Below are 60,948 nucleotides of genomic sequence, written 5' to 3'. Positions count from 1 at the left end.
AGTAGTACTAGGTCATACTATCTGAAAACCTTTAACATTAATACCATATGCAATGTGCTAACTTGAATTCATGTGAAATACCACTCCTAGCACTACCACCTTCAGTCCTTATACTATTGGAGACTTAAGCAGTGGAGTACAACACAAGTGGGGGGAAGCTTATCCTTAGTCCCTTACCTCCAAGCCTTCCATTTGTAACAGCTTCCCCATACAAAAACTCCATCATTGCTGGAATCATCCAAGCCAGTGCTTTCTCCATGGCAGCTGAATAAGGCAGGCTAACTGTTGAAACTTACAACTTCTAGACCCCTGTTACAACTAAGTGGCTCCATAAATCTCCCATTTAAAGCAGGGTAGACTAGACAGGAAAAAGAATTATTCAAGTATAAAATTCATAAATTTCAAATTGCATATTTAGTTCCACTTTGGCCGTTTGGTTCAAGGGAGAAGATTTTTAAAGGAAGTTTAAAACTTATTTTACTGTTTCTTGGAAAGTTTAAGAGCAATATACTGATGGTTCTTGAGAAGAACTTATTGTGAAATCTACCTCAACAATTTTATTTCTAATCTTCTGTATCTTTTTCTGTGGTAATCCTTCCAAAAGCTGTCTAGAAAACCTTAAACAGAGGTAAAACTGCTTTACCTGCCTTGGGAAAGCGGTTTAAATGTTACTTGGATCCCAGCATCCCATATCTGCCTTTATTTCCAGCCCCTTAGTTTCAAAAAGTGTCAGACAGTCTATGGAAAACAGTACATTTTTGGAAGAGGACCACAAATATAGGCCCTTGCTGTTCTCAGAGGTAACTAAACAAATGCTTTTGACTCTGATCACATTTAACTTCATTAGACTTGAAGTTTTTAGGCCATAGGTAAGTACAGCAAATATATCACACAATGCACTCTTTTGTAAAATTCTGCAATAGCCTTATTCTTAAATGCAAAGAACAAGTATATAAGTGAATGATAGGCTGTTTTGCTATACCTTAAGCCTCAAGCCATCAGTTTAATGCAGTGAATTAGAACCAACATTTCTAAAGAACAACCTTAAGTTTAATTTCATATATACACAATTTTAATCATGTACTGGAAAATAAATTACAGGAAATAACTTTAAAATGCAACCAAAGACAAAAGTTTCACAACAAACATTCCCACTGATTTCCCATGGGGTGAGATTGCAGTGCTCAAGGCAGGTAAATATCACAAATATATCAAAAAACTCCGAATTGTTCTGATGCATTCACACATTTACATGAGCCACAAACATTCCTTTACAGGGACCGTACTTAGCCTATCACAGAACCAGGTTTTGCCATAAACTACAAAACTTTGATACAAAAAATTTATTTATATATTTATATTTTATACATGCCCTGTGTTTCTTAAAAAATAACTAGACACACTGTACAGACAATCCTAACTCATTGCTTTGTAGCTGTAGGCAACGGTCTTTGTTTTTGGATGGTCTTCTCCCCCCAGAATATTAATGGCATATTGTATATACATGAAGGCTAAGACTGAAGAAAAAGACAGCTTTGTTTGATACGCATTTCCTGTAGGACAAGGTCTCCAAATTTAAAAGGCAAGACAAATGTACACTTGAGAATAGCTTCCTTGGTTATAATTATTACCTCTAAAATGTAATTTGTGGAGAATGATTCACATGCATTTAGGTAATACTGGTAGAAAAGGCAGTAAAGCAAGGAATAGCTAAATATAGTGGCTCAAACATGATTTCACAGCTGACAGTTTCAGCTGGATCCATGTTAAACTGCTTCCAAGTGTTCACAAGTTAAAATGTTCAATGGGACATTGTGGCTACGTTACATTCTGGTAAAAGATTTTCTTGTATAAGTTTGATAATTACTTCCCTGAAATACCCTTTACAGTGGATATGTTTCCATAAGACAAGAGGCTACACCACCTCCCCTGGGCACACAGTACTCTAGTATCTGTTAAAATTCCCCTTTCCCATCTCCATGGCCCTAGATTACATCTTAGAAACTAAACCAAGGAGGAAGTCTTAAAGGCCAATGCACACTTCTCCCACATCACCTCCCACAAGGCGACAGCAGCAAGTTGGGAAGCCAGTCAGACTAAACTACTTCTTTCCAGTAGAATGTAAACTTTGGTTTATTGAGTTCTCATTGTACAGCAAGCAAGTCTAAGATGGGCAGGCAGATGAGATGAAGATGCTGTCAATCTGTCTTTAGCCTGGCATGCTGAGACACCTGTTCAGTCAGGCCTGCTTTGAGAGAGTTTGTAACCGATTGTCTCATGGTATCCTCAATAAAATTATCCCCGAGAGGTTTTATCACCTGCAGTATGAGAAATGCAAAAAAGAAAGAAAAAATAAAGTAACCCCCCAAATCAAATCTTTTGAAACAGTAAAATAAAATGAGGTAAATAAACAAACGATTTAAATACTATAATATGAAATGCACTCAAATGTATAACATAACAAAATAAAGTAATGGCCTTTGACTGCTACCTGCATAAAGTTAATAATCTGAGTATTAAAGTGGTTCACTCCTATGCAGTAATTGCCTGAATTCAAATCACTTTATAACTCTAAGAATCAGGTGTGATTTCATACCCTATAATGCAGCATCAACCTGGCATGTTTATAGCATTTATGCAAACTGGCCCAGATGGTCCTGCTTACTGTCCTATATGAGTGAAGTGTTCACACTTCCAATACAGAAAGAAAAAGTAAAGATACTGGCTAATTTTTCTTCTTGTTATTGTTGGAGGAGAGTCGTTGCCGCTGCACTGAGGTAAGAGCATGGCGAGCCATACGACGTCTAACAACTTCAACGAATTTGGAACACACCTAAAACATGAAGCAAGTTGTTAGAAAGAGACTAAAAGCTGGCAAGAGAGCAGAAAATAAAGGAGTTAGGAAAGCCAAGACCTTCTCCACTGATATTCTCACCTTCTTGGGATTCCTCTGAAGCAAGGAAGGGGGAAGGGGAAAAAGACAGGCAGCCAGATTTAGAGCAGGTTAGTAGCTAAGCAAGAATATGATTACAGAGAAGCAGTTATTTGCTTTCAAGACTAAAACTGGTAATTTTACAACTTTACAAGGCAACTTGCTGAGAAGCTTCATCTGATTTTTAAACAGCAAACAGATAGGCAGTCAAAGACAGAAGGCTTAGCCACAGGGAAACTGTTCTGTTCTTCAGGTAGCAAACTAGCTAGCAACTATCCCTTGCATTTGCCACTCTTCAAGTTTGGACATCTTGGAGAACTAGTGTAGACCCTTACCTCGTTCTTGCTCATTCAGAATTCAGTTTAGACTGGGTCTAGGAACTAGTCAATTAAACAGCTGTTACCTTTGAAAATTAAGCATTGGGTAGTATCTTGAGTTAAGGGCATGCAAAGAGTCAACTCAATTCTGTCTGGTTGAAAAACCTCCAAAGGACTGTTCCTGCAAGTTCACTAATAAAAATCAGCTGTTACTTTAGGGATTATTTAACAATACAGAACCTTTTGTCAGAAAGCAAGCAGACAGAAACATTTGTACCTATGATACTGCCTCAGGATTCAGACATGCTGGAGAAAAGTTTCTGATTATGTTCAGCAGATCAAGTCCTCTAACTTAAAAGAATACTCTGCTACATATGTGGAGCAGCTGTGAGTATTCCTGGCAGCCAAATTCCAGATTGCCAGTAGGTGGTGGCAAAACATTTTTTTAAGCTGCACAGGACTTAAACATAATAGAAGACTTGACCCACCAGAGAGGAATGCAGAAGTCTAAAGCCTTAGAGCCAATGATTCCGCTTTATGATGTGCAAATATGCACTGAAGACAAGTTCCCCAGCCAAAAAAAAATTTCATATATATTGAAGGGGAAGCAAACAGAATGTGTGCCTGGAACCCTAAGCATCCTCCATCCCTAGCTCAGATGAACATTTCCACTGGTTATACTTGCACATAATCTTAGTAATGAGCAAAATCAGTATCTTGAAGACACATCATTGATGTAGCAGAGCTTGAATGAACTAAGTTTCTAATTAGGACAGCAAGCATTAGTCAACCAAGACCTACAATGTAAAGCTGGCATATAACCAAAAAGCTAGGACACACATTGTAGAAAGGCATGAATTGATGATGAATTACTTATTGACTATGTTACCCACCAACACACATATAGTATATTCATTCAGTTCCCACTTAGGTACTTACCAAATTGACAGTTTTGTAGATTAATTCTTAAAACAAGTATTTTTCATATTTACAAGATCTATAAGCCTGCTTCGGTAGGGAGGGCAGGATATAAATCAAATAAACCAAACTAAAATCTCACTTGCACCAAGGTTGGTCTTCTCACATGTAGTCATCTTAAGACTCCTCCCTTGAATTTTTCATTCAACATTATGGCTGATAGAGGCATGATGGGTCAAGAGACACAGCTCTGAAGACACACCCTTTTTTGACAATGCATACTTACCTTTAACATATTAAACCTCTACTACTTTCCGCTGGTAACTTGACTTACTTGAAATCCTCTGTTTTCCACAGTTTTTCCAAAGTGCTTGTATGGATTAGCCACTGAGATACTGGAAGATACCTTGGAGAGATTTGCAAGGCTATATTCTCTCACTTCCTTTCTACTGCCACTTGCAATTGTACTACACTTCTGTAGAATGGGCAGCTAGACCTTTTTTATTTTGCCCAACAGCAATTAACTTGATCAGCTGGCAGGTTCCTTTTAAAAAGTAAACTGAGTCATACCAACCTGTTCCCATAATACTTCAGCAAGTTGATCAATAAGAGTTCCAACTTCTCTGAATTCCCCAGAGTATTTAACATATGCCCAAGTACAAAGGGATGCAAGAGCTAATCCCGTCACAATATTACACAGGGTAGCTATGGAGACCATGCCAAGGAAGCCAGTCAGTCCTGAGATTATGTACATGGCAAACATGACAGCAAAGAGTGTGGCAGGGGTGCGAGCAGCATAGAAGATGTTTTTGCCATCGTTGTGCTTCACAAAGTTTGCATAGATGTCATCAAGTTCTTCCTCAAGCTGGTCCTGGTAACGGCGACAGAACTCCTCACCTCCCATCTTTTTTACAGAACGGAATTGTTTTATAGCAACCTGTTTAAATTCTTGGTGCTTTCGTTCAAGGTCCGCAGGAGCAATGTAAGGTTTATCTCCACCACAAACCTTTAGAATGAACAGAATTAACCTATAAGTTTACATAAGCTAAACAGTCACATTTCTATATGTTTTTCTACCTTTGCATGCAGACATAATGGAAATGGCACTGCAGACCTGGCATTTACAACTTTAATGTTGTAGAAGTCCCTGATGATAAGGTGCTATTATAAAGTGAGAGCTGATCCCTCAGGTGAATCTTGCACATTTAGTTAAAAGCCCATGTCCATTCCCCCACATAAGATACAGCTTTTATTGTATTGTACTCTATACAGCTTGTTCCTGCTGTCTTCACAAGGAAATTTACTGCATAATCAATATTGTTTTGTTTATGGGTCTGAACCAAAATATTTCCTAGTACATGTCTGTTTTTGCAAATAATTTTGAATAAGGCCAGAAACATAGACGCAGCAACCAATTCACATCCCCAAATGGTATCAAATGTCATACCTGTTCCATTCCTTTGTTGTAAGTATCTTTTGCTCCAGCTACTGCAGCAAGGTTGTTGGCTTCTGCTGTTGCCTTAAAAACCAAACACAGTATACAACTTTCAAAAGCTCAAATGTGTCTGTTGACGTTCAAACAATTTTTATACTTCTAAAATCTTGCATCATTTAACTGAAGAATCCTGCCATGTAGTATCAGGTTTCCAGGATATCCTTTGTGAACTTAAAATAGACTTTTAGGCTACAGTGCTCCAGAACAGTACTAGCATCAAAACAAATTATTTGGCGGAGGGGGAAGGGGGGGAGCCATTTCCCAGTATTTGGGAACTATTTGAAGAATTCTGTCTACTTTCTAGATTTGCTCAGATACATACTTGGTAAAAATTATGTATATAATGTCTGACTATAAAAGCTTCACAGCTAATACACAAGAATAAAATAAAAACCCACAAGCTAGTACCACCACAAGCAGCAGCAGTAGATTTTAATACAACTAACAGATTTTTTAGCAGCATCAATACAAGAACATAAAGGAGCACTAGCCACACACACAGAACCACTAAAAGCTGAGGACATTAAAAATACTTGTACTTGGCATTTGAAAATTTAAAGAAGCATCAAGGATCCAGTAGCAAGGAAAGTATTCCATGCATGGAGTGCCAAAACTCACTGCCCCTTATGACCACCTACCTCAGTATACTAGGAAACAATATGCAGGGCCGATGACATCATCTTAAATTTCTGTATAACAGATATTGATCCTAGTCTGTACAGGGTTTTAATGCACAAGTACCAGCTTGGAAATGAATTCAAATAGTGCAACCCCCTTCAAGGCTAGCAAGATGTATCTCTGCATAAGAATGAATCTGTAGCCTTCCTGCTGAATTCTGCACTAGCTGAGATTTTCAATGGACTTCAAAGACAACCATAGTTAACACACTACAGTAATCAAATCTCAAGTTTCAGTGTCTAGCATCGCTTTTAATAGCTAAAGCAGCTTACAAGTTAAAATAAAGGTTTTCATCTTCAACAGAGAACTGGAAATTGGTTAGAGGGACCATCACTCTGAATGGTAGGGGCTGTGGCTCAATGGAAGAGCATCTGCTTGGCATGCAGAAGGTCCCAAGTTCAGTCCACAACATCACTAGTTAAAGACCAGGCAGTAGGTGATGGGAAAGATCTCTGCCTAAGACTCTGAAGAGCTGCTACCAATCTGAATAGACAACACTGACTCTAATTCAGTATAAGGCAAATGCATGTTATTTTGTCAAGTACATAAGAAGGGATGAACCCTTAGACTCAAGCAGACCCTCAAGGGACACTGGTGGTGGTGAAAAGTGCCATCAAGTTACAACTGACTTATGGCAACCCTCCAGGCAAGACATGTCTCAGTTCAAGAGATATTCAGACGTGGTTTCCCATTCTCTGCTTCCGTGCCACGACCATGGTATTCCTTGGCGGTCTCTCATCCCTTTGCTAGCAGGTTTGACCCTGCTTAGCTTCCGAGATCCAATGTGTCTGGGCTCACCCAGATCAGAAAGAGATATTTGATACTGGCAAAGCAGACTGCCACAGAAATGTGTATAGAATTGACTACTGCTGCTTCAAAAACAGAAAGAGCACATTAAAATGTATGTACAAGAAGGTGAAGGTCACACCAGTTCTTTCCAACACTAAAGTTTTACAACTAAAGGTGTTATTCAAGCCTTCTCTGAATGGAGCAAGATCACAGAAAGGATTCTGCCTGCCTTCCCCTTCCTTTATAGCACCTCCTCAAAGCTCTTGCCTTCTGGAATAGCAGGCAATGTGGTCAGGCAGCTGCAGTAAGAATGAAGAAAAGTGACAGAAACCATCCCTCTCCTTGGAGCCATGCAAGGGGGCTGGGGTGTTTTGCCAATTCCCCATTCTTGCCGCAGTCCTCTATGCCAGCAGTTCCCATTTGCAGGGTCACGACTAGGGGTGTGCATTTGGTTCAGCCGAACTGAATCAGCCGCCAAATCACCACTGATTTGGCTGCATATGGAATCGCCTGCAGCCGATTCCAATTGGGGCCCATTATGCGGGAGCAGAGTACGGCTCCCCATATACTTCCATATATATATTCGGAAGTATACAGAATTCAATGCAAAAGGTGGGAAAGGGACTTCTGCAGCCTCAGGGGAGCTGCTTGCCTCCTTTCCTGCCTTTGGTAGCCTTTTCCCACCTCTCCCATAGCCTCCCTGGGATCAGAGAGGGGGGAGGGGGAAGAGGAGCCCCAGCAGCCAATCCAAAGTATGCATTTGCAAAATGCATTGCAAATGCATGCTTTGAAGGGCTTTTGTGTAGCTGATCTTCCAGCCATCAGCAACAATGTTGTTCTTTTGTCTGGCCAATCACAGAGCAGTGCTGCTGTGTTGATGTGTGTGTTGGTGTGAGAGATTGTGCTCTGCTGCTGGCTGGCCTTGGCCTCAGCTGCTGCTGCTCTCTCAGCCTTACCAGACTTCCCTGGAGTAGAGAAGACAAGGTAAGACAGTCTTGGGGTTCTTGTTTTTATTTTAGTTGGTAAAAGGACTTTTTAAGACGCAGAGTCCCTTTACTTATCCAGATTTGGGTGGTGGTGGTGGGTAGCTTATTTGGGGTTTCTGCTTGGGGAGGGGGCCTGGGGTGAGGGGGTGGGGTTTGCCAATTTGCCCATATCTTACTTTGGTGAGAGGACTTTTAAAAGTGCAGTGTCCTTTTACTTTTACTTATTTGGGTGGCTTGGATTTCTTGGGATTAGGGTGAAGGTTTTTTTTGGGGGGGAGAGGTTGGTAAAGTTCCTGTATTGTTAAAAGCTAAGTTTTTTACTGTTTTAAAAAGATTCTGTGTTTGATTTGTTGCTGCTGTGTTCTGATGCTGTTGCTCCTTTTCTCTTCTGGTTCTTGGGGGGGGGGGTGCTGTTTGGCCTAATTTTCAATGTTTAAAAGGCCACTTTTTTAACAGCTGAGTTTCTTGGCCTTCTCCTGTTGTCCCTTTTCCTGGTTCTGTTTTTTTTTGGGGGGGGGAAGCTGGCACCTGGGTGAGAGACCCAGAACCAGCAGGCTTGTTGTGCCAGCTCTCCCCATGTTGTTTGGGGCAGGGCTGGAGAGCTGGCATCTGTAGATTGTGTGTTCTGTGGCAGGGAAGCTGGCACCTGGGTGAGAGACCCAGAACCAGCAGGCTTGTTGTGCTTCGCCAGCTCTCCCCATGTTGTTTGGGGCAGGGCTGGAAAGCTGGCATCTGGGTTTGCTGCAGCCAGGTCTGCAGAGCAGACCTTGAGCAGATTGTGTTTTGTGTGGCAGTGACGTTGGCAACTGGGTTTATATTGGTTCCAGGCCTGCAGGGTTCATAGAGTAGATAGATGTAGTGCATTTGGGTCCTATAGAGATTACCTGGTGTGAAGTTAGGTTTGGCTTTGGTGCCCCAGGAATTGGACCCCCTGGTCCAATTTTTTTTGGCCTTGTGGGTTTTGTGTGGGACGGTGCCCTGAAGCTGCACAGCAGTTTGGGGAGCTCTCCTCAAAACCTCCTGCTCCCCAGAGCCACTTTTCCCACGACAATTACCGTGAGGAAGTGGCTCTAATTGGTTTTTTCTCACCATTGGGAGCAGTGTTCCTTTTGGGGTGCCCACAGATGGGTGCAGTCTTTTTGGGCCAGGGGGGTTGCATGCTGGGGAGTTCCCTGAAGCTGCCCTGCAGTTTTGGGGCCTCTCCCTCAAACTCCCCTCTGGCCAGAGCCACTTTCCCCACAGCAATTATAGTGGAGGAAGTGGCTAATTGGGCTTTCCCCATCATTGTTGGCAATGGGCCTTTTGGGGAGCCCAAAGACATGGACCCCCTGGCCAAATCTTTTTGGGACTTAGGGGTTTTGTAGGGGAGAGTCCCCTGCGGGTTCCCTGCAGTTTTTGGGGCTCTCCCTCAAACCCCCTGCCCCCCAGTAGCCTCTAATTATGCCCTATGTTGCCATTGATTTCAATGGCCCATAGGGTAAAATGGTGGAATAGGAGCACCCTCTTTTTGGGACTGGGGGGGTTTGTAGGGGAGAGTCCCCTGCAAATTTGGGGGCTCTCCCTCAAACCCCCTCCCCTCCAGGCAGCTTCAAATACACCCTATTTGCCATTGATTTCAATTGCCCATAGGGAATAATGGGGCCCTATATTCGGAAATAGCCACGCATCTACCGTATATGCAGCTATTCTGACTACGGAATTCAGAAATATATGGGATTCTGAATTTTTCCCCCCTGTATACTTCCGAATCCATGTAATTCCAAATTTGTTTTTTTGCACATCCCTAGTCACAACCCGGTACTGGGCCATGAAAGTTTCAATACCAGGTCAAAAGAACAGCCAAAGCTAGCCCCGCCCTCAGCTAAGCATGAGCTCTGCTCTGCTTCCTTCCTTTCCAGTCCCTCTGTTGTGCAGAGAAAAGCTAGGCTTGAAGACTAGCACAGGCTTCAAAGCCTAAGCTCCATTTGGCTTCCTTCCTTCCCCCGTCTGTGTTGTGCAGGTAAAAGCCAGGGTTGAAGACTGACACAGACTGCAAAGCCTGAGCCCCGTTTTGCTTCCATCCATCCCCCAACGTCTGTGTTGTGCAGAGGCTGCCTCTCCTTCCTTCTCCTCCCCTCCCAGTGTTTGAGAGAAAAGCTGGAGTCCACTGACACTTTAGACCCATGAAGTGTTCTTTTAAGGTATGAGCTTTCATGTGTCTTGCAGTATGTTCTTTTGGTGAGAGTCCCTTGGGAGGCCTGGGTGGCAAAGAAGGGGGGATGTTTTTTTCAGCTAGGAGGGGCAGGGAGTGGGCATTCCAGTAGCTGTTTTTTTTTAACCAAACGACCCCTGGGCAGAATTGTTGCTGGCTGGGGTCATCTTATGTGAGTAAGGCTTTTTTCCCCTTTGTCCCCCCTTCTTTCTTTATTTCCCTGCAACTGATGATCCGTCTGTATTCTTGGTACTGGGGGAGGGGGAAGCAACAGTGGGAGGGCTTCTAGTGCCCTGGCCCCGCTGGTGGACATTCTGGTGCTTTTTGGGCACTGTGTGAGAGAATTTTGGATTGGATGGTTCATTGGCCTGATCCAACATGGTTTCTCTTATGTTCTTTCTTTCCATGGCTTTCTTTTCTTTTCCTTTCCTTTCCTTCCATTTCATTCTTTCCCTCCTTCCATTTTTCTATATTTCCTTCATCATACTACTGTTGCATACATAGGAGCTCTGTCAATGAAAAGTTGGCACCCCCAGTTGTAGCCAACTGGCCTTTCTATGCGATTTCTGTGTGAGTGAGTGAGAGTGAGAGGTGTGGAGCACAAAGAGATTATTGGAGATTACTGCAGTATATCTCAACAGCACTGGAAGTGAGGGTACTATGAACTTGGCACCATTTTACTGGTCCTGCTTTTAACAGCTGTCTGACACCAAAATTAAACTCCTCCTGTAGATATTAAAAAGGATGAAAGAAGTTCAGTGGCTAAATAAAAGCAACCTGTTGTTGCCAATTAAAGGCATGGGAAACACAACAAGTAAAAAGCTGCAAGCTCCTCATAAATACCGTTTTTGGGATAGCTGCAGAAAAGCTTATATGAACTTCATATAACTTGAAATTAATTCATTAATCGCAGTACAATTCTCTGCTACCCTTCACAGTAATTTCCCAGTGTTTCAGCCAAGGAAAAGTATGAAAAATAGCTGTCACGAAACCAAGCAAGCTTGGCTGCAGCTTGAGGCAGGGTTCCAGCTGAAGGAAGGGCCTACTAAATGTGTCAGCATATTTTGAGGCAGAGAAGCTGCCAGGGCCCAGTGTGGGTGGTACACAGTGCTGGCATTCCTGATGACAATGGCAACAGCACTCCCAACTGCATACACTGGCTAGTGCTATTGAGGAAGGGGTATGTAGGTGGTGCAGGCAATTGAACATGGGCATTAGGAGTGCTTGCAAGCTGGAGAAGAACACACAAACAGATAGGTGCATGCAGATGTTGGGGTGGAAAGAGAAGACCCTGGGAATGTATGAAAAAGTTGCAGACCGCCCACTTTCCACCCTCATTTTGGCTCAACATGATTGAGAGATTTTTCTGAAAATGAAGTTACTTCAAAAGAAAAGGCAGGTTTGGGGGAGTGCCCTGGAAGTGACATTACAGGAAGAGGTGGAGTTTTGGTTCAGTGTGCCCTGGAAGTGACATCACTTGGCCCTTGACCTGGAAGTGACACCACAGGAAACGACATATTCCTGTCTCCCAGCCCCACCCCCAAATTTTAGTGGGCAACGAAGGAGAAGTGTAAAAATACCGGGCCATGGGGGGAAAAAGTTTGAGAAACCCTGCTCTGTGCCATGCTACATACTGTTGGGGAATGCCCACCATCCTCCAGCATCAGCTTGAGGGGGAGGGGTGCACAGGAAAGCTGCAAAAATCCATTTCCCCCCCTATTTTTACAACTTTAAGTCTTCAGCCCAAGTCTGTCAGCAGCTGATCTGAAGGCAGCTCTCAAGCCTCAAAATCAGATCTGACAATCTGTGAATTAAAGTTCGACTCCACATGCCCCACCAGTAACCCTTGCTGTCTTATGGTATTAAAGAGAAGTGTATCAAAAGACTTACTTGGAGCATTGATTTAGGATGAGGTAGTTCCTCTCCTTGATAGATTTTAATATAAGCCTGAAAATGAAATTGATATTTTATTATGTACTTGACCTTAACCAGCAGTAATTTTACAACACAAAAATCCAAGTTCGGTTTAAATTCAGAAAAAATTACTGATTGAATTAAGACCAACTTTAAAAGCATCAGACAAGCCTCATTACTATTACATGTAATGGCTTTTAGCAATGCAGAAGGATTATATTCCATAATCTCTGCATTCACTGAATGAGCACAACACTATAGGGTAACCATGGTAATCAAAGGTGGTTTTACTAGGATTGAAACACGCTTCTTACAGCATTAAGCTGTGTTTGACATGCTTCCTGAAGAACTTCTATTCACCATGTACATATACTATATATATTTTAAATATAGTGATCTAAGGCAAGGTGAATTCTAACTCATCACACATCACTTCTCCCCTCTGCCTGTTCAGAACAAGTTGCATAAAACAGCAGGCAAGTAATCTGCAAGTGCTCTACCACAAACACAATGCCATCCTAAGCAGAGTTACACCTTCTAGGCTACTTGCCTTTAATGGATTCAGAAAGATGCAACTCTGTTTAGGAAGGCACTTATAAGGTTACCATCGTAGACTTATTTACTAGATTCTAAGCTCTACTGGACTCAATAGGACTTAGCTCTGAGTAAGCATGCTCAGGATTCAGGATAGAAATTCTATCTACTTTTGTTATATCCCATAAGATAAAGGAATGTTGCAATTTACCAGATGAGACTACCATTACCTCAAGAATAGCAACTTGCAGAAGAAAGAACAGTGGTTGTGACATTACAAGGACAACTGAAAACTACTTTGCATCATAACATAGTTTGACAAATATGGCATAATACAGGTGACAACTAGATATAACTGAGGTCTTGGATGCAGCAGTGATTTGTTGGTGGAAAGAATGTCCATCAGTGGATCAGGACTTTCCTGTCTCTGCCTTCTTGCTGCAGTCCAAATATCACCCTGGGGGCTCCCAAACAGCATGGGGGGGGGGGGGGCAGTGGAGGTCCACAGTGAGGGTGAGAATTGGTAAAAATCTCCCTCGGTTCATTCACATAAATTCTCTACTAAATCCAAGCCAGAGAATACAAATGGGCATGCTAGAAGAGCCATGTAATACGCTTGTACTGAAAACCTCAACAATTACTTAAGCATACTTGAAATCTTGTGGGTTGCAAATCAGGTTGGCAAGTTCTTCAATGTGGCAACAGGAGAGTTACAAGAACACAACAGCATAAAGCTAGAATACTGGGGGAGGGAGGGGGAATCATCTTGCTGTTGAATAGCCTGGCAGTAATATTCCAAACTGTGCACTATGAAGTCTCATGGACCTCAGCAGGCCTTGCTCACACAACATGGCTCAGGGTCACAACCCACAGGAGTCTTATAACGGAGTGATCCTGCTTCAAAGATGTTCTATAGAAGAGCTGATCAATGATCATGAGTTATTTGCCTACCTTAAAATATTGCACAAGGTCTCTACAAGTCACCTTCGAGCCACTGATTTCTTTTTCTACTAGATTTTCAGGGGCAAGCAGCAATGGAACCAGATTCTGTAGCTCTTTCTTAAAGTCTTCATCAATATCTATCGGAATTAGTCACAGAACAGGAGTTGCAAGTTTTCTGCAGTTAACATGAATCTCCTCTTCTAATTTAGCAAAGAAGCTTAACATTTGAAATATGTGAACTCAAACTGGATATCCACAAATAAAAGGTAACACCTTACAAGCACTGAACTATGAGTTAACAAGTTATTCTTCTAGAGGCGCCCACGAGTGAAATTATCCTTTGCTATGCCAGCTTATTAAAATGCACCATATATCTGGACCAAGGTTTCTCAGGCACAAGTGATCATGAAGATTGTAACTCAATACTAGTGGTTGATGATGGATACTTGATCAGGTTTCTGTTCTGACAACAGAACTGAGCAAAAATTTAGTCAATGACTGAAACCTTCCTGGAGAGTGCATAGAGGATGATCTTTAGGATATTACACAGCCAAGTATTACAAATATGAAATAAATTCTCAAAGCAGGTGAAGACACTGCTAAAGGTTTTTTTGCTAATGGGGCAGAGTTCTAGTGCAGCAGTGTGCTCAAATTCTTTGCAGCATTTAATGACCAGTCTAAAGGCAAATGGACTTTTATTGCTTAATAATTAAAAGAGAAGCTTCCTTGTTCAGAGTCTAACGTATGCTTATTCAATATCAAATCATAGCACATCTGCTATTTTAGTATCTCAATTGAACCTGACTAGAATTGCTCAAATATTCCTTAGTAAGAATACACTCCGCACCCTCCAAAAAGCATCCTATCCCTCCCATCAAGAAGAGATCTGCACAGTTAATATAGCATTTTGTATGTTTAAGCTTGTCACCTTTCACCACCTCTAGTGCACTCACACTCAAGTACAGTTTCTGCACAGACTCAGGACAGTGATATATATCAAAGTCACTAATAGAAAACCTCCTACCATTTAGTCTCCCATCGAAACCTGGATTAGTAGCAACTTTAAGACCAGGGTGCGGCAACAGGAAACAGCCAAGATTACTGAAACACGAGTGAATATGCCTCCTTACATTCTGGAGCTCTTCATGCTGATGTAGCTTTACCTAAGAGGAAACATGGTTTTCAGAAAACAAAATATTCTACAGATTCTGCACCACAGTTTATTATATCAGATATTAATGTTTTAAAATTTAAACCATTATTAAAAGACTTTTAATTCAAAACAATTTTTATGCCCGTTCAATTAAACTTTTCTACCAAGACAGCTAACACATTCTTCTGTATGCAGCAAGCAATATGGATTTAGTACAGAATGCAGCTTACCTGCAACCTCTTTTCTAGAAACTGTTTTCCCCCTTCTAAACCATATGGATGTTCATAAGGATAACTCCAATCTCTAATTAAGAACATTAGCGTCTATATAGGATATACACAGAAATAAAATAATTAACCTGAGGGAAAAAACCGTGTTGGTCATAATTCCAGAAAAATATTAGTAGTTCAATAAATCAGTTCTAATCTATATATGACTAGTTGGGGGGGTGGGGGTGGAATGAATACAAATCTAGACTTAAATTCAATTCTGAAAGGATCCTATATTAGTATAACACAAAGTAAATTTAGTTATATATATAAAGATGGCAAAAGTTGGACTCAAATAAAGACAGTTTGGGGTTACTATCTATAGATCAATTAAAGCTGACCTGATCTAGTAACATTAATTGTTTAGGAACTTCTAAAAAGTGCTTAACCTATACCTGAAGTGGGCTACATAAATATCACAAAAATAACACTCAGGAACCTAGAGCAAGTCATGCTTCCTTGATATACAGCCTGCAAAATGCAGATACAAGCCTCCTCATATACCAAGTTAGCACATTCTACATGTAATGTTTATCTGCTACTATCCCCTCTCAAAATTATACACACACACCAACTAGCAACTGTAGCAGGAATCACAGCATTACCTGAAATGGCTTTTGGTAGATTTCTTCCATAGCTAGCCTTCCGTATTCTGTGAACAACTATTAAATGAAACCATTAAGAATGGCATTCAGAGGGAAAAAAATTAGCACTGCAGCACATTCATCTTAGATATGAAAGTAGCTTAGCACTGAATTTCAAGTACTCATTTCAAGCACTTGCTCATTAAGCTAAACAAGTGGAGGTCCACAAGGCTCATGGGGGGTGGGAAAATCCCATCTCATCTCCACTTTGTCAGACCTGGTGAAGCCCCTGGGCTCAGCTACAGCCACCTCTGGGCCCACTGCCTCATCCTTCCTCCTGGTGCTCTCTGCAGCTCATCCAGAATTGCTCCAGGTGGGCACACCAAGGCTTCTCTCCCCTACCACCTGCTGGCAGCTCTGAGGCTCTGTCATGGTCACAACCACTGTGCACCTCTCCAGCAGCTCTACAGTAACTGCATTGCATGTGCAGACAACGCTTTTTATGGTGGGAATTTAAACCCCCCCCCCAGTGGATTTTTAACTATTCAGGGTTTTTTGCAAATCTGGGATCACCCAAGTTTACAAAACACACACACACACAAAAAAAATCCTGTTTGAGCTAAGCATACCCCCTGTTGCAGATTTAGCTATCCATGGGTAGGAGGTCACACTTGAGAACTAGATATATTGATATAAAGTGGGAACTAAGTTTTTCTAGGCCTCCATACAGCTGCAGCATTTAAAATGACTTTCTCCAACTGCAGTGCTGCATTCAAAGCAGATTCAAATAATTTTCATAATTTTTATGTCAAACTACTGATCTCAATTAAAAGTTCATACTCCCATTCAACCTCAAAGCTTACTAAACAGACACTAAGGAGCATTTTAGGTTATACCTATCAGCATTTTTTGTTAGCAGTAGTTGTCTCAAAACCAGAGAACATCAGAATAGAAGTCTAGTAAAAGTGCTGGGTATCACAGATATGGCTACAAATACAAAGAAACAGTTGCTGGATTTAAAAAAAATGGAAAATGTCCTTGGGCACAGTTAGTCTGATTTCTCAATGAAGCATGCCAAAATGGAAGTTTACGGACCCAGAATAGAATAGTCTTGGAGAGGGACAAGAAACAAAGCAGTAATATAATTACACAGCCTTGCACAGATTAGAAGTCATCTAACTGATATCAGTAGATATATGTGCTGAGACCCAGGTGAAGGGCATCTGAGTACAGCAAGAATATCCAACCTCACAGAAGTGCAGATATACCGGTAGTTCAAACATGGATGAGAGCCGAAAGATATTAATATGCATAAGAAACTTGTAATCACTATTTTAATAGACTGTTAAGATAAAAACTAGCAATAATGAATTGACAGCTTATATATTTTAAGATGACATTTCAAGTATAGATAACCTTGTATGGTGTTTGAAGTTATAAGACAACAAGTGGGAACCCACAGACTTATAGGAGGCATCTCAGTTCTCCCTCTCCCACTATTTCCTTTCCGTTTTCTGAAAGCTTCCATAGTCTCTCCCCTTTTCCTGCTCCTCTCTTTTTCCTGCTTCCTTCTCTCCTCAGGTTGCCATCCTCTAGGTGGGGACTGCAGATCTCCTGGAATCACAACAGAACTCCCAGCTACAGAGATCAGTTTTCCCATAGGGTTGCCAGCACCAGGTTTATTTATTTCCGTTAATTTGTACCCTGCCCCTCCCACAAATGGCTTGGTTAGGTTAGGAAACTCCTGAAGATTTGGGGGTAGAGCCTTGAGAGGGTGAGGTTTATTCTCCACACAGCAACCCTGTGAGGTAGTTAGGGATACCAGTCCCCAGGTGAGGGTGGGGGATCCCCCAATATGGCCAGCAGGGGGAAGACCCATCCCCAAGAGTGACCACTGGCAGCCACCCCTCTCCTTCCTCTCCTGCAAGATTTAAAGGGCCCTCGAGATGATCAGTGGGAGCCCCTCTCCAGGACCACTGGAGGGGTGGGCCACTGGCTGCATGCCTGAACTCCAAGCAGCAAATTCACCACTGGAGTTCAGGCACAAGCAGCCCCTGCTTCTTGAAAAGGAGCAGGAGGGGGGCTGAACTCCAGAGGTGAATATGCCACTTGGGAGTTCAGGAATATGAGGCGCTAGTCCCCAAAATGATCACATCACTTCTGTGTGACATCATCATATTGGAGACATCCCCACCCCCTCCAATAATGCCTCCCAAAGTCCCCTTCAGGCTAGCAGGCAGGACCTGGCAACCGCAGGGGTAGTTTAGGCTGAAAGTATGTGACCGGTGCAAAAATATGCAGTGAGTTTACATAGCAAGCTAGGGATTTGACCCTGTGTCTCCCCTCCCAGATCCTACTCTGAAGCTCTAACCACTACACCACACTGGCCTTCACAGTGTAGCTGTTGTTGAACTGTAGGAAGAAGCCAGGCCTAGTTCAGTCATACGTTAGGTGGTGTCAAGTCACCCAGAGGCAGCTTCCAGTCCTTGGGTTACCAGCCTCCAGGTGGGAACTGGAAATATACCAGAATTACAACTGAACTCCAGATAACAGAGATCCATCCATCTGGAGGAAATGGCTGCTTTAGAGGATGGCCTCTACAGCAACATATTCAGCTGAGACCTCTCTCCCTTCCTCAGATGCTGTCCACTTTAGGACTCTACGTCAAAATACCCAAGAATTTTCCAACTTGGAGCTGGCAATCCTAGCCAGGCCTTATCCAACGAGTTCTCCCTCAAAGGGCAAAATAGGGCTGGAAAAGGGCCCTGCTCCCTCCTCTAACTTTTATTGATACAGCCAAGCCTGGAATACTATGGTTGCCTAGCAACAGCCACTCATTGCTTAAAGCTACAATTTTGGATTTTTAAAGCTGTCCAGAGTATTTTTTCTTCAATTTAATGTTTTTCTGCAAACCTAGGGCCTTTTTCAGGTTCATAGAGCGCTGTGCTCTGTCTCGCCTATTCAAACATTCAATCACCAGATTTCAGTATCCCAAGATATCCTGAATTCTCTATTAGAATATAATATTAGCCAAGAATGTGTGCTGTTATCATGTGGGGAAGTTAGCTACTGCAAAGTTAGGAGATGCCAAAACTCTATAAATAGGAAAAGTTCAGCTGACCAAAACCTTCTTTTCAGAAGGGAATCATAATCTGCATTTTGCTTATCTTTGGGGTATGAAACATCTATGGACTCATGTAACTGCTCTACTTTAATTATCTATGTAACAATAATCAATTGTAAAATGTTTTGTTGATGTAATTAATGTTAAAAATGCAATAGTTATGCTTTCATAAAAACCTTAAAATTGAAGCAGATATTTTCTAATAGTATTACTTGAGTACTATGGCCAGAAAAAACCTAAAGTGTTACTGACTGAAGAAAACAATGAAGGTACAAGTATGCTTTTCCTGACCTGGATAACCCCAATCTCGTCAGAAGCTGAGCAGGGCTGGCCCTGGCTAGTATTTGGATGGGAGACCACCAAGGAATACCAGGGCTGTGACACAGACGCAGGCAATGGCAAACCACCTCTGAAGGTCTCTTGCCTTGAAACTCCATGGGGTTGCCATAAGTCAGCTGTGACTTGACAGCACTTTCCACGATCCACAAGCAAACATTAACTTGTAAATTAACAAAATGAAGACAAGAAAAAGTCTGTACTACATGTTCTGAACTTCCTACATTGGCCTTAGCAAAACAGTCTGTTATAGGCAAGTACTATATTTTAAAAACCCAAGCCTCCCTCCTAAAAGCAAGCAAAAGATGCTCCTTCTGAAAGGAAGTATCACTCACTCCCCATACACAGGAGCGTTTTCTGCTTGTGCTCAATGGAGAAAGGGATTTGACTTAATCTATGTGACCTGCTAAATGCCAACACCAAATATTTATCTAAATTCTACATCCAAACTGCGTAACAGAAAGCTAGCATGCATACCAGAAACCTTTACCTGCAAATGCTGAAGATCATCTTCTTGGATGTTCTGCGATAAGTTGTATACCTACAAAACATGTTGAATTAGGCAATACACATTGGGTGAGGCAGCACTAAGTCAATTACTGAACAGGTAACCTCGGATTAGGTCCTTCTGCATAAAACTCCAGAGGGAACATATGGCAATAAAAATGGAAAGATATCTCTTTAGAACAGCTAGCATACAAGAGGTTTGTCCAAATACATAACAGCCTTAGTTATGTATTTGCTGGATCAGGAACTGCTGGCATAAATCAGATTCCAGTATTCTACACATCCCTCATTAGCAGCAAATGCCCTGTTAAATCATCTCCTTGTGAATCTTGAGAAGTTAACAGGATGATGCTGGAGGAAATAAAACTGTGCTGGTAGCAGCAATGGCTCCCATTCTGCTTCCCCAACCCTTTCTCAAGACTACAAGAGGCCTGTAGAGAAGAAAAAAGCAGCATAAGGAAGGGTTTACACCAAGCCTCAGATAGCAGTGCCAATGAGGTGTTGTAATTAATGCTAAACAAGGATTAGGGAGACTTGTTTAAATTCCTACTATGCTATGAAATGCATTGGATGACCTTGTGCAAGTAACTCTCTCAAATTAATTTAACTCACAGAATTGCTGCAAGGATAAAATAGAGAGGGGAGAACCTTGTAGCCCTGAGTTCATGGAGGAAGGGTGGGATAAAAATATGAGACATAAAAGCTGCACTCATTTGCTTTTTCAGCAGCCACAACAAGCCATCCTGGTACCCATGGAGCCTCCAGCAGTTACAGCAACAGTCTCATCAGAAGGAACAGCAACTGCCATGCCAACTGTCACAATCTAATGTCGAATGCAGTGCAACAAAAGGGCTAAACTCCTTCCAAGTTTCAGACTGTACTTTGGCTTGAGCCACTCCAAGAGGCTCCAAATCTTGGTTTAAATGCAAAACAAGACCCTAGCTTTTTGGGGGAGGAGCAACACCACTGGGAAGTAAAAGTTTCAGCCTGCTACTAAGGCCTCTCAAGTTCTGTTAGATACAACCAAATATAAGTATCATCCATTTACACTGCATTTTCAAATGTTTGGATGCACATCATATTACTGAATTTCAGCACAGCTAGCGCATGACTACAGCTTGAACTGGGCAAGGCTGACACTCAATGATGTACGCATTCATCCACAGTTGTGCCTGAGGAAGCCAGGAAGTCTCTTTGTACTTCTATCATTCAGCAGATTGTGCACAACAGAATGTTATGGTGAGTGTTTTTAATAAGAGGAAAAGGGATGCAGTACTATGGAATGGTTCAGGATATTATTCTTTATAAAAGGAAGAACAGGATTGTAATCTATTCCAGTGTTTAGTGTAGATTCTCTTACTATCTTTTCTACTTTTGTAATTCCATTTCCTGCATTGTTTGATATCTTGTCTGATACTTTTCCCTTTTACATTGATTTTCTAACTTTTGTAATCCTAGTTGTATTGCATTTTTCAGTGGATGCCTTCTGCTTTCTGGTTACATTTGTTTCGTATTATGTGATTTGCCTTCAGCCTCTGTGGGAAAGGTAGGCTACAAGTAAATAAACAAGTAATCTTTTTGGTCAATATAGCAGTGGCAAAATCAAGCAGTGGAAAGCCTTCATCTTATATTCAATAACTAGCATGAATGGAACAAACTAGGAGTATCAGCAAACATGTAGATACAGACACTGAAAGACAACTTTCCACACACTTTTATATATGAATTTTGATGTAACATCTCAAATTAGGTCACTGAAGTACCTTCCCTATCCTGCTGTTTCCTGGAGACCAAACATGACCACATTTGTGTTCACTGTGTTGTAAATCTCAGATGTCTTAATATATTACTGAATTAGCCCTTCAGGAGTGAACTGTGAGATGCCAGAGAAGTGTACCCTGGCACACTGCTTCTCAGGCCACCAGAAGATTTCCAGGATAAGGGGGTATTCTATATAAAATGTGGTGTTATTCTAGAAAGGCTATAGATTGTCGCCATGAGCACATTCTCAAGAGAATAACTTACTTAACCTAAATTTGAGATTATGAACCTATACTAATATCACATAGTAAAATAGCAATGAACATTTTAAGGAACTGTATATTATTGTGCAAGGTTCTTAATGCCCCTAACACATCATCAGATGGGCCCTATATGAAGTGGTTTCTAATTGTTATGTCCTCTCAAAACTGCAGCAGGAAGAGGGATAATTTACCAGCTCTATAAAAAAACAGAAAAACAAACTATGCAAACTGAACATATGTTTTGCCTATCTGATTTGCAATCCAAAGATGCATTCTGAAGCAACTATCCTTATGAAGGCAATTTAAGGACTGCCACATCTTAGAAATTAGCTAACCTTACCTGGACTGAACTTGTCATGGTGCTCAGAGCAAATACAGTTGCACAATCTTTGATAGTTGATTGGCTGTCAAAGGCACCTTGGGTATCCATTAGTAATACAGCAACCTAGAAAACAAGGTTTTTAAAACAGTAGAATCAATTGAAAGCTGTTATCATTAAGTCTATTGAATTCTCTTGAGCAAGCAACTAAATTGATGGAAAGTATTTATACAGATATCTAGATCATGCTTTACTAGCTGTCTATGGAAAAGTTAAGAATTTGTTTAAAAACAAAAAACTCAATCTACTCCCAAAAATCTGGGGATGTGCTCTGATCTAGAACACTGAAGTAAAAGCTATCAATACATGCACAAAACTCAATGATGTACTAACGCCATAGGTTCATCTTGTGTTGGCTCCTACAATCTTTTCCACTGGCTTGTTTCCCCCAAAAAGCCTTCTGTTAATGAAGGAGGCTTTTCAGATAGAGGAAGTTCTTGTGCTAGTGTAGTGGACTGGTAGGGATCTAATCCAATATAGTCCTGATAAGTACTAATAAGTACATAACTGCGCTGCTGTTATAAATACAACAAATTTTACTGTTAGGATTACTTAAGGCACCCAGCTGTGTGACTCCAGTACTTAAGTTTCCTCATCATATACACACAAGAAAAATGTGAACAGTAGACTTGTTTCTATAGATCATGGTCCAGAAAACACAGCATCTTACTAGTAAGAATTTAACACCTACCTACACAAGTGTACAGTGGGTCAAATGTTGCTGTACAATGCTTTAATTTTGCTTTTACCTCATATGCTAGTCCCCTCCCATCACTCAATCATGAACCAAGCCATTTGGGAGCCAAACCAACTAAAGGCTTCCAGCAGGATGCCAAAGACAGAGGGATGGGTAAATGAAAAGACTGATGACACACTAGCAGGTATTTGCATGGTTAGAGTCAAAGACAGCGTTGAACATAGTAGGTGTGCCTGCATACTCCAAATCAAGGTAGGATTTTAAGCCTAAAACATTGTAGACAAATGGAAGAGGACTCCTATTTACAGTTCTCAGACTAATGGTATATTAAGCGCTACCATAGGCATATAGAAGCTAAGACACCTAGGCAAGCCAGAGACAAGCCTCACACTCCAAAACGATCTTGGGAGGAAGATCTCCTTAAATGAGCAGCTGGTTCTGCTGCCTCAATTTATTTGGGAATTACCGACAATAGTACAATATACCACTCTCATCAAGTGTACAGAGTTAACTGATTATCTTGCAGCTTTAGATACCAACTGCAGATTGAGCAACTATTGCTACAAATATCCTCAGGACTTCAAGTAACCAACTCCAATTATCTTGACACTTTAATCCCATCTCCATGGTTTTTTTTTGTCACCTGGAGTTTTCAGAAGGGTAAGATGCTAAGAAGGATTCTGCCTTTTTATCCAGATAGCAACATGTCTTTAGCCATGTCTTTTATCCAGATAGCAACAACTCTGTTTAGTATCTGGAATTTATATTTGTCTGTATGGGCATCCAGATGAGAAAATGAAACAAGTGAACACCATATATAGTGCTAATGAAGCTTTTCTATTTTATAAAAGCCTCAAGGAAGAAGGTTGCCAGGTTTCAAAAGTCAAAATAGAATTAATGTGGATATTTCATGTTGAATTGACACTTTTTATTCAGCAGGGCAGATCTGGACATCAGCAGGGTAATTAACACAACCCTACTACTAATGGATATTCTATATGGGACACCAGAAGGCTTCCTATGACTGAATCCACAATTGGGCATTCCTTGGAAAATAATGCAACTTCCAGGGAAAAGAACACCAGAACTGTATTAGTTAATCTTATCTTTTTATAGGAATGAAGATGCTATCTTAAGAATTTGGGAAACATGCCAAGTGTAAGGCGATACATCTTAATCAACACAACACTGGCTACCAGACTAAACCTATGCTTCCAGCTTGCTTTTTCACAGTTCCCCCCCCCCCCCCCCTTGCATTCTGGACAAAGAAGTGACAGGGAAAACACCAAGGCTTAAAACAGCCTCAGAATTGTATGCCCATCAGATCTCACTAGTACTGACAGTTACATTGCTAAATTACGTTAAAGCAGAACTAAGATCAAATGCACATTTTATTTTTTCCGGCTTCTACAAGGAGATCTTATTTACTAGTGCCAAAAAAAATCCATTACTTCTCTATAGCTTTATCCATACAAATATCCATAGCATATCCATACTCAACTAGTCAGCTTTTACTTAGTACTAGGGTAGATAACTATAAAGCTGTTTAATACATACAAGGAATTTCTTCCCTCTTAAAAGCTCTTTACCCTTGCACTAAAGCAAAATTCTGAACAGACTCCACATAAAATATGAACTTTATGAGTTCTATAAACTACACTGATACTACATTCTGCTAAGGCAGCTTTTATAAAAGTAAATGTAATCTAGCTTTTGGTTCAGGGCAGCAACAGTTGGTCATTGACTTGCACATTCCCCTTTCCTACTCCCCCCTCCCAAGACACTTTTGTAAGCCCCCCCCCCCCAGTATGATGACCTGGTAGTCCAAAATATGAACAAAAATTCATAGGACATCTGGGATTTTTCTAACATTTTTAAATTGTGTCATTTTAACATATAATGTGTATACTGCTTTTATTGAACTCAAAATCCTTTATTGCCACATATCAGATTATAGACAAATAAACAACTACAGAAATAACAAAACCAGTCATACGCAGCTATACATTGGACAACTGATCCTTGATTACCAGATTCAAGAATAAAGCAACATTTTCAGTTATTTCAGATGACAAATCATTCAGAAGACTGCAAACCTTTACAGTGTCTGAGCAGTCTGTAATACTGAACAGAGTTGGATCTAGAAACCTAAGGCATATAGTATCATATAGGGGACAATAAAGAAGAATATGGGATGAGTCAACTTGTTTTAAATTACATATTCAAAGTCTTAATGAAAGTGGGATTTTTTAATATCTACCATAGGTAACTGTTGATGGCACTGTATTGCATCTGGCAAGGGTAAATGCTCTGCACAATTTTGGAACATGGAGAGTTGATAAAATAAGAAGGCAAATAACCAATAGTTTGGGAAATTCCAAAATTCAGAGGGGAGCAAGATTTATTCGCAGCACTCGTTTGTTTTTGTAATTCAATATCTAAAATTCTGCGTTTAATTACATAATATGCGTTTGTAAGAGGAAGCATATAAAGAGAATCCAAAGACAAACATAAGATGATTATTTTCCTCTCTATGCAGAAAATCCATTTGGACGAGGAGGCTTTCATTATATACATTCTGTACATCACCCAGAGCCTGGCTTGTGCCAGGATAGATGATTACTAATAACAATAATATCATCAACATCATCCATTCATTAATAAGGGCAATTGACAAGAGGCTGGAAAATTTTTTTAACTACAGTTATTAACTTTTGAAGAGATTTAAAGTGTGTTGGGCCATGCATTCAGTTCTGTAACAGCATTCACCCTATGGAATTGCATGCCTGAAAACATCAGGTCCCTCTTTTGGTTTTCCACAAACTATGCAAAGCATGTTCAGAAGAGAATGTTTATAAATGAACAGGGCTGCATTATAACAGAATGATTCAGGAAGATGTTTCAAAAGAAAGAACTGGACTGTGGACTATACTACTAATATATTAATTGTTCCTGCATGTTTTACTTTGTTCACTTGCATTATCTTTCTACTTATGTAATACTATTTTATGCATTGCTTAATATGCCATATTTAATACTAATGCCTAGTTTTAGATTTCTGAAATCCTAGTTCTTTTGCATCATTTATTATGTCTCCTCATCCTATTGATCAAACTGACTTATATTATGCAGCAACAGAAAAGAGTGAGTGACTCATTCCCTGACCTGGATAGCCCAGGCAAGCCTGATCTCATTCGACCTTGGAAGTTAAGCAGGGTCAACTCTGGCAAGTACTTGGATGGGAGACCTCCTTGGAATACCAGAAGTTAAGAAGACAGAAGCAGGCTTCTTCAGCCACCATGCTGAATATACACCAGATCCCCAGTAGGAGTCAGTCACCAGAAGTTGCCATGACTTCCAGGTGTAGACACACACACGACAAAAAACTGAAAAGAGTGACTCATGAAAGCTCATGCCCTGCCACAAATTTTGTTAGTCTTCAAAATGCTTCTGGATTCTTGCTTTCTTCTATTGCTACAGACTAACACCTCTACTCATCTTGATTTCTCTTATGTCCATCAGCCTTTATTTGCATATAACATTTGCAATAAACATGATACAAAAGGGATAAAAATATATTACAGTACAGTTGAATAATATCAATTATTTCTGAAGCTTTTCTTGATGCAGCTATATAGCAAGTTGCAAGAACTTTGCCACCTTCTTAGTTATAATAGAGGAGTCATTCAAAAGGCAGTATCAGTAGGAAGGGATGACCATAAAAAATTAAAAAACAACAAACAAGTTATTAAGCTTTACCTTTGTGCCATCAGGCTTGTCAATTACAAACACTTCACTCCAAATCTGTATGCCAGTTGTCTCTCTCTCACATCCTCCTCTCCATGTAAACCCAGTCAGGGGATCATGGTTTCCTCCTATCCAAGAGGATGAATTCTGTAAGAAGTTACATATTTATTTAGCAAGGTAAGAGCTCTTCTAGGCCATCTTACAGCAGTATGTGTAGTTCCTGGACTAATAAAGTAATGGCACATTTAATTCTAAGGCAAAGTTTCAATTCTGATGGCCTCCAATACCAGTTAGAATTAGATGATGATGATATTGGATTTATATCCCACCCTATACTCTCAATCTCAGTTTCAGAGCAGTCACAATCTTCTTTACCTCCCCCCCCCCCCAACAGACACCCTGTGAGGTAAGTGGGGCTAAGAGCTCTTACAGCAGCTGCCCTTTCAAGGACAACTCTGCCAGAGCTATGGCTGACCCAAGGCCATTCCAGCAGCTGCAAGTGGAGGAGTGGGGAATCAAACCTGGTTCTCCCAAATAAGAGTCCGCGCACTTAACCACTACACCAAACTGGATTGAGGGTGATCTTTGAGTACTCACTTCCTTTTACCGTATTTCTAGACTTTTCTAAACAGCTAGACATTTGGTTACACTCTTAGCACTGATCTTATCTTAAAGTTCAAGTAAATCTAGATGAAGTTGAGAAATGTGAAGGTTTTGATCGTACTCTTTCATCAAGGCCATTCCAGCCCTCAAGCATTTGTTCCAAGTGCTTGTATTAAATACACAATCTGCAAAGTCAAGTCATCATCTCCCACTGGAGGTACTTTAGATTTATATCCTGCCCTCCCCGCAAGCGGGCTCAAAGTTCAAATTACTTTAGTAATTGCCTCAGTTACAGAATGTCTCATCTTGTATTCTTCCTGAAAATATATCTACTGTACAAATGGGGCTTGATCTGTTCACACTATAAAATGCTGTGTTAATTCCAGCAGGGTTGTTCTCTCATGAAGAAGATCCTCCTATTTCCCCACATATCTTGTCCTAACACGTGCACTCATTTCATCAGGGGAATAACATCAGTTCTCCACCTGTCACACATACCTCTGTATCCTCAGTAGTTACCTCCATTAATCTCAATTCATATAGGAAGCAGTGTTCAAAGTTATGTAAGAGATGGTCACAAAGAGGCAATAGCTAGCACTGACTTGGGACCAGTACACTTAACTCAGGCTTGATCCTACTAGCATCCAAGACAACAAAGGAGGGCTACAAAGTTTACTTCCAGAAGTCTAAAGCTAGCTACTGTGTTATTTAAGCAGCAACTTCTGTAGACTATTTCCATGTGATTTAACTTATGTTTGAAGTTTGTAACAGCATTTGCAAAATTGCCAGGTCAAGTATGTGATCTGATTAGGAACTATTTCAATTCCTTATATTTCTTTAAGTTCACAAGCCTTGCAGGCTGATATATTTCTAAGGCTTTGTTAACATACCACAACGACTAATGTGTTAGAAGTCTAGCCTGCCCATTCTTAATACACATTCAGTGACACTTACAACCAGCTTCATAAAGCCAGTGTTCCCATGACAGAATCGATAAGCATATCTAGTAGTAAAGTGGTTGGTCCCTATATGAATAATAAAAGCAGCAAAACAAGCCCAAAAGGTAGGGGTATCTACACAGGGAGCTCCACAGGTATGCAAAAAAGTAGATATGTAATATCAGCCAAAAGAACATATCTAACCAGTCAACAAAAACCTGATGAGAACTCAGTATTCTCTAGGACCACAAAATGCTGAGAAACAGCAGTTAAGCGTGGGGGCAGATGGGGAAGTTAACTTCTCAAGCTCCTGAGAGCTTACAGAATCATAGGGGGGGGGAGATTTCTAGATTATTCATAAAAATACTGCAATTCCTTATGAACTCCTAAGCTTGTATAACTTACATACATCTGTCTGTCAATTCCTAGGTTATATTAATCATTAAAAGCTTCCCTAAAGTTCTTGCATCATATAGGACATTTTGGAGTTAACACATGTCCTCTGACAGACCTTCACAATGTTTATGTGTGCACAAGAGAGGCTGAGGCAGAACATGCCTGCTCTTACACGCAGGCCCTATGCCACCCTATCCTCTTAGGGGTTCCCAACTCCCTGGAGATGAGAGCCAGTTAGGTGTAGTGGTTAAGTGCACGGACTCTTATCTGGGAGAACCAGGTTTGATCCCCCACTCCTCCACTTGCAGCTGCTGGAATTGCCTTGGGTCAGCCATAGTTCTTGTAGGAGTTGTCCTTGAAAGGGCAGCTGCTTTGAGAGCTCTCTCAGCCCCACCTGCCTCGCAGGATGTCTGTTGTGGGGGAAGGAGATAAAAGATTGTAAGCCATTCTGAGACTCTGATTCAGAGAGAAGGGTGGGGTATAAATCTGCGGTCTTCTTTTCTTCCACTATTGGATAGCCCACCACTACCACCTGATCATAGTTAGGATTTCCCACTGGGAGGATCAGGACTGTCAGCTCCCCTTCCAAATTCAGAAGCCTTGAGTCAGTGTCTCTTGCTGCCCAGCACCTGGTCACCATGGGGACAGATGACTGCCTTGAGTGCCGTTGGGGGAATTACTGCTTGCCAACTGCCTGCCTTCCCCTGGCTCCCCTCTTCAGATAGCACGTTTGAGATCTCAGAGTTTCCAGTACCAGTGGAGGTCTATGTGGTACAGAGAACCACTTCCAGCACCCAAAATTATAAAGATTTATTAAAAAGAAAATGTTTTACAAGTTTATTTCTAGCGCAGCACCAGACTGAGCAAGGAATCCAGAAGGAATTGGTAAAAACACAAATTCTCTGTCTTTCTCTATACATGCCCTATCAGCTGATAAAATATAGGACATGCTCTTTTGCTTAGATCAGGGGTGTAGAACTCATTTATTATGAGGGACAGATCTAACATAAATGAGACCTTGTCAGGCTGGGCCATGTGTGTCCTAAAATGTAATGCCAGGTAGTGGAGATATAAACTTTACAAGGCACAGACAAACAACTAAAGATTTTTTAAAACTTAAAATAAAGCATGCTTAAAACATTAGTATGCTTGCAATATTTTATTTAACAATCTCTGATAACTGACATCTCTTGTTCTGAATTATTGCACCAAAATCTGGAGACAGTATCTGTGCTGTAGGATTGGAGGAGCTTGCTCAGTAGCTTTGTTGTGCGACTGAGAAAGCCTGGCACAGCTCTAGTTTTGACTGAGAGCCTGGCACAGCTAGAGCTCTCGCAATCACATAGCAGAGTGACAGAGCCAAGCTCCTCCATTGGCTGGGGCTACTCCTCCCTTGGAGAAAAGGGAGGGGGAAGAGGGAAAGAGGCAGAGGTTGCTTTGCTCAGCTTCATCGCACAGGAGAAATACAAAAATGGTGACCAAAGGAAGAGGAGAAGGAAACAGACAATGACCACTTGCTTGCGGGCCTGAAAGATGTGGGCCACACATTTGACACCCCTTGCTTAGATTTGACCCTGGTCAGCCCAGGTCAAGGAAGCTTTTCCTGTCCAACCTTCTCATGAATTTAAACACCCCAATTTTCTGTTTCCTGCTTACAGAAGGGGGAAGCTTGACCATTTCTTTCTAGACCCATTAGCATTTGTATGAAGTTGTATGATGTTGGCTGAGATACAAGTGAACTGACTTCCTCCTCTGCCTAGAGGGGGGAACCCCCCCCCCTCTAGGCTTTGCTCCTTGCCAGCCTCCCAGGAGAAAATGCAGTTCAGATACCATAAACTATCAGAAGCAGAGGCACATGTTTCTCACCTGTCCTTTCATTTTGTTGTTTAAGTAATGTCAACTTCCCTAGTCACTGAACCACAGGAGATTGATTCCCTGCTGCCCTTGCCATAGGTCAGCCACCCTGAGCCTGCTTCGGTGGGGAAGGTGGGATATAAATCCAATAAAATAAATAAATAAATCTACAATTGGACAGTCATTATAGGAGCAGCAATCTAAGCAGCCACTGCCTAATGAATCAGACCCTTAGTAATGCATATTTTGATAGGTACAGTCCTTCCTGAGCAGCTGCCTGCAATTACTTAGAGATATTCTGATTAAAACATTATAGATGCAATTATGTGCTCCACTACTGAGCTCTTTTGGGTCAGTTCCTTTATTGCTACATCAGGATGTCACAAAAATATGAACTTGGTTAATGGTCACTTCTCTCTTCTCCCTCTGGTATGTAGACTGAGGGTCAAAGTCTTCAACTAATAGCATGTGAAATCCAAAGCTGAGTACCTGGACAAACTGGTGTTCATGTTTCCCCGCAAACTTATTTATTTATTTATTCTATGACTTATATCCCGCCCTTCCCATAAAATGGCTCAGGGCGGCTCACAACAAACGATAAAACAATAAACAAAGTGCAAAATTATTACAATTAAAAAGTCAAAGCATTTAAAAACCTTAAAATCTTAACATTAAAACTATACCGTATATTTCACTAAAGTCTGATAAGCTACCTTAATCTAGACAGGCGTAGGCTAGCCGGAAGAGGCTTGTCTTACAGGCCCTGCGGAACTGAGTAAGATTCTAAGTAACCACTGTTCAGAATCCTAGGTTGCAAGGAAGAGTTAAATTCTAGCTTGTACAAATGCCAGGTTAACATTTGGAATGGAAGGCTTCCACTAGCAATACCTATGTGCTGTGCAAGGGAAGGATTGCAAACACAACTATTAAAACAAATAATCCCTGCTCTGATAAACTACATTCAAATGCTGCAATGAAGGATGGAATTCAAATCACTTTATAGACAACTGTAAAACTCTGAGACACACAGAAAGTTTGTTCATTCTTAAGATGACCCACAATCAATACATTTAATGAGGCAGGTAACAGGAAAGTTTCAGACATACTGCAGATCTCACACTGCACAAAGAACCACTTTGCTTCACAAAGGAAGCTGGTATGGCAGAACTCATACCTATGACAGTGGTACAATTTCAGATTTCTTCACAAGTCAGAGGGGAAGTACAGCAATATTCTTCAGCTATCAAAAAGCCATCTTAAACTTCTACAATCTGGAATGCATCACTGGGAATTAACTTTCTACTAAATGCACTCAGAACTGGTAGTAAACTAAAAAGAGGTACATACTGTTGAAGCCACCTAACTAACCAAGATATGCTTAAATTAATTATGTCAAAGCAATATTTTTTTAAAGTTTCTAACTTCCAAGTAGGGGTATTCATTCGGCATAAACCGAGTCAAAAAATACTTCACGGGTATTTGTGGTATTATTTAAGCAGAATGCAGATCAAAGAATCTGATTGGCTACTAGTATCACCGAGCCAAATAAAAGCCATTTTTGGCTTTTATTCTGGTATATTCAGCTATACCCAATGGCTGGTGGGTTTCTCTTGCAGCTGCAAGAGGCTCTTACGAACCTGCAAGAGGAGCCAGCTCAGGATCAGCTGGAGCAGCAGGAGCCAAGAGCTCCATGCTGCCTCGGCTGGGGCTGGCTTCTCTTGCAGCTCGGTTTAAACTGAGGTGCAAAAGTCAGTATGGAGCTCTCAGCTCCTGACACCCCGGCTGATTCTCTCTTGCAGCTCCAAGCTGCAAAAGAGGAACAGATGAGGCAAGAGAGGATCTGCCAGGGCAGTGAGAGGTAAGGGTTCCATGCCACCTCAGCTGGGGCTAGCTCCTTTTGCAGCTCAGTTTAAGCCAAGCTGCAAGGTGTTTAAAGGGATCACAGTCCCTTTAAACACCTTTGGAGTTGTGTCCCTCACACAGCTAGCAAGAGGCATTAAAAGGGACCTCAATCCCTTTAAACACTTTTTTCCTCCACTGGTTTCAATGGAGGATAGGGGCACCTTCTTTGAAGGCCCATAGAATTGGGCCCCTTGGTCCAATCTTTTTTAAACTTGAGGGGGATGAGGAGAGGCACCAGCAGCTATGTCCCAGAAACCCCCAGATCAATCCATTATACTATATGGGGACCAATGACTATATTGTCCCCGTATGATATAGTGGAGCTGGAAAAAATTGGAAATCCTGAATATTTATCAAATCTAAATACCATACTGGTATTGGGATTTGAAAATATCAAGAAATACTGATATTTCTCAGGTTCAACATACCTGAACCCAAAAACTACCATTTTGGGGTTTTTTGGCATACCCCTACTCTCAAAGAATTGTTTCCACTCAGGAGCCTTATTGCCAGAGTGAAAATATGCACAAATCTCTACCAAGAACATTTAAGACTAAGAAGTAAACAATTGTGGAAATATAAAATACTGTTTTTTCTAAACGTACAGTTTTCCAGACCCAGGGTCTGCTCATAAAGCGTAACATTAAAGTTTAATTCACTAAGTAAAAAAACTATAGAAGAAATCCTTCTAGTATTGAAAATTACAATAAAATCTAGTTATACTCAAATTGCTGAGTTAATTTTGAACAGCCACCCTTCAAAATACTCACCTGGTTGTACATATATCTAAGCATAAAGTCCAAGAGAAAGGATTTGCCTTTCCGGAATGCACCAGCTACAGAAACAACAACTATATTGAGATCTTTTATGGGTTCCTGAAGCAAGACTCTCTCCAATGCCGATTCATCCAATTCAAAGTTATGATCATCTTCATGAGCGAGAACAATCTGTATTGGACCTGGCTTCTCTGTAACCACCTCATTGTCAGAATTCAAAAAGGCATTATCTTCTGCATCCAGATAATTTTCCCCTAGAAAATAAAATTTTAATACATGAGATGTATTTTCCAAATGTATACACCATAGCCTGACAACACTATATATCATTACAGCGTATTTTTAACATGCTAAGAGTGTTGAAACATAAAGAATGACAACTTCTCAAGTTATCTTAGGACAGTAATATAAAGCTATGCTTTCCATTACAGAAATTTACTCCCCCACATCACAAGAACTAAGATATTGTTCAACACCGGGAAGCAGTTTTCCCCATTTCATCTAGCAACTGAACTAGCACATATTTTAGTGTTCATTAAAAGCCACAAAGTAAAACAAGGCTGGTGGTGTCAAAAGACTAATTTCCTAATAGCTAATTCAAGACTACCAAGTGCACTGCTTTCAAGATCCATAATCATACATATTAAGGGTTGCCAGGAAAACTAGACAAAAAAAAATTCATCTATGGAGCCTTCTGTTCCAAAGCCTGGCATACAAACCTGCTTGCTAAATTTTCCACAATCTTACCTATTGCCAGATTGATCCCTCTCTATCATATAGATGAGGTGCCGATTCATTTTTGCATATGACATATCTCAGGTTTTACCTTACTAAATTTTATTCCACAGCACATTTGCTGAGAATGCAAGTACCCCTGCTCAGTCCCAGAAGTTTGGACTTGCTCTTGTGAAATAGCTTGTATTGTATTGATTCCTGACTGGCCATTTGCTGTAGGACTGCCAAATAATTAAGCATATCCTCTATATAATTTCACAAGTGCAATATTTAATCTGCTGGTGACTAGCTTAACTGCAGAAAGATTCTTCTAGAGCAGGCATATTCAAACTTTCCAGGCCTGGCAACCACAGAGCTACAAGCACATGGCAGGGAGGAGTTATTACTTCACTGGCGTCAAGGCCGGGACTGTGAGGCTCACACAAAGAGAAATGGGAAAACAAAAATATAAGCTAACCTTTCAGAAGAATACTACAGTGAAGAACAAGCTAAAATCTGAGCCATGGAAGAATCCTTTCTACTACTGAGTGCCCCATTCCTAGAAGCCAGCACTGTGTAGCAGCCAGAGTGTTGGACTAGGATCTGGGAGACTCAGATTCAAAACTGCACCTTGTCATGGAAGCTTCTTGGGTTATCTTGGGCCAGCACACACACCAGCCTAGTCTACCTCACAGGGTTGCTCTGAGGATACAATAGAGAGAATGATATGAGCTGCCTTGGGTCCCCCCAGGAAGAACGGTAGGGTATAAACTAACACCACTCCTCTCACCATATATGCAAATAGAATTAAGAGTCACAGTACACTTGCTCTTTATGCAAGTGCACTATAAAAAAAAAAAAAAGTGGCTCAAGAGAGGTTTGTGACCCCGCAGGTAGGCTCTACAGCCCACCTGAGGCTCTTGACTTCTGGAACCAAAGTCATCTGTTCTGTAGAAGAGAAACATAGAAATGGTTCTGAAATTGTTAAAGTGAATCCTGAAATACTGCAATGAAATCATGTTGAATAGAATATTGCCATATTCATCAGAGCAGATGCCAAATATTTACTTAAGTGTTCACCTTGCAAGGAGGGTATTCAGATTATGAGATGGGTAGCTGGATTAGCCTGTTTAACAGAAAAGAGCAATATTCCAGCAGCAGCTTAAAGACTAGCAAAATTTGTTCCTTTTTATTGCATTCACATAACACAATATCAATATGTTGAAAAATATCTGCATGCAAAACCTCTGAGCAGAACAAGTACTCTTTTTGTCAGCTGATGTTAGCTATGTGTTTAAGGTTTAAAAATTATGAATTTGTGCAAAATATGCAGGAAAATCTCATATTTCAACAGCTGATCCGCAAGAGTTTTAATGATGAGCTGGCATGTGGGCACGCATTCTGCATGCTTTTAAGTCCAGATTAAGTTAAATTTGGGGTTCAGCACATATTCACTAAATTAACAGTCATTTCCTGCTACTTCCTGTTAATAGGTGAAATGGACAGAATGCCTAGTAATTGGTACTGCAGCCCAGCTGGGAGAATAGCAGAATAAAATCAAGGACCTTTACAGTCAGACTATCATAGCAACCCCTTCTGTATCTCTATGGCAGTCAATGTGCAGTGACTCTTCTCACATCAGCACTTCACCCCAAGTATTACTCCCAATTTTGGAGTTTGCTTCCCGGCTGGCAGAGTAGGTAGAAGGGTCATAGTTTTCTGCATATTTGGTATGAAAGAACACACTTGCAAGCCCCATTCTTTTGGGTCCTGGGACCTCAGAAAAGCCTCACAGCTGTCCTCAGGCCCTGTCCAGTGATGCCCCTTTCTCTTACTCCCAAGATGTCCCAGCTTTCTGCCCAGCAGCACCTCTTTCCTTTACTCGCGGGGTCTACCAACTTCTTTCTGGCACCAGCAAATGTAAAAATGTATTTCCTGGTATATGGATTTGTAAATCTTGCCCTCTGTCTGCATTGCCATTTAAAGGTGCCCAGGGCCTTTAAAAAAAAGTAGGAATGCACAGGAATGCAGTTTTGCCTGGCTGGGCACCAGAGGGTGTGGCCTAATATGCAAATGAATTCCTGCTGTTTTTGTTTCCTACAAAAAAGCCCTAAGTGAAACAGTGGTGACATCATGGAGTTTGGCCTAAGATGCAAATGAGTTCCTGCTAGGCTTTTTCTACCAAAAAAGCCCTGAAGCCACCTACCTAGTAGCCGTGTCTCCTGTTTCGCTCATATTAGTGCAATCCTCTGAACCCTAAACTCTGAAATCATTATTGCTAAAATAAGCTAGTAATTCTTGGTCACATCATTTAAACATCTATCTTTACCCTAGTTTTCAAAGAATTCAGACTGTTCTATTGTCCTTCAACAAGTTATCAAGGAAAGGGAAAAAAAGAAAAGGTCCCCTGTGCAAGCACCAGTCGTTTCCGACTCTGGGGTGACATTGCTTTCACAACGTTTTCACGGCAGGCTTTTTATGGGGTGGTTTGCCATTGCCTTCCCCAGTCATCTACACTTTCCCCCTAGCAAGTTGGTACTCATTTTACCGACCTCGGAAGCATGGAAGGCTGAGTCAACCTCGAGGCGGCTACCTGAAAACCCAGTTTTTGCCAGGGATTGAACTCAGGTCGTGAGCAGAGATTAGGACTGCAGTACTGCAGCTTTAACACTCTGTGCCACGGGACAGTTATCAAGACTTAGTCCTTAATCCTTTGTGCGCAAGAAAGATGAACAAGGAGAAGGGAGCTTTCCTTGGGTTCTGAGAATTTATACTGTCCCCTAGGGAATCTGTCCTTCTGAGGTCCTGACCTTCGTGACCCATGAAGAAAATGAACCTTTTGGTTTCCCAGTCTACTCTTTAGATGTGAAAGTTTACCAGCCCTGTTATATCAGAGGGTGTCAAACTCGTTCACCATAAGGACAAGATCTGACATAAATGTCATGTCGGGCTGGGCCATGTGTGCCATAAAATGTAATGCCAAGTAACAGAGATACAAAATTATAAACAACAGCAGCTGATATGCTCTGAGTTGGTGTGTTCTCACTGCAAGGCCCCAAGGTGTTACCACCTCAACTAACCTTTTATTGGGAAATATTAATATTTCTTAGCTCAAAATGGTAGGCCTACAAGAAGTGAGGTGAGCCAGGATCTCTGTCAATGTTTACAGAGACAGACCACTGAAAATCCTTTGGTTAATTAATTTTATTATAGGTATTGGTTTTTAAATAGTTACATCCCAATCAAACAATTACAAGCATACAAGAGGAATACAGTGGTTAGCTGAATAACTGTGGATGGGGGAAGAGGTGATACAATACCTAGATCTTGCAGAGTAGGCTCAGTCAGAGGAAACACGAGGCCTCTGGAGGGAAATTTCTCTTGAGAAGAAGGGGGGGGGATGAAGACAGGAAGGGATGGAGGGAGAGAAGGATGCCAGGAAGAATGGGAGTATGGGAAAATTCCTGGATGGAGGGGAGGGTGGAAAAATCTAATCCTGACAGGTAGGGTTGCCTGTTTTCTAGGGTAAATTAGGTCACATCAAGAGGTTCAATTATCCAATAAGATAACAGAGTGTCAGAACTCAAATGTCCAATGGAAAGTCAGGGTGTCATATGCTGAGTATCAAATCAGAGATCATAGTGTCATACACCCATACCCCAAAGAGGAATTTTAATTACACTGGCTAGATGACTTTTATGGCTGTTGTGGCCAATCACTGGTTCCTTTTAAGCTCACCAAAAGTGATAAGATTTCTCCCTTAATGTCAAAATGGACAGCCATTCATCAAGTGTTCGGGACTTTAGCCTTGTGGGAATTACACTGGCTAGATGACTTTTATGGCTGTTGTGGCCAATCACTGGTTCCTTTTAAGCTCACCAAAAGTGATAAGATTTCTCCCTTAATGTCAAAATGGACAGCCATTCATCAAGTGTTCGGGACTTTAGCCTTGTGGGAGGGTAGTGTCAGCTATCTCCAACTAAACTGGTCATTGGGTGGCCTGACTTTGATAGCCTTAGCAGTAATCAAAGAAAAATAAAAATTCTATTATAAGTCATATTCCCTGGCAGAAATGTGAGACCAGTTTAAATGTAAACCACACATGAACAAGATGGCTCTTGGCCTTCAGCTTTTGTGTTTTTCTGCTATCTTTTCATGAAGAATAACAGAACATATATACAAAACATTTGTTTGTGTTGCAGGGGCTTTGGTAACCCTTATATTGTTTTTTATGTTTTGAGAACAGCACTTGAAAGGTTGCCAAGAGAAATGAAGGAATTTTTACAGCTTTGGCCCCACTACGTGTCCCTTTCTGGGCCTGGGTCCCTCTGTTCCCAAGATCAGAAAATGGAGGTTCTTTTTAGCCTTTCAGCACAGCCACATGTCTGCCCAGCCTGTGAACCAGACTTGGCATCATGCCAGCCTGCCTGGGGGCTAAGACTGAACCGAATTTGCCTCCCTTATGCGCAAGGAAGACCACTCCAATTCAAATCGGCGTTGCTGTGTCATATTAATATTCTAGGGTTACATGGCAATATCACATTCCAGGGGTGCATTGTTTGGGTATCAAGCCAGGGGTCTCTTTCTGGATATCAATGGGCTGGTGTGTGGGTATGTGCAGAGGAAAACCTGCATGGGCAGATGCTCTCGCACTGCCTGGAGAGGGGTGGGGGCAAATCCCTTCCTCAGCCTGCTTCTGCTGCCAATGCTGTGAGCCTGGGACACAAGGTAAAAACACAAAGTGACTAGGTGTTAAAAACTACTCCCTGCCCTGAACCACCAAGAAAGGGGACTCGGAGGACAAGCTGAACCCCACCCCTACATACACACCTGAAGCATAGTGGTGGTGTTCCAGGTACAAAGTCATGTGCACAGCAAGACCCAGGCCAACCAAAGTTGGATAAGCTGGAAACAGCTGTGTGGCAGTGGCTGGCTCTGGTCAAGGCTGTCAGGTGATCCATGGTGGGGCAACCTGGAGATTATTAGCAAGCCATGCCACCCTAACGAAGCAATAGCTGCCCAGGTCAAGTTAAAGGCTACCAGATCACTGATGGAGGAGTGGGCACTGCAGGCATAAGGCTGCATGCGTGGCAGAGGCCCCAGGCCACCCAATGACCAGTTTAGTTGGAGATAGCTGACACTACCCTCCCACAAGGCTAAAGGCTGCCAGGTGTTCTATGGAGGAAGGAGGCCTGGCCACCAAAGCATGTGCTTGGTGGCAGGACTAGGCCCCAATGTGTAGAAGAAACTGCTAAACACCATCCCTCACATGGGCCAAAGCACAACCACTACATGGGGGGGGGGCAAATATGGCAACAGCACTGGCTGCTAGCAGGCCCCAGCAAAAGATTGCCTGGCCACCACCCTCAGCAGCCATCCAGGACAACATTCCTGGAGCTACAGCTGAGCAGAGGAGCATGAGACCTCACCTTGGAAACCTGAGCTGGAATTAATTCAGCTGTGGCAGCTCTCAGCTTACTAGTGAGGCTGCCACTGAAGTTAAGGGGTTCTGCTTGATTGCTGCAGACAAGGTTGTTCCACCATGCTGAAGCCACAGAGCAGTGTCCTATTCTCTCCATCACACCAATTGCTTGTGGGCCAGATAAGAACCCTAGACTTCCATCCCCCAGGCCTCATGTTTGACATTGTGTTAGATGCTAAACCCATTTGCATCTCTATGCCCTAAAGTCCTTGGGATTTAATGTCTCATCTCCAGTGCCTTTCCTTCTTTGCCAGCTACAGTCTTGCAGCTGAGGCTGCAGCACACAGAGTGCAGTCCCAATTCCTGGAATATAAATGCGATCTCTAGGGTGGAAGGCATTTCTCTACACCTGGGTATGTGAAAAAAAATCCTTCCTTTTTGTACTGTTTTGTGGTATAGTGTTTAAAGGTGTTGGACTTGGTATCTGGGGGACCAAGATTCGAATCTCCACTCTGCCATGGAGGCTCACTGGGTGACCTAGGGCCAGTCACTCTCTGAGCTTAACCTACCTCCCAAGGCTGTTGTGAAGATAAAATGGAGAACAGAAGAGAGATGTAAGCCACTTTGAGTCCCCATTGGGGAGAAAAGTGACATATAAATGAATTGCATAAATGAGCACGGGAAGTGGGCCAGTTCACTGCCAGAGTATATAAGCTGGAGGTCCTCAAGAAACTGAGGATTTTGAAGTCTCCCACCCTCCTCACAAGTGGCCAGGGGCTTCACTGTTCACCGTTGTGAACAGAGTGAGATGCAGTGTGAACACTGCAGGAAGAAGGGGAACTGGCAGAAGTTTCCCCACTTTTTGAGAAACCTCCACCAACAGGGTAGGGAATCAGTTTATGATTCCTCCTTAAAAAGCCTCTCAAAATCACTAGGGTGATTTCTTCCCCTATCCTACCATGACCCTGGACTTTCTTTCTTTTTTAGAAAAAGCCCAGCATGTAATGCCTGGGGCCCACATTTTAAAAGGACCTGAGTCTCTTCAGGATAGTTCTCTTACTGTATAGCTACAGAGTGGAGCCACCAGCTGCAGGTGATTAGTCCCTGACACTTAAGGAAAGGCTGATGGCTAGAAAAAGGAGAGACTTTTCTCTGGTCCTTAGCTCTTGTGGAACCAAGGAGCTCTAGTGACCAGAGGGCCTGTTTGATAAGTTTGTGAAACCCTGGAGGGTGCCTGAATTACTTTAGGACCAAGTTCCTATTTGACTTGTGTCTGCAACTTGAAAGGTTGAGGTAATCAGATAGTTAAAGTTTATTTTTATGTGCACGATGTTGGGGATTACCTGCCCTATTAAATAAAATTTACTTTGTATTTTAATTAAGTTGTCTGTGTCAGTGGCTTGCCTTGCCAGGCAACAGTGCCTAATTGAACCTACCAAAGAGAAAGTAAAAACTGCCAGCTGTGGGGAGCTGGAAATTGTGAAGCCATTGATAATTAGGGTAGGCTGGGTCCTATATGTAATACCTAGCCTGGTGGCAGCAGAAGATAATGTGCCCTGACAATAAGCCTCAGGGTCTCCCTCCAGGGAATGGGGAGGTGATTCAGGGAACCCCTGGGCACTACACAGCAGGAACTTATTTGCATGTTAGACCACATACCCTGATGTCACCATAGTTTTTTGCACAGGGATTTTTTCATAGAAAAATTCATAGAATTCATTTGCATGTTAGGCCACATACCATGACACCAAGCCAGCATTCCTGCTCAAAAAAAGCCCTGCCTGCCACTACCCATTCTTTTTTCCCTTTTACTGAAACTCAGCTGCTCTCAACATTCCAACCTACAACATTTGTCTTCATCAGGTCAGTTAATTTTACCCTTTGGATTAATTTATGAAACAATGTTTTGCTGTATAACCGATGAATTCCCAATGTAAGACTTTCCTTGTTGGCTGGTAGCCTGATTTTGCCACTTTTATTACCCACCAAGCAGCCAACCAGTTTCCCTTCAGTTACTTCAATGAAAGCTTCAAACAGAACAGCTTTTACTATGCCAGGAGAAATTTAACTGTTCACTCTTAACCAAAGAAAATACCTCAGAAACCAACTATCATGTCTATCTCTGCAGTTTAATTATAGTTGGCTGGACCCCTCTCCCAAATGCACACTGCTCCTAAGGGGGTAAAGAAACCTTTGTGAACAGAGTGAGATGCAGTGTGAGCATTGCAGGAAGAAGGGGAACTGGCAGAAGTCTCTCCTCCCCTTTTTGAGAAACCTCCACCAACTGGATAGGGAATCAGTTTATGATTTCTTCTTAAACAGCCTCTCAGAAGATACTTCACTGTTCCCAGGGGGAAGGGGGAGAAATCTGTTCTGTGAATTCATTTAGTTAGCCATCCACTATATCCAGACCAATGCAGTACATTCTGCCTCCAATAATAGCAACTACCACTAAAGAAATTTTACTACACTCAACATCTGCATACAGGTCTCTAGAGAAGATAATCTGGTATCACCATCACTGTTCTTCTATTGACTTTGATCACATCACCTGTTTGATCACATCACCTGTTCAAGTTGCAAGGAAAGATTCATAACTATTCTTAACATCCCTTCAGTTTTTCAGTATAGCCCATATAATCAGTCAACATCTAGCCAAGAAACATTTCAGGTAGGTGAATATTCTTAAATGTACATGGCTAATCTAACAAAAAAGAGCCCCATGGCGCAGAGTGGTAAAGCTGCAGTACTGCAGACCTAAACACTGCTCATGACCTGAGTTCGATCCTGGCAGAAGCTGGGTTCAGGTAGCTCCAGGTTGACTCATACTTCCAAGGTTGGTAAAATCGAGTACCCAGCTTGCTGAAGGGAAAGTGTAGATGACTGGGGAAGGCAATGGCAAACCACCCTGTAAAAAGTCTGCTGTGAAAATGTTATGAAAGCAACGTCACCCAAAAGTTGGAAATGACTGCTGCTTACACAGGAGACTACCTTTACCTAAGTCTTGCCTAAGGAGGAATGTCCTAATAAGTCAGCGAAAGGCAATTCCTAGGTCATTGTAACAAAAAATGTAGAGACGAGAGTTTTAAGATACCATGAATGCTTCAGCTATTGCACTCTTTGAACTAATCTGTATTACATTAATACCAGGAGAACAAACACAAGTTTCAGGTCTCAGCTAAACTCATTCTCAATTTCAAAAACTCAGAACTTAACTGTATGTGACATGTTAAGAACATAAGAAAAGCCATGTTGGATCAGGCCAATGGCCCATCCAGTCCAACACTGTCACACAGTGGCCAAAAAAACCAAGTGTCATCAGGAGGTCCACCAGTGGGGCCAGGACACTAGAAGCCCTCGCACTGTGCCCCCCGCAAGTACCAAGAATGTTCAGTTTCTTCAACATAAACGTAATTTCAGGTTTCACTCCAAGTCAACCCTTTCTATCTTCTGATTTTCCAGTAAGCTCCAAACAAAATCATGGTGCCATTTCAGATTTCCACACATCACTTCTATGCTGTTCATACTGCTGAATGGCAAACCTTGCCAAGTAGCTCATTTAAGGCCAGAAATAATTAGAGGTTTTGGTTACTTCATCTATAAATAGGTCTAGTGATCCAAGTTCCATCAACTAGTCTGGCTGTTCTGTTTGCTGGAGAGTAGGGAGGCTTGTCCCTGTAGAACCATATCAGCCTGTGTGGCTTGTTGATCACACTTTTTTCTTAGTTAATACAACAGGCTTTTCCTGTTTAACAGCTAAACAAACTTAACTCAGCTATTTATTGGAGTACTTGCTACTGTTCTGATACACAGATATACTTGTTAACATGTCCAGGAACAGAGCCTATTTAAACCCTATACTTCCCCATACTTCCAATCACCTTTTTCTGAACTGGTGAAGGCTTTTATAACATCAAAGTTATGAATATAAAACATTTACATAAAACTAAGTTTAGCTAGAAATAGGAGTAAGATATATGGCCAATAGTCAGTGAAAGTTAGTCCTGTTCATGTAAGACAGGGTTTCCAATTTCCACCTACTGAACTTCCCTGCAACTTCCTATACTGTATCTAACCCTTGACCCTCACAAGCCATACTCAGGATGTAAAAGAGGTGGAGAAAAAAGGACTCTTGATGGTGGCAGATGTTTCTACTGAAGGAATGGGTCCCAAACTAAGAGGGTTTTTTTTCCAGAAAGGAGGGTTCTCCATGGTTTAGACTAGTTTGGGTTTTAAAGAGTACACAGGCCAGTCCCCCTTGGTCAGCCCGAAGCAGGACAGTGGCAGGAGCAGGGATAAGAGGGATGGTTGGTATGTGAGAGTCTCTAGTATGGGTAGGTAGGTAGACTATAGTATGAGACAAAAGCTTTTGAGCAAGGACTGTCCCCAAGTTTTGTAACAGACTTTTTGAGCCTAAGCTTTAGCCCTTCCCTTCTAGCTTTCTTGTCAGGACCAAAAGTTGAGAACAGAGCTCAAACTTGTTTTCCCAAACGACTTGTCACCCTAAAGCTGTAATATTTCCATCCTGGAGTGGATCTGAAGATCTCCTCAACTCAAACAATTTCAAGGCTTATTTTCTTTTTGCCTGTACTTATAACACTTTAAAATACAAAGACAGACAGCAAATACTAGTACACTCATCAATTAAAAACATCTCTATGTTATATGACAAAAACAGGGGCAAAGTTTTTAGCTGGTGTCACAAGAATAAGATTTGATTGCAAATAAAAATCATAATACCAGAAGTATTTGTTACCATTTCAGCAAGGAGGAAGAGGCGAGATAACCTCATTCTCTACAACTTGATTTAAGGTTTTAATAAAGTATCTGAAGGCCACTTCCAGCCTAACACCATACTTTAAACAGATAATGATTCTATGACTTGTATCCTATGCAGAGTTAGAGTTGCACTAGATGGAGACTTTCTCTGACTCCCCTTCTCATTGTAGATGTGCTATTCCAGATTGTGTTCCTGTGCATCAGTGGACCCCCAGAATACCGTAGGAGGCAAACTGGAGTTTTAAGGTGAGATGTAGAAATTAGCTAAATTATGCCTTTCAGCTTTCATAGATGCAGTTATACAACTGAAACTGTGGTTATACGCTCTTGTGAGAAAACCAGGGTAAAAGAAAAGAACACTAGATGATTATAATCTCTTGACTTGTATAACTAAGAAGAAAGGCATACTACCTCTTGTATTGCACACACTAGGTAGACTTGCATTATTCTTTCTTGCTAAGACAAGTATTACAATCCAGACAAGAGCATACTTTGAGTAATTCTATATTTCCTTAATTAGGCCTGTTGCCTATGCTGCAGAGCAAGCAAAGAGGTATCACCTTCCAAACATAAAACAGCTGAGCACTAGTATACAAGCACATCACATCAAACTCAACAACAAAACAATGTTTACCTAAATTTTCTTCTTGAATCATTCAGTTTCCAAAATAACTGAATACATGCTCATCTTTTTGGGAGGAAAGAGACTCATGGCAGTTTCAAGACCAACATTTTATTCCAGGTATAAGCTTTTGTGTGCAAGCACACTGCCTCCCTCATCCTGCTGCAGGCCAAAATGAACCCTGACCACCCTCTCATGAACTGCATGTCAGGGCAGGACATTTCGGGCTGCAGCAGGAGGCAGAGTCACACACAAGTAGTGGAAATCATCACATAAACAGAAACATTTCTGTGGATCCAGCCTCTTGTATTTTATGTTGGGGAAGAGAAAAGTAGCTCCCACTTTTGAGGGGCACACTTGCAAAGTACAAAATGGGGTCCCATTTCAAAACATTTGAGAACCAATGCACTATGATCATTCACTGATACCACATTATATCCCTGTTTTCTGCCCTGTAGCTATTTAAGCTTTGCAATATGTTCATGTTTTAATATTATGAGTAGCTGCATTGGAACATGGAATGTAAGATCTATGAATCAAGGTAAGCTAGAGTCTCCTGAGAAACCTGTATAAGGGTCAAGAAGCAACTATCAGAATGGGATATGGAACAACTGATTGGTTTAGAATATGGAAAGGAGTTTGACAAAGATGTATATTGTCACCCTGCTTATTTAATTTATATGCAGAGTACATCATGTGGAATGCCGGCCTGGGTGAAGCACAAGCGGGAATTAAGATTGCCAGGAAAAACATCAACAACCTCATATATGCAGATGTCACCACTCTAATGGCAGAAAGTGAGGACCTAAAGAACCTCTTGTTGAGGGTGAAAGAGGAGAGCACAAAAGTAGCCTTGAAACTCAACATCAAAAAAACTAAGATCACGGCATCCGGCCCCATCACACCTTGGCAAATAGAAGGAGAAGACATAGAGGTCATGACAGATTTCAAATTTCTGGGATCCAAGATCACTGCAGATGGTGACTGTAGCCATGACATTAAAAGACATCTGCTCCTTGGGAGGAAAGCTATGGCAAACCTAGGCAGTATAATAAAAAGTAGAAACATCACCCTGCCAACAAAAGTCTGTATAGTCAAAGCGATGGAATTCCCAGTAGTAATGTATGACTGTGAGAGTTGAACCATAAGGAAGGCTGAGTGCAGAAGAATAGATGCTTTTGAGCTGTGGTGCTGGAGAAGAATCTTGAGAGTCCCTTGGACTGCAAAAAGATCAAGTCAGACCTAAGGGAAATCAACCCAGACTGTTCCCTGGACAGCATTACTGATGTAACTAACATGAATTTGAGCAGACTTTGGAGGATGGTGGAAGACAGGAGGGCCTGGCGTGACTTTGTCCACGGGGTCGCAACCAGTCAGACTCGACTGCGCGACTGAACAACAAAATGACCAGAAACTGTTCAAGCCAATAACTTATCAGCCCTTTACCTCTAAAAGTTTTTGACACATACAGGGACAGACCATTAAGTACCACTAAGTTTACAGGGACTGCCTCCTAAATGCACACAGAATTGTTATGCCAATTTAAGAAAGTAAAATAACCTGCTATTCCCAGCTCTACATGCATGGAAAGGATCAGAGACAAATCTTTTCACAACTGACAACCCCCCACCTTTGTCAAAGTAACTCTGCAGTGTGAAAAAGATATTAAGTTTATGACGAAGTGCTCTGGAATGATCTTTGTAATGTTTGAACTGTCAACAGACGTCTACTAACATACATGTTTCAGAATATTATATATATATAATTTCCAAAATGGGAAATGTGACTTAAGCCAATCCACCAAGTAGCACCAATTAGAAATGCCAGTATAACTGTAATGTCTAAAATCAGGAGTTCATATGTTGAAATGTTCTAGCTAATATTTCCCTTACAGAAGCTTCAGAATAAGGATCAATTGGCAATTACTGGCTAGAAAAGACATTCCCAAGCAACCAACAAGGACATGACACCTGACGTATTCCTATAGGTTACAGCATGGGACAATATGTTCTGGTGAAGCTTTGAGTGAAGTAATAAAGAATGGCAGGTTAAAGCCCACTTTTAAAATCTCCCCCACAAGTGTGAAAGTGCCTTAAAAGGCTATTGTTCAGTATATGTAGAGAAATCCTATGATGTTATTCAGAAACAAGTCCCATGTGAACAATGGCACTCTAGGTATATGTGTATAGGATGGCAGCCCAGATCACACAGCAGGAAGTTTGAGCAAGATTACTATATTATTTTGTCCAGCAATGAGTCCACATCCTGGACTTGCAGGCACAACTCACATCAGCTGAGGCCAGACCAGTGTTCCCTCTAAGCTGAGTTAATGTGAGCTAGCTCACAGCTTTTAGCCTCCAGCTCACACATTTGTCTCAGCTCAGAAGGATGGCCCCAGAGCAAACTAATTAATGCAGCAGCAAAATCTCTCCCTCACAACTTTAATGCCAGTAGATCATGAAGTAGAATTTTTGCTCACAGGACTCTACAGCTTAATGGGAGCAGTGGGCCATACATATATGACCGCCAGCCATTTCTGCCTGGCCAGAATATGCTCAAAACTGGCAAGGCAGGCTGAAGGATCAATTAGTAATCCAGTTGAGCAGCCAGGGGGAGTGCATCAAATCATCAAGCCCTGTCCAGGGGAGAGGTCAATCCACCTGAGGCAGAGCTCCAGGACATTCATTGGTTGGATGTAGGGGGAAGGAATAAACCCTGGGAGGAGACTGGAAGGGTGGGCTATTTAAAGAAGAAATTTATTCTAATTACTACACTACTAATAAACATTATAGTAGAAGCCAAACATCACTTTTCCTGACTGCATAAACAATTTTCTAGTGATTTATTCATGAACTTTTTTAAAAAAGTATATTTTCAGATTTTTAGAACTCTTGAGTTTATAGTATTAGAGATTTAGATTAAAAAATCCAAGTGTTTCTGTATGTAGGGGCCAAGTCATATAGCTGACATTTTGGAAGTAGTGTACTGCAATGAAATGTATGCCCAGCATGCACACACTCAGGTCTATACAAACTTTTCATTCTAAATCTTCAAAACTTAGTGGCTAGTTCCTGTCATCCTTCCACTTTGGGTTTAAAAAGTTACAGGGGGAAAAAGCAAGCATTTGTAAATCAACTGTACTGTTCTGGGTTTTTCATAGCTTTATCTTGTTTTATTTTGTGAGCTGGCTCCAGCAGGTCACCAAAGAGACAGAATATAAATGTTTTAAATGTAGTCCAGGTTTTCCCCACTCTTAGTTGCCTTTTCCCCACTCTGAGTTCTAATCATAGAACTCTGAGCACTTGTACCTTGGCCCTAAGATACATTTAAAGTATGTGAGGTCTTACTGTAACAGCATCAGATAACATATTTGACTCACTGACTTAAAAGCCCTGTTGAAAAGGCATTGTTCAACCTTTTCAGAGACTGAAAGGGCCAAAAAGGCAGGCCTCCTGGAGTAGGAAAATAAGTACAGCACCATCTCAGTTAAGGCCCTAGATGTCACTGTTGCCACCTGCACCTTCAAAGCAGAAGTTATGTGCATATCTTCGAGTAAATATGGGGACACAACTTAAAATCAGTACCAGCACTCTGAATTGGCCTTGGAAGCAATGGTAACCAATGAAGTTCTTTCAGTATTACTTAGAGCCCCACAGAATGTATTGCAAATATCTAGTATTAGGCTCCCACACCAGAAACCATAGTAGTTAACTCTTTCCTAGAACAGGATACAACATAATAATCAAGCAAAGATAGAAGGCAGCACTCCCAGCCACAGCTTGCAGCTAAGCTTACTGTCTTCAAAACCCTTCCCAAGCTGGATTTGCCTCTTTGCTTTTTCTTGAACCCCACTTCCCCATCCTTTGGGATTCTCTAACCAGTGATTCACTGTATTCACACAATAGGTATGCTAGTTACAGCTGACTTCTGTATTCCCCCACGTACTCTTGACCTTTTGCTTCCAGGCCTATTAAGCATGCCAGCCCTTTTTCTTTAATGCCATAATGGTAGGCATGCAAAGAGGCTGGCTTGGATTCACTTGAGCCTTTCCACATGTTAAGTACTACTTTCTCACCTCCCTGTTCCACTGCAGCCCAAATGCAGTTCCTGCATAGGAACAGCATTTCAGGGGGAATTTTGCGCTGAAGCAGTGAAAAGCACAGTGGAGGATTAAAATTACTATTTCCTTTTATGCAATACATAAGGAGCATTTAAAAAGTTCTCCTCCAAGATAAGGTTGCAGTTCCTCTCAACTTCTAAATGCAACACCTACATGGTAAAGCAACTAATAAAAAGACAAAAAAAGCAGAGAAACACAGGAAACTGCAGAAGACAAGACAAGCTATATCTAAACAGCTATTGTAATGATAGCAATGAACTGTTGTTTTTCTGTATTTCACTGAAGTAGAAAGCACATGAGCTCTTCATTACAAATGACCATTAAACCACAACATGCCTGTTGTTCTGAGGTTTCCACTAAACAATGTATCAGTATCTATACTTAATGACTGAAAAAAGGAACAATTGGTTTATAACCAAGTAGTCATACTCTATATGATAGTTTTCTAGTGTAAGTTGTTGAACATTGGGAAGTTTATATTTTCTCCAACAGATCAGTGTCTGATTTTGTAACAATTTAGTAGCTTAACACTGGAAAGTTTTGTAACACTACACTGTTAATTGCTGGTACATCCTATCCAGAACACTGTTTTTCCATAAAGCACTTAGGGATTAGAACATTAAAGTCTTGAAGTAGCCTCCAAATGCAAGGGGCTATGATGCAAGCTCTGTATGGTGAGGCCTCCAAATTCTGCCCTCCTTTCCAGAAGCAGTCTAACACTCAGTAAGAAACAACCTTCAGAGAAAGAGAGAGGGGTCACAGCAAGTCCTGAAAAAGGCTCTTAGGCAGTTTCAGAAAACCTGTTTGCTGCACTAAACTGCTATAAACAAGGATCAGGGTCCATTTTTAAAATTAGGCAATGAGCTCAAGGGAATTTGACTTCTAAAGTTAATAACCATCTTAAAATTTAAATGGCATAAGTCACACAACTGCAATGCATATCTAGTTTAGGAATCAGTTTATAGTTTAAAGACAAAGATCAAGATCTTTTTTTAAAAAAAGTAATGAACAAAGCCCATACTCTCATTTTAACATTTTCCCCTATACATTATGGACTATTAATTAGTCTGCCTGTATTTCCGCAATTAAACCTAACCTATTTGGAAATTTCATTTTCAGTAACAAAGCAAATAATTTCTTAGGCATCGTTAGTAGTGCAAGAAATGTCATAGAGTCATGCCGAATATTTTAGCACAATGAAAATGTTCTAAGTATATTAATCAGAGCTCTACAAGTTTGGGCTAAATATTGACATCCTCATCTTCTCAAGCCCTTTGACACTTCCAAGTATACACACAAACACACAGTGACAAAGCACTATTATCCATATTTACTTATGGGGATAAGTGAAACAAGAATCATACTAGTATATTTCCCTAGCAGTTTGGCAACCAATAGGCATGCAAACATATCACATGATGTACACAAATACATGACTCCCTGGCCAGTTGCCAATTCAAACCATATTGGAGAGGAGAATAAGGTTCACTACAATTATCAGTTTGCTTCTATATTTCTTCTCAGTATCCCATTCAGCATATATAGAGGCTGGTTTGGGCAAACTGTGAGAATTAGCTGCACAACGAACAACTCAGGCTTTTCCTATAATGAGAAAAGCAGTAGTGAACAAAGAATCATATTACTTTCAGAGTATTCAAAAGTAGGTCACAGCATAAATAAGCAGAGCACATTGCATTATAATCAAAGGAGATTTCTCCATACAACCCCACTGCCTCAGCTACCAATCACAGCTTCCAAGAACCTACCAGAGGCATTTCTCCACCCTCCTCACTCATCAAATGTGTGACACAATTGGTTTGTTACGCCATATGACATTATTCTAGCTCTTACTACTTGAAAGTATGCAATCAGACACAACATCTTTCTTAACAGTTGGTCTTCCTAGCTCAGTCAGCCTGAGTTTAATACACTGGAGACAATGATGCGAACGCAACGTTCCACCTAATTACAAATTACCAGCCCCCAATGAACACCACAGCCATAACCCAGTCAGGAAGCCTGCTTAAAAAGAAACCATCAGCTAATTTAGGATTTTAACAATACAACTGATTGACTAAAAATAAACGAGTACATTCACCATCCTTCTAGCCAGATAAAGAAATGTTTACTGTGTACTTCAGAAGCAACCCAGGAGGTTATGTGTCCACATAGCCCACAAATGAATACACATGGGCAATAGTGTCTTCCACACCCTCCATGCACCAGTCAGAGCTTGCCACATGTTACACCTCAGGGGCACTGACAAACCAGACTGCTGTCTCTCATACTTTAAGAAGCCAAGCCTGCTACTTCAATCACTAACCCATACCTATCGGCAGTAAGAAGGCCACCCACTCCCCTCCTCTCAAAACCATCACCCACCCGTGATCATGATACATCACATCTTCCCACCCAGAAATGAGGCCATTAGCCGGAAAGCATCTCTCAAATCATAGCCCTCAGTCTAAATCACTGATCATCCAAACAAGACAACTCGCATCCTTCCCCATGCACCGACTAAACAGCTTTGCGTTTTAAAACTGCAACCCTACATCACAGATCTTCCATTGAACTGGAAAAGGCTCACACCGGGAAAGCCTGACCAAGCTCGGAGTGCCCTATCACCCACCTGCCTCTCTCCATACCCTCCGACCAAACCACCGGTGGACGGACCAGGGAAAGAGACTGCACCCCGACCCCCTCAACGCCCAGGCCTAACTACCCCACCCCAAAGGTTGCCTATCCGAAAGAGGAGTAAGGGAGAGGGAAGTGAACGAGGTCGCTGTCCTCTCCCACAGCTGCAAGACGTTGGCAACCCCTCTTGCCGACCTCACCGCTGTGCCCCCAGAGAGGCGACTCCCTCTAAGCCGCTTTCCCGCCCGCGGCTGTCTCGGGAAAGGGCGCCAGCTTTAAGGCCTGCTGTCCACACCACCCCTTTCACTCGAGGATAGGCGTTAGTTACCTGCCAAGGCCGGCTGTAGCCGAGGCAGCTCTACTGGCTGCCCGTACCGAGCCGCGTCCCCTTCCGCCATCTTGTCCAGGTTTAAAATTAACTCCCCGTGACGTCAAACGCCGCCGCGAGCCCTTTATCGCCGAGTAGCGCGCGCGCGCAGCGCAGTTTATCAATGCGAGGTCCTAGCGCCGTATTTTTAAAGGTTTTCACTCTCGCCCTGCAACCGCTAGTGCGCACGCGTTCACGCCTCAGCTCTTTCCCGCGCGCTCGAGTCTACTGCAAGAAGCAGCCGTGTGTTCTCAGATCCTTAAGGTTGTTTAGTGCATGGCACGCGAAGAACTGTTCCGAATTCGATCGAGATGGTAGCACCAGCCGTGTTAGTCTGTCTGTAGCAGTAGAAAAGGGTAAGAGTTCCGTAATACCTTCAAAACTAACAAAATTTGTGGCAGGAGCTTTTATAAATCATTGCTCACCTCTTCAGGTACAAAGTTAGAGTCCAGTGGCACCTTTAACACACACCAAGTTTGTTGTCTTAAAGGTGCCACTAGACTACAGCTTTGTTCTGTTGCTTCAAACCAACATGGCTGCTAAGCTCAATCTTTCTTCCAATACAGCTAGATTGTGAGTCCATCTGTCCTTTATATTGGGAAGCGGAGTGATTTCAGATGCTAAATGATATTAGAAGGCAAATAACAATAGCTGGTGTGATTGGATTATGTGTGATATGCAGAGAGGTAGTGTAGGCATGTTAAAATCAGCACTGGTAACAAGACAGGAAACCTAGGTTTGGATTCTCTGGACTGAGGGTGTGTGACTGGCCCAAGGTCGCCCAGCAAGCTTCCATGGAAGAGTGGGAATTCGAACCTGGGTCTTTCAGATCCTAATCTGAAACTCTCCACACCGACTCTTGTATGGTGGCTGCATTGAACAGTACTGAGCTGCTGGGCCTGGATGAACCATGTAACTTGTGCAGTATCAAATTGACCATTGGTTGTTGCTGGGTTCGACCCCAATGAGCCTTGCCCATTCACCTGCCTTCTACTGATAGAAGCCAAGGCTTGAAGGCCATACTGTTATGGTGCCTAGGAATGGCCACAAAGGGCATTTGTTTTGTAAAGCTACTATGATGTTTCTATAATTTGGGGGGATGTTTAACCCCCATGTGTTGTATTTTAATTGCAGATTTGTCTGCAAACCTTAGACTTTCCTCAGGTTTGTAGAAAGATCTATCTTTTCTGATTATGGATCCGTGCTCTGGATTTAAGTATCCACAGATTTAGTATTGCTGAGAGTTAGATATACTGATATCACTTCAGTGCTGTAGCAATTCCCAGTTAGCTAACTGCATTTATTCTTTTTATTGGAGGGGCAGTATTTTGTATACGTTGCATGCATGTGTGTGTTTGCACCTGGAAGTCATGTCAACCTCTGGTGACTGACCCTTCTGAAGGCCTGGAGGATATTCAGAGAGGTGGCTGAATACAGCCTGACCCTGCTTTCCGACTCGGTATTTCAAGCAAGTCTCCCATCCAAGTACTAACCACAGTCGACCCTGCTTAGCTTCTGAGATCTGATAAGATCAAGCTTGCCTGGGCTATCCAGGTCAGGGCAGCATTTATTCTCAAGAGATCAGGATATGGAACGAAGGACACATTGATTAAGTGGAGCAAGCTTGCACCTCAGAGCAGGGTAAACAGCAATAAAATATTTTAAATAAATAAAAGCCCCAGTCATGTTTTGGGGCAGGTGTAGGTTTATGTGTATTCCAAAGGGAAGTCCATGTTAGTTTGTTAGTGTGTGTATTCCAAATGGTTAGACCATGTTAGTTTGATAATGTGTGTGTGTTAATTTGGAGGTACAAAGAGTAAAGAAAATCCATGGAAAGAAATTAAGTTGCAAAAGAAAGTGGAGATGATATTTCATATCCTAAACCAAACATCTTGCTTGGGCATTGTCCAAACCTTTTCTGCCTAAGCTGATTTCTATATTTTGTCTGCTTCTACATTTTGGCAGTGTCCCAGATTGTAAACCCATTCATTAATTTCTGGGATTTTATTATTCTTCCCATATAATATAATTTATAGTCCAGCAATAAGTAGTTTTGCTGTCAATTCCTGTTGTACCTTTCAAACAGCACCCTGTAGATAACCACACAGTATTATCAGTGAATCTCTTGGTAAATTAATTATTTATTCTATATATAAAACCAACTATTCCAGAAATATGATAGACATTACCTTTCAGTAGATTTGGGTGTGTTAAAGTAGCCTTATGAATACTTACTTCCTGATTCATCTAGTGAATTCATGGTTGAGGCAAGATATGAAGCAAGGAATTTCTGATATAGTGCACACTCTCAGAACTCTACATGAATTATGAATCTGGTTTAAGGGCCACTTCACAAAGTCCTCATGTCTGCTGATGGACAACATGAGGACTTTGCATCAAACATTCAGAGTTTGTGCCTCCCAAACGCACCATACCCTTTTCTCCTCACTAATTCAGCACACAGGTAGAAGCAACTTCAGCTTTCTTCCCCCAAGCCAATTTGACTCTTTCAAACCATCCAGTGGAGCCATTATTGGCTTCATTTACAAAATCAGGGTATTTACGTGACTACACACATACTTTGCAGAGATAGTGGCCTGATGGGGCTGATTGAGGAAACAAAAATGGTGTGGGGAATGTGGAGATTAAAGCCACTTCCTCTTGTACAATGAGAAAAGAGCTTGTATGAGTTGGGGAGGAGGGGAGAAAACACCATTTGGACATCTGATGCAAACTCTTCATATCATCCACTTACACACATAAAGACTTCACAGCATGTGAACTAGTTCCCAAAATTAAAATTAACCCAAGTTGTATAGGAGGTGCTTCTAGAGAGATGCCTCTTGACTCCAACCAGTCCAGCATATTATACTGAAAGGGGCTGTTCTGTCTGTATCTTCCAAGGTGATCAAGCTAAGGGACGAACTAGATGTGATGTCTACCATATGACTATCACAGGGACTGGCAGTCACTTTACATGATCTTGGTGGGTGCGATTTTTAAATTATCCTTTTCTTTTTATTTGCAGACCACAAATTGCTTTTTGAAATTCTTGTTAGTTGGAAAATTAATTACTAAATTCTTGTTAGTTGGAAAATTAATTTACCACAGTGTGTGGGCTGGTGTTGAAAAGCTTTAAGACAGAAATTACCTTGGGCCTGTTGAACTAGTAGGTGCAATTAATTGGGTTGCCAGTTCCTACTGTCTAGTACGTCATCTGTGCCTTTGCAAGCTGCTCCCAAGGGCCAAGAGGAGAGCATGCATTTGAGTGAGGGAGACTCACTGGTCAGAAGGCTGCCTGAGGCAGAATGATCCAGGAGCCAGGCTAGAACCAGTGGGAGGAACTGCAGTGGTCATTTCCCTAGGTTTCCCTGTTGAATCACCACTTGCTCAGATGCGCAGAGACATATGCAGCAATAGCAAGGAGCATAGACACTATGTCGGCCACAGCCATGTTCGTGGGGCCCCAGCAGGATCTGCATTTCCACCCCAATCAGGCTCCATTTGCTAGGGTACCTCTCTGAGGTACATGCTGTAGCTGTCCAGGTGAACCCAAGCAGTCCATCGAAGAAGTGCTCTGCAACTGCTCCATCCACTGCTGCTGCATAGCATCCTGATCCTGAAAGGCAATGTGATCCATGGTTGCTTGGTCACAGGGCGGGGGGGGGGCAAACTGCCAATCATCCCAAACCACAGTTCCAGAGGAGTTAGCCATGTTAGTCTGTTGCTGCAAAATAGTAAAGAGTCCAGTAGCACCTTTAAGACTAACAAATGTTATTGTAGCATAAGCTTTCGAGAAACACAGCTCTGATGAAGAGAGCTGTGTTTCTTTTTTGTTTAAAACCATTTATTATAATGTAATATATTGTAGTAGCATATTATCAATTGTTATTAAAAGTTAATACACATATATAACATTTTCTCCACTCCACCCCCCTTTTGGTGACCCCCAGCAGTGCCAACCCCCTTAACAAACAGCTTCCTATTATTATTTTATTTAATTTGTTATAAGGTAATAAACTCTATCTATTAAAGAATCTTTCTTCATAAAAAAGCAAGAAGAAAAAATACCAAAGGCTATAATTGTAGTCCATCCTCATGATAGTCCTTATTCATTCACAAAGAAATGAAAAAGTTATAATCCAATAATCCCATTTTTTAAACTGTAATCCATAAATAGTTTCTTTAAAGATTAACTATTGTCAAAGATCACCAAATGTTCTTTAACGTTCCGCTGTTTTTCAACATACTTTTGAAACTTTCCCCACTCAATTTTAAACTTCTCTAGATCTTGTTCTTTTAAGATTCTTGTAAGTTTGTCCATTTCACTCCAATGCATAACTTTCAAAGACCATTCCCACATTTCTGGTATTTTGTCTTGTTTCCACATTTGTGCATATAATGTCCGTGCAGCTGAAAGCATATACCAAATTATCATTCTATCTTGCTTTTGGAGTGTTTCCATTTGTAATCCCAACAAAAAGATGTCTGGTGTCTTTTTAATATTATATCCCAAAACTTTCGAAATCTCTTGCTGAATCATTTGCCAAAATTGTTTTGCCTTTTCTCACGTCCACCACATATGGTAGAAAGATCCTTCATGGTGTTTACATTTCCAACATCTATCCATTACCTGATTGTTCATTTTTGCCAATTTCTTAGGTGTCATATACCACCTATATAACATTTTGAAACAGTTTTCTTTAATGTTGTAACATGTAGATTATCTTCATAGAGTTCTTCCATAAGTATTCCCATGACTCCATCAGTATTTCCTTAATTATATTTATTGCCCATTTTATCATTTGTGATTTAAATCACAAATCTTAAATCTTCGTTCGCGAAGTCAAGCCGAGAGAGAGAGAGATTTAACTACTTCATCTTCCATAGACCATTTCAATAATAGTTTGTACGGTATGTCTTTGAAATCAGCTTTTCATTTTCCCCAAACAGCATTCTCTCCAGTTCTGTTTGTTCTTGTCTTATTCCATAGTTCTTAATGTCCTGTTCAAGCAAACTCTTTATTTGCTGCAATTGAAACCAATTATATTTATGTTGTATTTCTTCAGCTGATTTTAATTCCACCTTTCCACCTTAAATTTTTGGAAGTTGTTTATATGATAACCACTTCTCTTCTTTCATATCTGAATACAATTTTTTTACTTCTGTTGGTACAATCCAAAGCGGTTTCCTCTCATCCCCATATCTTTTATATTTTAACCAGGTATTTAACAGATTACTTCTGATCTAGTGATGTGAGAAGAAGCTGTCCATCTTATTTTTCCCATAGTACATGTAAGCATGCCATCGAAAAACATTTCCATGACCTTCTAATGCTAGTAACTTTCTATTTAATAATGTCATCCATTCCTTAATCCACACCAGGCATACTGCATCATGATACAGCTTTAATTGAAATCTGCCCCTTTCTTTCACATCTATCAGAATTTTCATTTTAATTCTTGGTTTTTTCCTGGCCCATACGAATTCTGAAAGTTTCCTTTGCCATTGATTAAATTGTTTGTTGTCTTTCACTATTTGAATTGTTTGAAACAGGAACATAATTCTCAGTAAGACATTCATCTTAATTGCAGAAATTCTGCCTAACATAGATTCAATTTGTTCCATTTTATCAAATCTCCATCGATCTTATGCCAGAGTTTCTCATAATTATTTTTATACAAATCAATATTTTTCGTTGTTATTTCCACATCTAAGTATTTTACTTCGGAAGTAACTTCACACTCTGTTAACCTCTGTAGTTCTTCCTGTTTACTCTTTGACATATTTTTGCACAAAATGTTCGATTTTTCTTTGTTTATGTAAAAGCCTGCCAATTCTGCATATTCTTGTATCTTACGAAGCAAATGGTGTTAAATGAGTGGGATTTTCATTTATAAACATCATATCATCTGCAAATGCTCTGTACTTATAAGAAAAACTTTCACTTTCAGTCCCTCTATCTCTTTATCTTCTTGAATTTGCATTAGCAAAACCGCTAAAGTCATTATAAATATCAGTGGAGATAGAGGGCAACCTTGTCTTGTTCCTTTACTTATTATCATTTTTTCCGTTAAATCTTCATTAATACAGAGCCTTGCTGATTGTTCAAAATATATCGCCTTTACCATTCTTATAAAATCTTCTCCCAATCTCAATTTCTCCATCACTGCAAACATAAAGTCCCAATGCACATTATCATATGCTTTCTCTGAGTCTGCAAAAAATAATGCTACTTCTTTTGTCTATATATGTCTATAACTGTTCTAATATTGTCTCTAATTTGTCTCTTGGGAAGAAATCCTGCTTGTTCTTCTTTAATAGAACTGTTCAAATGCAGTTTAAGGCGTTCTGCTAAAATTCTTGCATATATTTTATAGTCATTTTTAAGTAATGAAATTGGTCTATAGTTTTTCACATTTGTAGCTTCTCTGTCTTCTTTTGGTATCAAAGAAATTACTGCTTCTTTCCATGTGTTAGGAATTTTCCCGTCTGTTCTTATAATGTTCATCAATTTCTGAAGTTTTGGTAATAGCGTCTCCATGAGAACTTTATTAAATTTTGCTGTAAAGCCATCTGGACCCGGTGCTTTTCCTATCTTCATTAAGTTAATCGCCTCCTCTATTTCTCCTCTCTCAATTGGTTTATTCAACACATTCTCCATGTTTTCTGTTAAGGAGTTTACTTTAATTTTCTGTAGATATGATTTGGCTTCTAAACAGCTTGGCATAGTATTTATAAAATTCCCTTTTGATTCCTTCATGATCAACAATGTCTTTTCCTCCCGACACAATTTTGTTAATTACTTTATTCTCCCTTCTTTTTTTCATTTGCCAAGCCAAGTATTTTCCAGGTTTGTTCGCACCTTCAAAAGATTTCTTTTGGAGTCTTGTTAAATTCCATTCCACTTCTTTATTCAGCAAATGGCTCAGTTGACTTTGTAATATTGTAATCTCTCTTATGATTTTCTTTTTCCCAGGTCGCTTTTTAAGCTCCTCTTTTTTTCCAATTTCTTTCTGAATATCCATCATTTGCTTATTTTTGGCTCTTTTATCTTTATTGTTCAAAGTAATTAAAATGCCCCTCATTACTGCTTTATAAGTATCCCACATGATTCGAAATTGAGTATCCTCATTTTCATTTATTTGGAAGAAGCATTTAGTTTCCTTTTCCAGAGACACCACTATTTCCTGTTTCTGTAGCAAGTCCTCATTTATCCGCCACCGTAGAGTCTTTTTCCCTGATTTGGCAGACCACAATATTGGATTGTGGTCTGCTCTTGTTTTAGGAAGTATCTCTATTTTTTTCGTTAAAAGTCCAAGATCTTTTGTGGTCTAAATCATATCAATTCTCAAAAAAGAATTGTGCCTTGCAAAAAAATAAGTATAATCACGTTCTTTGGGGTTTAATTGCCTCCAAATGTCTTCTAAATGCTCTTGTTTTACCAATTCGAAGAATGATTTTGGTAATTTCCCTTCATTGTTTTTTTTCCCAGTTCTATCCAAAGCACTTTTCACTGTTCCATTAAAATCTCCCATTATCATAATTTGTTCATGCGCCACTTCGTCTAATTGTTGCATTATATCTTTAAAAAAAGAGTCTTTTGCTCCGTTTGGAGCATATATTCCCAGCAACAAAGTTCTTTTGTAGTTCAATGTCACTTCTACTGCAATATATCTGCCATCATCTTTAAAAATTAATTTCGGGTCTAATTCTTGTTTGATATAAAAAACTACACCCCTTTTTTTCTCCTTGGCCACTGAACAAAATTCCATACCAAGTTGCTTATTCCATAAAAAATTGTAATCCATTTGTTTAATATGTACTTCTTGCAAACATATTATGTTAAATTTTTGTTTCCCAATCCAATGAAAGGTTGCCCTTCTTTTTTGTGGTGAATTAAGTCCATATATATTCCAAGCTATTAATTTGTAATCCATAATGATTTCTATTCTTGATCTGTTTTCCCAAAGTCTTTATGATCCTTAAAAAAATGCCATTTGCTGAGTATTTGTAATAGTAAATCTCCGTCCTTTAAACTTAAAACTCAGTCCCTCTGGGAGTTCCCATCTGTATCTTATTTCTTCTTCTCTCAACTTTTCTGTCAACTTTTTGTAAAGTCTCCTGTCATTAATGACTTTCCTTGGCAATTCTTTCATAATTCTGACTCTACTGCCATCCACCTCCAATGTGCGCTTGAATTGTTTACTAAGAATCCTTCCCACCATGTCTCTTGTCACAAATCTCACTACCACATCTCTTGGCAATTTATTTCTTTGGCGTACTCCTAATTTACCCTTTAAATGTAGTCTTAAAAATGGTCAGTTTTGTCTGGGTCTTTTTCAAGAAATTCAGCAATAATTTTAATTATATATGTCCTTAAATCAGTAGTAGTAGACTCCGGCACCCCTCTTAGCCATATTTGGTTCTCCATTAGCTTACAGTCTAGTAATAATGCTTTCTCTTGCATTTTTTGGATAGTGGAATCTGCTTTATCCATTCTTGCATCTTTGTCTTTTACCTTTTTCTCCACCTTTTGAACTTTCTGTAACGCTGCTTGAGTATCTTTTCTGAGATCTTCAGTATCTTTTTAAATTTCTTCTGTGCTGGATTCAATATCTTTAATTCTTTTTTCAGTTCTATTTTTGTTTCTCTAATTATCTTTGCCAGTCTTGCTTCCATAGCATCCATTGCATCTTGCCATTTAGCCATTTTTTCTTCTTCAAGTGACCCAGCCCTCGTTTGGATCTGCTTTGCTACTGGTCTTTGCTCTGACATCACTGTTTGCCTATTGCTTTAAATAGGTCCAAAAATTGACCTATCAAATTCAGATTTCGAGTACACAGTCATATAGATTAGACCATGCCCTTTTATATAAGCCCAAAATCACCGTTCTTTGATGTTCCTAGGTCACGATATTAACTTTTTAAAAAGTTTTTTTATTCAAAATGGCCGCCACGGTTTTTCTGTCCTTTTAAAAAGTTTTTTCCTTTTTTCTCCAAAACTGTACCAAAGTTAATTCTGAGTAGTCCAATAGATTTAACCTTTTAATAACAGTATCTGCCAGCTCTGCTATTTTTCAATGTCCAGTTTTCTTTTAATTAATTTTTTAAATGTTGACCTTCTTATAAAGGCCGCTGGTACTTCTCTATGATTTTAAGTCCTAAAGAAGGCTGGGAGGCTTGTTATTTTTCCCTTCTCCTAATGGCTCCTTCCTTCACCTTCCTTCCTTTCTTGACACGAAGTCTCGTTTTCAGTGGTTATAAAGTCTTGCGGTATTTCAATGATGACATTTCCTGTATTAT

At 40.9% G+C, this 60,948-nt stretch overlaps 1 protein-coding gene across 2 annotated transcripts; it reads right to left on the bottom strand.

The window, feature by feature from the left end:
* Window positions 1-1,028: 1,028 nt before the first annotated feature.
* ATL2 (atlastin GTPase 2) lies at window positions 1,029-51,741 on the bottom strand. Of its 2 annotated transcripts, XM_060248687.1 has the most exons (14): window positions 51,605-51,741; window positions 32,980-33,239; window positions 26,529-26,663; window positions 22,034-22,138; window positions 19,653-19,703; window positions 15,724-15,780; window positions 15,080-15,172; window positions 14,721-14,859; window positions 13,706-13,833; window positions 12,197-12,253; window positions 5,615-5,686; window positions 4,742-5,173; window positions 2,936-2,950; window positions 2,333-2,833 (listed from the first exon to the last, which is right to left on the bottom strand). In XM_060248687.1, exons 1-14 carry the CDS (start codon window positions 51,672-51,674, stop codon window positions 2,726-2,728), a joined length of 1,722 nt encoding a protein of 573 aa, XP_060104670.1. In that variant the 5' UTR covers window positions 51,675-51,741; the 3' UTR covers window positions 2,333-2,725. The 2 variants fall into 2 exon arrangements, with proteins under 2 accessions (XP_060104678.1, XP_060104670.1); XM_060248695.1 differs by lacking the exons at window positions 2,333-2,833; window positions 2,936-2,950 and adding an exon at window positions 1,029-2,318 and having other exon boundaries at window positions 51,605-51,740.
* Between the last annotated feature and the right edge of the window lie 9,207 nt (window positions 51,742-60,948).

This window comes from Heteronotia binoei, chromosome 1 (assembly GCF_032191835.1).
Source record: "Heteronotia binoei isolate CCM8104 ecotype False Entrance Well chromosome 1, APGP_CSIRO_Hbin_v1, whole genome shotgun sequence".
Taxonomy (NCBI): Eukaryota; Metazoa; Chordata; class Lepidosauria; order Squamata; family Gekkonidae; genus Heteronotia; species Heteronotia binoei.
This window is presented reverse-complemented; position numbering and strand designations above follow the sequence as displayed.

Coding starts and splice junctions, on each gene's coding strand:
- ATL2 (XM_060248687.1), bottom strand. CDS start 51,674: ATGGCGGAAGGGGACGCGGCTCGGTACGGGCAGCCAGTAGAGCTGCCT. Junction 14,860..15,079: donor TTCTAGAAAAGAGGTTGCAG/GTAAGCTGCATT, acceptor GTTTCCTCTTAG/GTAAAGCTACATCAGCATGA. Junction 5,174..5,614: donor ACAACAAAGGAATGGAACAG/GTATGACATTTG, acceptor TTCATTCTAAAG/GTTTGTGGTGGAGATAAACC.